The sequence below is a fragment of the Notolabrus celidotus genome, chromosome 1 (genome assembly GCF_009762535.1).
Source record: "Notolabrus celidotus isolate fNotCel1 chromosome 1, fNotCel1.pri, whole genome shotgun sequence".
Taxonomy (NCBI): domain Eukaryota; kingdom Metazoa; phylum Chordata; class Actinopteri; order Labriformes; family Labridae; genus Notolabrus; species Notolabrus celidotus.
The window spans coordinates 19189207-19259143 of record NC_048272.1 but is presented as its reverse complement, the minus strand read 5'-3'; the positions used below and the strand labels follow the sequence as shown (position 1 = coordinate 19259143).

The following is a 69937-nucleotide window of genomic DNA, read 5'->3' as shown; positions in this document are numbered from 1 at the left end:
AACATCTGATAACTGAGTCTCGTCTCCACGCAGGATGAGCCCAGGCCAGTAGAGCACCCCGCAGGAGATCAGACCCCACAGACGGCTCCTCTGAGCAGCAGCCCGGTGCCCCTGCCGTCATCGGTCTTCACCTCCAGCCCCGTTCCGGCTCCCGCCTGCAGCCCGAGGCTGATGGAAAACCTGCATCCCCCGAGGAGAACGGTGAGGCCGATATAGAGCCCATGAGGAACGGAGCGGGCCACACTTCAGAGACGGAGAGCAGCGACAGCGGGGCTACACCTGGAGACAAGGAGAACTCCACAGGGGCTCCACAGGACATCGAAGGTTAGACGAACAGATGTTTAAAGATACTGAAGGCAAAATATGTAAAAATATGATCATAAATTACATTCTTAAGATGACATTCAACTATTTCTGCACTTAGTTTGGGAATGAATATGTTTGCGTAACCTTTGTGTAATTTCCACCTCAATCTTTCTTTCATATGTTCCAAGAAGAATTGCTCTTTATGAATGTATATTTGCTCTTCTTCTCCTTCTTCCCTCTGAAACTCTGCTCTGTCGTCCAGACCTGACAGACACCAGTGGAAAGCGGCAGTATAACAGGAACTTCCTGTTGGGCTTTCAGTTCATGCCCGCCTGCATACAGAAGCCTGAGGGACTCCCACCCATCAGTGACGTGGTGCTGGACAAGGTGAGGAAGTGATTGAGTTTGATTTTCAATTAAAACTGTTGATGCCAGTAACACAGTTTGTTCAACACTGGCTTAGCTTGAGACTTTGATGACTCTGGATCCAGACCTCGCAGTTAAAAGATGTCATTAGGGCGTAGATTTAGCCTAATGGTTAAGTTGCACGCCCATGTGGCGGGCAGCCCGGGTTCTATTCCAGCCTGTGGCTCCTTTCTCACATGTCATTCCCCCACGCTCTCCGAGTGTCCTACACTATGCACTGTCCTCTCTATAAAATAAAGGTGTGAAAGCCCCAAAATATAACTTAAAAAAAAAAAAGATGTCGTTAAAAATCACTGATTTCCCTCTGATGAGTAACAGATCAGGTCCTTCTCTGATTTGAAAGTAAAACAAGATATCAACTTAACTTTTGTCCCATAAGGCCGTAGTGTCAGTTCATAGTGCACGTTGTAAAAGTAACTCACGTGTCATTTTAAAGTTCAATCCTCAGTCAGTCAGAAAATCAACACACATAGAGAATCAAGAAAAAGTATTTTGGTGTAAACTGAAATAAGTTAAAGCTGGGGTTGGCAGTCTCGGAAAACTAGCATGAATTTGAATGTAGCATTTCCTCAGGACTCCGTCTAACTCCTCCCTCGGAGCTCCTCCAAAACGACGCCCCCCCCCACTCACATGCACGAGCGCCGCTGACTTGCAACTATATGATGGTGGCTGATTCAAAACCATTCCTCACCAAAACATTATCATAGTGAAAGTTAAAAACACAAATAAATATGGCTGCTGTTAGTACTCACAACTGTCATGCTAGCATTATCCAGTTGTACCGGTGACACGATATCAGGAGAAAAGTTATAACACATATAAAACTGTAACAGCTCTACTGTTTGTTAAAGGTGTTCAGTGTAGATGCTCTTAGTTCCTACAGTGTTGACGGTTAGTGAAGGCATCAGGAGAGGTGTAGAGTGTGTGAGCTGGAGAGAGGAGAGACAAGAGGAAAGGCGTACGGACGGACGCTACAATACATATACATTTCTGTAGGACTTGGTAAATGTCATTCATTCTTCTGCTTGTCAGAGCCCCCGTGGTGAGAGCTTTTTAGACTCTGATCCGGACTACAGTCCTGAGCAAAGCACCTCATCTGGTCAGAGGGGACAGGCCCCAGGTTGAGCGAGAGGGGCAGTCAGTAGAGTCAGGGGAAGCAGAGGCAGGAGACGGGGACGAGGAGTACACGCCAGGGAAATGTACGGGCAGGAGGCGGGCAGAACGGCAGGACGGGATTTGAATGGTTTAAAATTTTGGCACCCAAAAAAGGCTGATTGGTTGGTGTTTTCCCAGGTTTACTCTGGCTGTAGATAGCAGCTTTTCTTCCTTCTTTTTTAAGAACACATTATGTATTGATTGCCATCAGGACATAAAGATAATTTTAACCAGTATAACAAAAAGTGTATCTAAATCTGATTACCAACCTAGCTTTAAGTTAAGTTAAGAAAAAATCAACATGCTTTTGTTAATCATTAATAGGGGGGTTAAGTATATGTATTTCACTGAACCATTTCTGAATATCTGCCGCACAGATCCCTTCATTTGCTCGCGGTTCTGCATGATTGTATGTTTTACTTTATTATTTTTCAATAAAAAATCCTTTAAATAAATATTTCATTTAAAATAGGAAAAAAGGAAAATAAATAAATCTGAGCAGGTCTACAAGCCTGACCTCTTGATGCTGCACTACAGACAGTGTGTATAAGTTCTTTAGGTTCCTAATAAAGGAAAATAACATTTATTTGTACTTTTTTTTTTTGTCACAATACCGTACCGAAAATGTACCAAACTGAGCCGAAATGTTTATGTACCGTTACACGCCTAATTATTAAAGTCAATAATGAAACACAAAAGCCAAACATTCTGTGGCTGAAGGTTGTTTTTCAAAGAACATATTGTAGTAATTTAAATGCATATCCTTATTCATTAATCTCAGTGTCTTTTTGGACTGTCTTCCTTCTTTCTGCTGCATCATACCGATTATTTTGATCAGCGTACAGCAGTTCTTTATTGCTTTACCATTGGCAACTGCATGGACGGTGCAGTGAAACTCAAAGTATAAGATGTATTTTAGATTCCTTTTTTTCCACATCTATAAAGTGGGCTGCATCCTACATACAGGTGTGACCTATCTACCAGTGTGAAAAGCAGAGGGAGGTAAACACAGGACTAAAGAGTGATGAACAAATTCTGTAAAGCTTCAATTAGTCTGAGGGAATCCTCTCTTGTGACGAATCCATGAGCAACTTTACAAAGAGTGAAAGATCTAAAATATGAATTTGCAGCTGCACATTTTAACATGAAAAAAATGTAAAAACGTGACGTTCTGCCTGTTTTTGTGTCTAATTGGAGATGAATACGTGGGAAACATTTGGCTCTTTAACAGAACCTCTCTCACATGAACCCAGTCACCTGTAAGGAGGTCAACCTGCAGAGTAGATAAAGTACCAGGGGTAGCAGTTCTAAAAGAGTAAGGGTCAAGTAGAGTCTGTGCCAGAATGTAGAGAAGCAGCATTAGTTGGACAAAATGAGAAAAGTGAAAATCCCCCCTCAGGCTCGAGGAGCTGTGATGAGAATTATTCATAATTTCTCAAGTTTAAAGATCAAAGTTTAAAAGATAATAAATGATAGATTGTGTGTATTAATAATGAAAAGAATGGTTAGTTAAAGGCACAGGTTTCATGAAACAGGGTTTTAAATCAAAGCAACCGGCGAGTTTCGACATCATTGTACTCTGTTCCAGTTTGCTTCTTCCTCTGATCCACACATACATTCGGTGGAGCATATGGCCCGCTGAAATGCTGTTTTGATTAAAATCACATTGCGATTAGGTCACACTTGGCTGTGTTAAGAGAACATGCCCCTCCCCCCACCTCTCCAAAAAAGAACAAGCAGACCGGCGAGCAGTTGATGTACAATCCCGTCCGCTGGTTTTCTCTGAGGGTGAAAGTGAAATCTCTCCGGGAGAGAGCGGAGAGGAAGTCAAGGACAGCTGAAAGACAAAGCTGGATTTTTTCTCCTCCTCCTCCTCCCCCACAACTATCCTGCGTTCCTCTCACTCTTCCTCCTTTCTATCTTCCACATCTGGTTCTGACTTTTTTCAGCTGAACTCATCAACAGAACTTACAACCAGAGTGGTAAAAAAAATGCAAAAAGCTGCTAATGTGGCACGAACGTCATTTACAGCAGGTCACCTTTAAGGGTCCACTGGGTTAGAAACGCAAACACACTGACACACACTCCTGTTACCCTACTGGCACTATTGTTAGGGGATCACTGCTCCCCCTGCTGTTCATCTCCGTCCTGTGTGTGTGTGTGTGTGTGTGTGTGTGTGTGTGTGTGTGTGTGTGTGTGTGTGTGTGTGTGTGTGTGTGTGTGTGTGTGTGTGTGTGTGTGTGTGTGTGTGTGTGTGTGTGTGTGTGTGTAATAATGTATTGTGTGTGCTATGTGTTGCGCAGATGAACCAAAACAAGCTGCCGTCTCGAGTGGTGGATGCCAGAGCGATTTCCAGAGGACCTGACTTCACACCTGCCTTTGCAGATTTTGGCCGGCAGATGACCGGAGGACGAGGAGCTCCAGTGAGTCACACACATGCACACACACACATTCAGGTTGTAAATACCTACAATTTACCACAGCCTGAGGGGTCTAATACTCTTATACTTATGCACAAAGGGTTCCCTTTAGCGTCTGCATGAGACACTTTAGGGTTTCAGCTTCCTCTGTTCACATCGGAGGTTGTCAAATACAGACGCTGTTAAACGAATGCAAAAGGTAACTTTGGTGATCAGTGTGTAAACTAGGCCTGCACGACGATACGAGAAAAAAGATCCAGTTTTGATTACATTTTTCATTATTTAGGCCACAATACGAATTGTAATAAACATTAAAAATGCGTTTGATATGCTGTAAAATTCACTATACAACATGCACTTCTATTGCCTTTCATCTTCTAAAAAGTGAGCTGCATCCTGCACACCGCTGTGATCAGCACACCAGTATAAAATGCTGTATTCTATTGTGTTGCAGTATTTCACCCAGAAGATGGTGCTCAAAGTAACAAGCAACAGCTACACTGCAAAGCATGCTTGATGCTCACCGAAAAAATGGATGTACAGTCATTTTTACGCAAAGCTCAGCATTTGTCAATGCAGATGTTGATGAAGGGTACACTCAAATCCAACGCCAAGTCTTAGCTTGTGTACCCGAGGTTTCATGTCTGAGTGGAGAAAGTAAATCCTTCTGTGGTGGAGAATTATATCATATTAGTGTAATGCTGTTTCAGACAGACAAACAGAGGTACAGATTAATATTTAGATAGTTAAAGAAGATATGACACCTAAACTGTATTCAACATTTCACTCTGCCTCTACCAATTTTTGTAAATACAATGCTTTTGAAATTATTTTGAGCAGTGCAAGCTTCCAGCTGACTTTTTGATGTAACAAATGAGTGTTTTCTTTACTGATTTACTTTAATATTTAGAGAGGCTTTCTTCAGGAATGATAAACACTCTTATGTGTTAAGTAAAATCTCTGCAGATAATATTGTGGGAGCTGTAAATATCACAGGATTTACCCTGCAGATGATTCTTTTGCTCCTGACTATTTTATGGAATGAATGAATGGATGTATGCGCTTGCTTGTGTATTGGAGACAGCTGACCGTTTAAGAGCAAACAACATTCATTTAGATGAGATCATAACCTGTCAGCACGTCTGGAGGTATAAATAATCAATGGAAAAGCTGCTGTGCTTCGTGTGTAGTTGTGCACAAGCGATAACACGTGACAAGATCAAATCAATGGGTAGGTTAACCAGTCTGCAGCTTATTACATTGAATATCTATCATAACTATAACGGACACAGGTGCAGGTTCGTCTGTACGTGTCCCTTTTATAATTCAAATGTGTTTACTGACAATCTTTTAATAAAAAAACACAAATCGTGCGTAAGCTGTGATTGGCCCTGTGCCATAGATCGCACGTGAACCCTGCTGCACGTTGATTTCATATTGACAGGTGAAGGTGGAACAGTTCAGCGGCACCACTTTACTCCATCAGTAGATTGTAATCCTGCATTTAAACAAAACTTGTGGAGCTAGTTTAATAGAAAACACTTCCCAATTTGAGACACGACTATCAGTTGGAAATCTCTCAGTGAGTTGTGTCCCTTCTACCTCACAGCTAGCAACACGACCGAAGGCTAACTGTGAAAGACTTAATAAAACATGGACATAGTCTACGTGACGTCTCCCATTGGTTTCTAAAGCGGAGTTATAAAGCCTCCGACAATGATTGCAGTATTTGAAATGCCAATATCTAGATGATGACCGAGCACGAGGCAAAGAATTTTTGCTAAGGTTAGCCACAGACAAACACGCACAATTTGCCGCCTTAGTGACCTTAGGGGGCGTGGCCAGATTCAATGCCTTTTCTTCTTCTTCTTCCTCTTGGGTTTTTATGACAAGTCATCTAAAAATAGTACATTTAACCCATTATAGTTAAAAAAATATATCAACAAAAATAGTAGCTGAACTTGAAATAAAATCTTGAAAATGTAATGAGTTTTCTGCCTTTATTTTTGCCAGATGACCCCTAAGTTTAGGATTAGTGAAAAGTGAATTATCAAGAGCATCAGTAGCAGTACAGGAAACACAGCCACATGCTCATATAGGTAGACTAATTTTCTGCAGACCAGCTAAATGAAGTCACATTAAATCACTTTGAGGGACAGCGGGGGTCGCAAGTCTTTGGCACCTATATTTTTGGGGTCTGAAAAGTCTGGGAACCCCTGGTCTATGTAACATATTTAATGTCCAAATAATCCTCAAGTCTCCTCCCAATCGTAATTATCAAATATGTTTAATTATTAATTTTTGGGAAAAAAACTTTATCTAAAGCATTAGGAAAAAATACATAGATCTTATACATATGTTAATATACTTTAAAAGTGCATTTATGGAGAAAATAACATAAAGTTACAGTTTTTATATAAATGTAAATCATAAGATAATTATTAATGGGAAAATAAAATAAAGGTAAAGTAAGATCAAATATATAAACATTAAAATTAGTGTCTGTGAACTATTTATTCTTTGAATAAATCTTGAATTTAATCCAATCTGTGTGATAATTTAGTTACTTGGCATTCATAAAATACGTGTCTTTTACATGTATGGTATGTATTCGTCTTCCTTTTTTGCAAATATGTTTAATATTTATGATTCCAGGTCAAACAGCCTGATGATGATAGTAATAATCTTAATTTATGTAGCAATTTAATAAAAGAGAATGTGAGGAAGATAATGCCTAAAAGTTTAGGAGAGAAAAAACTACAGCGAGTTGACAGCAGAAAGAAATGATAGAAGGGAAGATAAAAAGCTTAGGACTGCAAAACGATAAAACAATGTTGGAATACTTAAAACAACAAGAGATAATAGAATAAAACAATTAAAAGATTTGAGATATAAAAAAATAAAACCTGTCAGTGATGCTTCACGAAAAATAATAAGCAATGACAGAAGCAGACTGGGAAGTGTTCACAGCTCACAAACATGGCAGTGCATGTAAACACAAACTTGTTATTGAATCTTGGTTTATGACTTGTTTTTTGTCTTTGTTTGCATCCTCAGCTTATGAACATCGGAGCTCGGCGACCTCCACCCAGAAAGATCATCATGAACGTTTCAGTGAACGACGAAATCCAGCTGAAAAAGTCAGACAACGCCTGGAAACCAGGACTGAAGAGGGAGGGTCCATCAGAGGATCCGGCAATACAGAACACACAGGTAAGGCTGAATTTACACAAACAACAAGACTCAAAAACAGCTGAGTGTTCAGATACGTGTGGAGATCAATGCTTGTGGTGGTTTAATTATTGATAAATCATAAAATCTGTAGGGTTGAAGAGTTTAATTATTTAAAATGTGAGCTCAATTCATTATTCTGTAGAAACCAAACTGATTTAACCTACCAATAAATGAAACAACATTCAGACAGTATTAGAAAACAGTCTCATTGTAAGAGAAATCCAAACACACTGATTACAGTCTTCCACTTATTAAAGATTGATCAATGCTCTACCTCAAATTAAGTACAATGGCGTCTATTTATTACATATTTTTACTTCTGTACTTCATTTATTTTGACTCAGAACAAACTTTCAAACTATGTTTTATACTTTTTATGAATATTTGGACTAAGTGCTAAGAGTTGAACCAAACACAGAGATTTGATGAGAGTAAGAATTTAGTTGTGTTGTGTTGTGGTTTTTTGTGCTCTAATTTAAATTCACATTATTTTGATAAAAAGATTGTATATTCTACATTTTTACTACATTCAAATGATTAAAAGTATGACCTTAATTTATAGAGCATTTTCCAAAAACATGGTACAAAGAGCTTCATAAAGGCAGAGGAACAACAGGCAGGTCAAACATAAATAAACACAATCAAAGATGAAGAAATAACATATTTTCAAAGACATTAGATCCATTTCAAAGAATAAAACATTAAAGTTAGAATTAAAATTCAAGGAATTGCTCACAGGTGTATTGCTGTTCATTGTTTGTTCCACTTTTTGTAAAGATGTGTCTATAAAATGTCTATAAAGATTTATAAAATGATATGCCTCTACTTAACCCACACAGATATACATAAAACAAAAAATGACAACTTGATGACAACCTCAGTGATTAACTTCTATTTGTGTCTGAATCCCCTCAGGATCTCTTCAGGAAGGTCCGCAGCATCCTGAACAAGCTGACGCCTCAGAAGTTCAACCAGCTGATGAAGCAGGTCACGGATCTAACCATCGACACAGAGGAGCGGCTCAAAGGTGTCATCGACCTCGTCTTCGAGAAGGCCATCGACGAGCCCAGCTTCTCTGTGGCCTACGGAAACATGTGCCGCTGCCTCGCAACGGTAAGAAGATCGACTTATCAATCAGAGTGGGAAAAGTGACCAGACATACAAAGCATCTTTGTTGTTTGGCATCCTCACTGAAACATCCCTGCTTAACATCTCACTGAATGTTAAAGCCTTGCTGCAATGTAATGAGTGCAAGTTGAAAGTCATCACAGGTCAATACATATTTAAGATTCAGTTAATCATTTCATTATTAGCAGACTTAACCAAGGAATCCCAAGATATGTACACCCGCTAACTTCAGCAGGAGGAGGAGAGGAAGAGAAAGCAGTTGTTACAGGAGATGAAATAAACTTGTCAGCATTAAACGCTTCATCCCTCGAGTACTGATCACATCAAGTGTCTGCAGAACTTTATTTTTAAACACAGAGAGAAATTCTAACTAGACATTCAGGAGAATCACTTTTTATTTAATGAAGAAACAAAAGCTCTGTGGTATTAACTTTAAGTATTTTTTGTAGCGTGCAGTCGAGGTCGCAGAGAGTCTAAAAGCGTGGAAAGCAAGAAATCTGAGACAGAGGATAGATTGGTCCATTAAAGATGGACCAGAAAACTCTTTTTGGGCTGTATTAAAACATCTTGTTCTCATCTATCTTGCGTATACGATGATAATGTTTCACCTCTGTTATGTTATGTTTTCTTTAAGCTTCTGTCTTACTTAAACGCATAGACTGTATATATAATGACCAGCGTCGCTCCGCCTTTTCCCATTGTACGGTTTTGAAGCCAAAATATCCCGTTCCAGAACGCTGCCATCTTGTAAATTTTCTGCAGCCAGAGTCTGTGCAGTAGGGAATTTGTGTGTTTCCACGGTAACAAGCTCCACCCTACAGCGCACCGTCCCGAGGTCCTACGGAGTTTCTCTCTACGGCAGTTGTCAAAGTAAACCCGGATGTAAAACCCTGTTTTTTAACCTCTAACGAAAAAGAAACTTTTCAGAAAAAAGAGGCCTTGAACACAAAACAGTCAAATAATAACTACATATCACCACAGCATACGGATGTGAGAAACGTTCGTAGGACATGTATTTATTTTTTAAAGGCTGACCGCAGCCCCATTCAAATGAATGGGGGAGACAGAGTTTTTGACCTATACTGCAGCCAGCCACTAGGGGGAGCAGTTTTTGTGGCAGCCTCACTTTAGCCGAGCGAGATGACGTCTATTTTATATGCAGTCTATGCTTAAACACAGCGACCCCCCCACTCCCTGACTCGGCTGCTTAAAGCCTCTGGGAACCCAAATCAAAAAAAACGTCTTACCTATGATATTTCAGACCATATGTTAATACTAAAAACGATGTAAAAATATTAGAACTCAGCTTCGATCCATTTTCAAATATGTTTATACGTTTTTTAACACTGGGTTTTAAGGGGTTTTGGTTTAACCTAGATATTTATCACATAATTAATATCCAACCAATCAGAAATGAAACACTGAGTCACGTGCACACATGTTCAACAAAACTACTACGCTCCTGCTCAGACCGTCTCCTGACGTCTCAGCCAGCTCCCCTCAGTGACACCTTAGCTGTGCTTATGTGTCTCTGTCTGCACATCCACCGGTGAAGATGACAGCTTGCTGTAATTTTTTTATTTCCCTGACTGCGGTGGACTACTCTGGAAATCTGATCTCATTCAAGCTACACACACTGCTTATACATCTCTGTTTTGATCCGAGGGATATCACTGATAGTTAAAAACTTAAATGTGTCTGTAGTGATGACTTGATCAGTACAGCCCCAGAGTCTAGGTTGACCAATCAAAACCCTTGATGCAAACAGATCCAGGAGACAGAGTGCTTCAGTGCTTCAACATTAAACACTTTTAAAGGTTTAGTTTGTCACGTTACGTCTTTTCGTTTCTCTCTATAAACTGTTTCTCCCTTGTCTGTTGTTATCCAGCTTAAAGTGCCCATGACTGACAAGCCCAACACCACAGTGAACTTTCGCAAGCTGCTGCTAAACCGCTGCCAGAAGGAGTTTGAGAAAGACAAGGTGGACGACGTGGTGTTCGAGAGGAAGCAGAAAGAGCTGGACTCTGCTGCATCGGTATGTGATCCAGGAATTACTTGAGCGTGACACCAGATTTCACGCTCTATCAAATAATTTTTAGCACAGAGGAGATAATAAAATCCCACTCAGCTCTACCAAAGAGAGATTTAGTGGGAACCTTTCAGGGGAATGATTCCACACTGTCTCCTTTTCTCCTCCTCAGGCGCCGGAGCGCGACCGGCTTCAGGAGGAGCTGGAAGACGCCAAAGACAAGGCCCGACGGAGATCCATCGGCAACATCAAGTTCATTGGCGAGCTCTTCAAGTTGAAGATGTTGACGGAGGCCATCATGCATGACTGTGTAGTGAAGCTGCTGAAGAACCATGACGAGGAGTCGTTGGAGTGTTTGTGCAGGCTGCTCACCACCATCGGCAAGGACCTGGACTTTGAGAAGGCCAAGGTGAGGCGAGGGAAGGGAAAATGATGTTGCAGAGGCAGTTTTGTCCTGTGAGGTCATCACTGTTAAATAGATGGAGGACTAGTAGACACATCAGGGAGCTCTTACATTGTATTTATTCTTTATTTTAACTGAGACTGAGCTCTCTTTTCTTGCAGCAACACAAGTGAAATCAGGACAAACAAAAACATATAAACACAGTTGAAATAGTCACATAAGCATTGTTAAGCGTAACTCGTGTTGCTTTCAATGTTTTAAAGAAGTTGCAATGACTGTCCTGAAGTAGTTGAGACTCTGTCTCTTTAAAAAATGCCATATGAGACCAGAGAGGGCGGCCTGACTCCTAAACTGTGGTACCTCTATGCTGATCCAGTTTTGTGATCTGGTTGTTTGTATTTAAATGTTTGTAGAAAGGCGGGAGTCATCAGCGAGAGCCATATAAGCAAAACTCTGCTGCTTTATTTCTTGACCCAACGAGGGCCGGTCCAAAGAGGGTTCTAATACACACCTCAACATGGTTGATATAAAGCTCTCTGGATGATGGCAGCTGGGGTTTTTTTAGCCTTTGATCAAGACCAGGGGCCTCATGTACAAAGACTTGTGTGGATTTCCTACTGAAACATGGCGTAGGCTCAAATCAGAAAACGTTGTACGCACAAAAATATCCAGATGTATGAATCTGTGCGCAAAGATCAACAGCTGTAGAAACGTGCGTACGCCAGCCATGAAGTTGGCGCGAGGCACCGCACATTTCCACTGTCATTTCACTCTTGATACATCAGAACTTTGCAGTGAAAAAGAGCGTACGCCACGTTTTTGTGCGTACGCACCCTTTGTGTATGAGGCCCCAGGTGTCCCCTTGGTCTTGTCTAGTCCAGTATTTGAAACCCCAGCAGATACACTAGCAATACCAGCAGAAATATAAGCAAAACCATGTTCATCTGTAGAAGAGAAAAAGGTTGAATCATGTAGATCACCTTTTTTGCCAAATAGAGTTTGTTTTTAAATTAAAGTTTATTTTGTTATTTTAGGATATTTAGACTATTTATGGACGTAGCTGTCACTCTCAGAACATTATAATAACATCAAGGCTGATAGTGTATGATGAGTTGACTACATCTAGATCTCAAGCAAATCAAGAGGCTCACTGGCACAGAGTAAGGCCTCTAACAGGACGTGGTTTGTCCCGCTTAGCTGTGATAAAAACTTGTTTTACTCGCTAGCTGGAGTAGCAGGAAGACAGATATTTGGGGGGTTATTTATTTGGATTTATTTGAATTTTTGCCTTCACTGGATAGGACAACTGAAACGAGACAACAAATGTGGGGAGTAGAAGGAGGAGTCAAACCTGCAACCTCCGCAACGAAGACTGGAGACTGCAAATGTGCACATCTAAACCAATAGGCAAAACTGAGCCCAGGAAGTTTAAGTTTACTTCATTTCTAAAGCACCTTAAAAGCAAAACAAGTTCTGACCCAAGGTTTTTCACAAGAGCAGTCATAGGCTAGCGTAAAAAAGACAATATACAACTCAGAGAAAACGATGTGGAAGAACAATATAAGATTAAAATAGAAACACATTTAAAAGTAAGGAAATAAAAGAAGACGGTTTAAACTGGAAACTTCTGAGACCCCCATAATGTTATATATATGTTCTGTATGTAGCTTCTCTTTACACATCAGATATTTATGGAGGTTTCTCTGAGACAGAATTACATGAAGAGACGTAAAGAGAAACTTCTGGTAAGACTCCCTCACACAGCAGCTCCTCTGAGTTCAGGAAGTGTTTGTCAGAGTTTGTAGAGAACAGGAGGATCCTCACTGTCCTCACTGAGGACGCCCTATCGTGTTCTGTCTGACCGGCTCCCCTGCAAACTTCAGTGACTCCCAGCAGGACCCAGCGAGAGTTCTCCTACACTTGTTGAGAGACAGAACTGACCCTCAGGCCTTTCTGCTCTCTCTCTGTGCTCTCTCTGTGATGTGGAGTTTGATCCTCACCGTCTACCAGTCACCCTGCAAAAAGCAGCGCCCTCTGACCAGCAGGAGCTCCGCTGTGAGCTCGGCATAACAGCCTCACTGCTGCTGTTTCTCATTCTGTGTTTACACTGCGCTCAGACACAGAGAAACAGTTCAGCCTTATTAAGTCCTTTAGAACAAGGTCCTAAATCCTGCTTCTCGTCCTTCAGATGAGTCTGGTCGTGTTGAATGTGCTCTCATGTGAACACAGCAGCTTTAATGATGGGTCATTACTGCGAATTGGTTCTGTTTGAGGTTTTATTCTGCTTCAGAATGTTTCAGTGGAATCCTCAGCGGTGTGGACATCTCCTGCTCTGAGTAATAAACTGAACAATCGTTCAGTTCAGTGGAATAATGTTGAAACCTGCAGCCTGTCGATTAATGAACAGAGAGATGGTAAACATAACCTTCATGTCTCAAACTAACCTCTCTGTCTCCTCTCTCCTCAGCCTCGGATGGATCAGTATTTCAATCAGATGGAGAAAATCGTCAAAGAGAGGAAGACGTCTTCCCGGATACGGTTCATGTTGCAGGACATTATAGACCTGAGATTGGTGAGTGTGTCCACTTTGTTTTTATCCACACAGTCTGGTTCTCTCGTGTTCAGAGTTGTTCTGGCTCAGTGATTTTTCCCACAGAGGTTTACTTCATTGATCTTCGACCCTTTGGGATAATGATATTGGATATTCTGCTTAGTGAAGCTGCCACAGCTCTCGTTATCGAACTGTAACACCTCTTAAAAAGATTGATGGGGAGGAAAAAACTCACCTGCACCTGCAGCTACATGTTTGTGTGATGATCATTAACTTTAACCAGCAGGTTTATAAAGACACACACATTTCCAGACAAACTTCTGGCTCATCGTTTATTATCAGACAAAGAAAAGAGAGAGAGCAGGAGTTGATTAATAAGTGTCAGTCTTCTGTCCAAATATCTCACTGTGTTTATCATTTGTCATTCGTCTGAGAGACATCATCTGACAACTATTAGTGGACAGCCCTCCTCCCTCGTAGGTGTTCATCCTCCTGTTGTTCTGCTCAGAGTGTATCCATCTCATTTCTACTCCAAATGTTGTTACACTTATTTTACTTAATTTTTAGAATCAGAATATTTATCCTGGGAGAAATTCTGTCATTACAGTTGCTCTTAAACAATAAAGAATAATATTAACATAGTATTCAATTATAAATGAAATTAAATATAATTTCATATATTATTTGATTGAATATATATTATATTATTACATTTTATAGTATTAAATTAAATAGAGTATTGACTTGTATAGTAAGTTATGTATATAAATATGTTGTGGTAATGAATTATATAGAGTGTTAAATTATACATTCAATTAAATATACTTTTATATATTAGAGTATTAAATTATACTGAGTATTTAATCACATATTAAATTGTGTTTTAAAATGAATATGTTAGATTATTTTATTTTGTAGTATCAAATTAAATATATATATATATAAATCATATATCAATTTAATATATAATTTAATATATTGTATTTTATTAATATATATTATAGTATTAAATCGTATAGAATATTAAATTATGAGTCAACTTTTAAGATATTTCACTGGATTTGAAGGGCTTAATTGATTGTAGTGACTAAAAAAAATTGCTGCCAACTCAAGCAATCTGGATTTTCTTAACATGACAGATTAATCACTAATCGCATAAAAATGTGCACAGCAGCTGTGTAAGCATGATCAAAAGTACCAGCTGTAAATGTAATTATCTGTTAATATCTTTTTATTTATCTGAGATAACATCGTCTCTGATCTGTTATTATGTCTGCTATTAGTGTCTGTCCCTTCTGTCTCTGCTGCGTCTGCACACACTGTCATGCAAACATAAACACACACACCCATACAGAGGTTTGCTCAGGTACGTTCAGGTCCTCCTATCACTGTTTTAAAAGCTGGAAAGTAGTTCAGATGCCCCGCCATCTATCAATGACTGGTATGATATCATTTATGACATTTTTAAAATGGAACGGATTACCTTTTCTTTGAAGCTTCAGAAAGACAAGTTTGAGGAAGTATGGAGTAAATGGTTGTCTTATATTTCTATAAAAAGACCTTCTTTTGTTTAAGGTATTCAAACTTACTTCTATGTACCAAAGTATTTGTACTTTTTATTTTCTTGTGAAACAGACACCCCACGTTCTGTCATTGTCCTTTTCTTTTTTGTTTGTTTGTTTTTGTTCTTATTGAGTTCTGTCTTGTAACATTTAAAAAAAAAACAAGGTGGATCACTATAGATGATAAGTAACGAATGTAATTTGTACAATTGTGAACTCGTGATTCCAAATTTAAAAAAATTTAAAAAAAAAAAAACATACGCAGAATTAATCTATATTATTGTTGTTCCTTTAAAAGAAAGTATAAAGACTTTGGGCCACATGTCTGGACTCTTTCCTAACAGGGAGATATCTGCATTGATTACAGGGTGATTACATGACACAAGTTTTTTAAATCAGTAGACTTTCTTACGTTGAGTCTGCAACAGCGCCATAATGAAGCTGGCCTCCAATCCCGTCTCCAACAGATTGCAGATGTTGGTACAGTGGTGGGACGTTGTAAGGATGTGAAAGTACTACTGAACAGACAAAACCAAAGGGACTACATCAGAGTCTCTTACCTGACACCTGGAGGCTATTAACATCCTCTAATATCACAACTACGTCTATGAATTAAATGACATGAGTTGATTTCGAGACTTTCCTAAACGTGAAAACTTCTGACATTCAAACTGATGAGATGTAACGCTCATTTTCGTTCCTCTTTCAGCACAACTGGGTCTCGAGGAGAGCTGACTCGGGCCCCAAAACCATCGAGCAGATCCACAAGGAGGCGAAGATCGAGGAGCAGGAGGAGCAGAGGAAAGTGCACCAGCAGCTTCTCTCCAAGGACAGCAAGAGACGGCCAGGTCAGACCCACAGTCCAAATCCTCTTTAAGGCTTAGAGTCACATCGGCACAGCTACTGTGACTCAGGAAGCCTGCGAGCGCACAGACAGGCTTCCTGTCAGTGCAGCCTGCAGAGACGCTATTGTGCCCAACAGCACACAGAAGCCCCCTACTCCCTCCCATCCGCTCGCTAACCTATAACATTTCATTTAGTGCCGAAGGAATTATCAAAAACGCATCTCTGAACGCCTGTCGCACAGTCCTTAGACTTTTGTGGATGAATATACGGTCACATATCCGGTCAGTTGAATTTAAAATGTAATGTTTGTGTGTGTGTCTCTTTGAATCCAAGACCCCAGGGAGCAGAGAGAGCAACAGAGAGAGCAGCAGAGAGAGCAGCGTACAGCGCAGAGAGAAGAGACCTGGAACACTGTGCCCATGACCAAGAACAGCCGGACCATCGACCCCACCAAGATCCCAAAGATCTCCAAGGTGAGACACAACTCTCTCTTTTTCACACTATCATCCACCCCAAACAATCCACATGTCGTCTTATCAGCTGTATGCCCACACTGGGAGGAAGAGGAAGGTGATTGTCTGCTTTTATTGCATGGATGAAGCAGCAGTAAAGAAAAACAGGACCAAAGATTTATTTATCTGAAGCGGTGTTAATTTCGTTAATGAGAAGTATGATGATAAATGTTCGTCAACGACTCATTTTTCATGACGAAAACGAGACTATGACGAGCTTAAGTGCTACACTGATAATAAAAACTCTAACGAACTTATGTTTTGATTTTGTTAACGAGACGATAACGAGACGAAAACTTAAGCGGCGGACCGTCGGACATTAAGAATTCATATTTCCCCGCTGTGCGTCTAATCTTTAAAGATAAAAGTGATGCCTTCCTGTGAGTTATTATTTGAGGGGTGCAGTGTTAGCTTGGTCTCTACCTGCAGCAGGAGTGCTGTGTGAACCAGCTCTCCAGCCTCCATGCATCTGTCTCAGTTTCATTGATGATTTTTAACCCATTAGTGATCAAGACACAACCAGGGGACGTCTGTTTAATATTTGACGTTAGACGTTTTTGCCGCCATTACCGTAAAAAGCTCCGCGTCTACAGCTTGATTTGATCCAGTTTGGTGAAACATCAGACACATTTAGTAAATTTTTATCAACTCCTTGGTGAAAGATGCAGATGCATTTCAGAGTGCTGTGAACTGACTGACTGTCCAGGACGCCTGTTACTGCAGGTGCATTCAGGGACTGTCGTAAAAGTGCAATACAGACCTTTCATGGCATTTTTATTTGAATCTAGAGAATAAAAACACAGTGACAGGCTGAATTATTTAACTTAAAGGGATATTTCAGTTTTTTATGACTTACAGTACACTATTGCTCCTGCAAGCCACAATGCGTGCCGGTGAGCTCTTCCCCTTTAATGAGAAAATTCCCAGAGGACCGACCGGCAAGCTAAGCTATAATTCGCTGCGGACAGGGCCGCCTATTTCGCGTAATTTCGCTAAAGTTGAGAAAATATGGTCCAGGCATCAACAAGCACGTAGCAGGATCAAGTAGCGGTATCGGTCTTTAGAGTGAATTCAACTCATTTTTCTGCAAATTTAAAAGATGGGACATACCTGTCTTTATCCCGGCTGTTCAAACAAGCAAACCTCCTGTAAGGCAGGGAACTCTGGATGATGAGTGATGCAGACTGGAGCCCTATGTGAGCCGCTGGTATTCTCTGATTCAGAAAGGTCCTGAAATATTGTTGTCACTAAGTCCCTCTCCCGACAGCAGAAGCTCTCTGGGTTCGTTTGCATGGGCTCACAGTTTACACACCGGCACCACCAGGTAACATGGGATCTCTCCTGCTCACTCGTTAGCACAGAACTTTCTCCCCTCCCTGCTAAAAATGCTACGTGCTTGTTGATCCAAACAGCTGATCCGCGTGTATCCGTGCTCATACAGCGGAAGAACACCGGTCTGCGAGGTGCATCCGAAAATAGTGCCAAAACAAAGGGGGTTTCTGACGGCAAACTGAATAGATCCAATTTTTTCTACTGGTGTGTACATTTGCACCGTGATGAGTGCCTAGCCATATTTTTCTTAACTTTGGCGAAATTACATGAAACAGGAGGCCCCGTCAGCAAAGAAAATAGCCTAGCTTACCTGCCGGTGCTCTGGGAATTTTCTCATTAAAAGGGGAAGAGCTCACCGGCACTCATTGTGGCTAGCAGTAGCAATACTGTACTGTAACTCATACGACCCCACTTAAAAAAAAAACTATCACTTTAAGATATGACACAAGCAAAAGTGTCAAAACAGTGAAATGTTGCTGATTTTAACACTTGGTACAACCCTGATACCGATATTTGATCGACTTCATTAATTATTTAAAGAGTGAAGATGTTTCGGCAAAAATCAAAGACTAAAATGTTTTCAGTTTTCGCCGACTAAAACTATATAGGGCTGGAAAGACTAAAATGTGACTAAAACTAACCTGCATTGTTGTCTAAAGCCAAAATTAACACTGATCTAAAGTGACAAACTGAAGCTTCAACTCAAACTAACACCTGACAATAAGTCAGGCGAAGCAGCAAGGAATGAGAACCAACCAGGAAGCAAACCCCGGCCCCGTGTCAGATGTTTCTAATCTAGTCTAAGAAGTCGTCGGTGGTTCTTCGTGTCTGGACTTGAGGAGTTTTTCCGTGTCAGTTTTGAGCTCCTTCACTGGCCGCTGTGGTTGTTTAAGTTGAAAGTTCCATAACACAGCAGATACGTGTTTACACAGCAGCAGCTACAGGAATCCTGCAGCTCCTTATGTACACACACACACACACACACACACACACACACACACACACACACACACACACACACACACACACACACACACACACACACACACACACACACACACACACACACACACACTCTTTCCCTGCCCTTATATCTGCTACATTGTTGTGGTTTATGTGCTCAATAGTGCTCAGGCTCTCTGCTGGCTGTATGAGGTACTGCTGCTTCTAAAACCAAACATTTACTATTTTTTAGAGCGCCCTCTGCTGGAGAAATCCTATCGTGTGTTACAGTTTATGTCAGACAAATTCACTCCCTTTACTTCTATATATTTGGGACATTTAATTTACTGAAGCAGATGTTATATTGTTTATTATGACTTCAACTGCATGTCTACATTTAACCAGTGCTTTCCTTATGATGGCAAAATGAAAGAGTAATTTAAAACAGATCAAAGATGGACTACAGAATTTTTTGGAAAGATATGGTTACTTAGCAAGCCTTGTGCAAACATTAGCAAGTCCTTCCTCAGCAGATTTTGAGGGATAAGTAACAAGAGTATGAAAATCTACACCAAACACACTGCTTATATATGCTCAGCACATTAAAACTCCACCCATGCACCTCTAAGCTTCTTTATCTCTCTTTTTCCATTCTGTTTTCTAACTTGGACTTAAACTCTCACTCTTCTCTGCAGCCCCAGATGGATGAGAAGATCCAGCTGGGCCCTCGGGCTCAGGTCACGTGGGTGAAGGGCAGTAGTGGAGGAGCCAAAGCCAGCGACTCTGGTAAGAAAACATGAACTGTACATTGAAAATAAACAAGTGAAATAGAAGATGGGAGTATTTTACAGACGAAGAGAAAGCGACAAGTTGTGCACAGAACACAGAAAATTTTCAGGACGGCTGCACGCAGAATAAGTCACTCAGACTTTCTCCTGCCAGCAACCTTGTGAAATTCCTACATGAGGTCGAAGTAAGGTGATGTGAAAATCCAAAGGGAAATACCCAAAATCATGAGTGCGTGGGGTCGATGTTGGTATAATGCAACTCACAAGAGCAACACATAACAGGATGAATAAAAACATTAAAGGCTGAAGAAGGAAAATCATTTTCAACAAGGGACTTTGCATCTCTGTTGGCTTGAACGTAGCCTTGATAAAAATGTAAAAATGTTTTCATAGTTTAGGTCTCTGTTTCTACATTCCCCATCATGTCATAAATATTACACTATAGCTTTTGAATCATGCCTTTAATGTCATGTTCTCCCTTCTGAGACAATTCTCTTTTCAGAGGTGCGTATGTAAAAGAGGCGAGTGAGAATCTCTTGAGTCAGAGTGCACGCATCTCATGTACAGAGGCCCGTTCATAGAGGCTTAAAAACACCACTGAAAGTGACTGAAGTGGAGCTGGAGCACTTTTCTTCAGCTCTTTAGTTTTAACCACATCATAATTTCAACTTGCAGCGATATGAAACCTCTTGAGTTCAAAGTAAATTACATCTAAAGAGATGAAATCACTAAAACTTGAAACACTGATGAGTCGGTCAGAATGTAACCGTAGCATGCCTTCACGTCAGACGCTTCTGGTCGGTGTTGCTTCAGAGAAGAAGGAAGATCTTCTGACCTCGGCTCAAGTTGAAAATCTTTATAGTTGTTCTGAAATGATCTATAAAGAATCAGGAGTTCATGCGTGAAAAAGACAAATGATGATCCCACACTCGTCCTTCTCCTCATCATCAAACTGCTTTCTGTGGGAGTTTTGATTCAGAGAACATTAGCAGTAAAAATGTCTTTTAATGTGAGTTTGAATCAATGAGCATTTTCTTTCTTTTTCTGCTCATTTTTCATTTCATTTTTTTTTCACCCAGAACTGTCCCGGACAGCCGGCCTCAATCGTTACTCTGCGCTGCAGTCGACGCCTTCACCTCAGCCCTCCACCACTCCCCCACAGAACCAGGACTTTGACTCCATGAGAACTCTGGGGAGGTAGGGGACAACACTACTGTTACAGCTCTGTTTGTCTGCTCTGTCTTATACGTTCTGAGAACACGGTAGCATCATTCCTTATCGTGTCGTTTCTCTCTTCCAGCGGTCGTAGCAGTACAGCGAGGGAACGCAGTGAGAAGCCATTAATCTCCGCCCCTCCATCCTCGCGGCGCGGACCCTTCATCAGAGGCGGGAGTGCGAAGGAGCTGCTGGAGAGTCAACCCCCCGAGGAGCCGCGGAGAGACCGAGGACGAGAGGGTGCCGAGCCCCGGAGACCCAGTGTCACAGAGGACAAGACGGAGCTGGAGCGCAGCAGAGGCAGGGAGCCGGGTGAGACATGCACTGCTGCATCTGACCTGATATGCTTAACATTACTTTACAAGACAAACAGTCTCTTAGGGCACAGCACTGAATATTGTTTCTTATCAGTTTAAACCATAAAGAGGTTTTTATTGAACAGCAGAAATCACATGTTTGTATTTGATAGTTGAAGAAACAGAAGTTGCTCTTTATTATGAAGCATATTCAGCTGTTTTATCTGCAGGTACAACTTCCTCTGCCTAGCATACTTACATTTTTAACCTGTGCAGACCTCTATTTAGTGATTATGCTTCACTAGAGGTTGCATTTTTTGCATCTAAACCTTGAACATTACGCTTTATTACTAGTATATTTGAGGCTCTGAAGTTTAAATCGTACTTCTCTGTTATTTACTAGAACATTTGATCAAATAATTTCTCTGGATGAGATCATTCTTTCACCATAATTCATGATTTAAAGCTCTCCTCTGTTGTCTACAAAAATTACCACTATAAACACTCCTCGTGGCATCAACAACAACAGATGCTCACTAGCACCATCAGTTTTTTTACCTTAGTTTTTGTTGTTGACAGTGAAACCTGAGCCCATGCAGACTCCAGACAGACCGGCTCTGTCTGAGGAGGAGGTGGAGAGGAAGTCCAAGTCCATCATCGATGAGTTCCTGCACATAAACGATTACAAGGTACGGCGATACACAACAAACCAAGTTTTAAATGTCTGTTCAATGAATTAAAAGCTCTAAAATGTGCTCTGGTTAAATTGTGAAATGTTGTAAAATCAGAATAATCAGGTTTTAATCTTCTAACTTTGATAACTTAAACATTTTAGAAATATGCATCATCCTTCCCCTCACCTCTCAGTCTTCACCCTCTCTCTTTGTTTCCCGCAGGAGGCCGTTCAGTGCGTGGACGAGCTTCAGCTGGGCTCTCAGCTGCACATTTTCGTGCATGTTGGGGTGGAGTCGACTCTGGAGCGCAGTCAGATTACACGGGACCACATGGGCCAGCTGCTCTTCCAGCTGCTGCAGCAGGGACTCCTGCCCAAACCCCAGTTCTGCACAGGGTCAGTTCACCTGCTTATTGCACGGGACCTTAGAACTTTTATCCTCATTTTAATGTTTTTAAGTGGAGTAGTGTGATGTGAGTCAATGCCAGGAAGATGGTTATCAGTGAGTTTCCATGAATATATTGTATGTTTTTTTGCACCCATTTGTATCAGATGGGTGCTTTGTATCAGGCGGTAATAAAGTATAAGTACCCCTTTCGATATTGAGAAGAAGAAACATGCTGGAGCTTCTCTGTATTTTGTGCCTGTTTGTTTTTTGTGAATGTGACTGGTGTGAAATTTAATGAAGCACACTTCATTGTTCTAAAATTAGTCCTTTGATTGATGTTTTGGCCTCAATAACTGATAATAAATAATTTTCTTTGTTTAATGTAATTTCTCTCAGCATTCTCTTTATTAACATTAAACCAAACACCATGAGCTTTGTGTTTTATGCACACTCATTCTTATGCCTGATCTTGCTTCGTTTTAATCACAGGAACTAAAGTGTCATTGTTAAAAGTCGTGTCTTTGTTTCCTCAGGTTTGCAGAGACGCTGGAGCAGGCGGACGACATGGCCATTGACATTCCCCACATCTGGCTGTACCTGGCCGAGCTGCTCAGCCCCGTGCTGAAGGAAGGGGGCTTCTCTATGAGAGAGCTCTTTAGGTACGGAGAGTCAAACGCTGAGTATTACTTGAAAGTTATCAAATGTGTTCCCTGTTCAAAATGTCCCAATCCTGAGAGATGGAGTTTTATCCTCCGGTTTCCGGTCAACAAGGAGCAAGGTGCTGCTCGAGTGGCGACTGTTGCAGCAGTTATCTTATTTAGCACTATCTATTATGCTGCTGTAACACTTTAAATTTCCCCGTTGTGGGACGAATAAAGGAATATCTAATCTTATATCTTATTGATTTTGAGGACCTCAGGCTCAGAGGCAAAATCAGTTCAAGTTTTCAGCATTCTTTGTTTATACCAACAATAAACCAGTTTAATCAAGATTTTCCTTCATGAGTAAAATGACATTTTCTTCCTTCTGTGCTTCCACTTTTCATTTCAAGGATGATTTCACATTTTTCTGTTTAGTTTGGTTTCTATAGTCTGACTGAAAACGAGTAACTTGAGTTATTTAACTTGTTTATCTATGTGTGATAACGTGAACAGCTTTGCAGATTTGTGATGTGATGTGTTGTTTCTGTTTCTTCACAGTGAACTAAGCAAACCTTTGCTTCCTGTGGGAAGAGCCGGGATCTTAATTTCTGAAATACTGCACATACTATGCAAACAAATGGTAAGAAACACTTGAATCTGTCAGAGTTATGATGTGTTCCCTGCTCTTGCTGTAAAGCCAGTGGAGTAATCAATAGCTACTGTGTAATCTGGGGTAGATAGATGATCAATTATCTGTTTTTCACTTCAAACAACAGATTTCTGTCACCGTAAAAGATCGGCCTAACAAGTGTCAGTACAATGTGCAGTCACTGCAGATGAAGGACAAAAGAGTGACCTTTATTTTTGCTCCTCAGCTGATCTTTTGAATCTTTAGCTATAGTTATTAATGAGATAGAATGTAGTATTTGTTTTTCAGTCCTCCAGTTTGTAGCTTCCTCCTCTGACAGTAGGACTGAGAGGATTGACACTCTCTGGTCTTGTCCTCTCAGAGCCATAGGACTGTAGGTTCTTTGTGGAGGGAATCTGGCCTCAACTGGACCGACTTCCTGCCAGAGGGAGAGGACGTCCAGGCTTTCATCTCAGAACAGGTCAGCAATAAAAGCCTCCACTCACATAATCAAACATCAATCATCCTACCCTTTCTCTTTCCCCTTGCATCATCTTTCTCTTATTCTCTCCTCCTCATCATATCGACCTCCTCTCGTTTTGTCACAAACAGAAACTCCAGTTTGTTCTGTCGGACGACTCCAGCTCCGAGGCGTCTCTGAGTAAAAAGATTCTGTCTCCAGAGGAGCTGAGTCAGCAGCTGGAGAGACTCCTCCTGGAGGACATGGCCAGTGACGAGCAGATCTTTGACTGGGTAGAGGTGAGGAGTGACTCATGCATACATGCAGAAGAAAACAGCACTTACATTAGGGGGTGCACTCCAGTTTTTCAGTGACATATTTTCATTGGCAGCCCGTAACGAACAGGATTATTTAAAATATGACCAATGAACAGGAAGGTGAACGATACTAGCAGAGATTTGACAGAAATATTTACCCAGGCGCTCACAGACTAAGGTTGGGTATCGTTCTAAACCTTCAACCCGTGGTACTGAGACCTTGATGTCAATATTGACATACATACCAGGGTTTTTAAATCCCTCTTGAGAAAAAGAAGAAGATAATCATTTTAGCCTTACAAAACTTCAAGTTTTTAACTTCACACTAAGTTTAAGTCACCAAACCTAAGTTAGCAAAGTAATTTGGTAAGCAACCGTGTAAGAATGAACTGAAAAGGTACGTGTTGTTGATGCTGCCTGCTAAAATCCCAGTCACAAAGCACCGCCCTCAGTGATGTCAGATGTCTGCTGTTGAAGGTTTTCAGGTTTTCTGTAACATTAAGCGAACTGTTCTTCCTCTTGCAATCAAACATGGACAAACTTTTGGTCCTATACTTAATGCCTTTTCAAACTATAAAACTTGACATATGACATCAAGAAACATTTCTCAGACATATGCCACTTTTGCATTGCTACTCACAAGCTCCATCATGGGCTTAAAGTTGTGCTTTTCTAGCAGCATTATGATGTGTTTAAACCATAGACTGTATAATTAATGAACGTAATATAACGTCACCCATCTGTTCCTGAAGCGCTGTTTTGAAGCCAATCGTTGACGGGAGCCATATTGGAAGTGTTGAACTCAACATAACTTCTGTTGAGCTAGTACGACGTAAAGAGGCGGGCTTTGAGCCTCCTAGCCAACAGCTACAGTGTTCCTGCCTGTCAATCAAGTCAGCTGTGCCTCTCATTGGAAGACTCATAATATCTTCGAAATTGCTGCATTATGAAAAAAATTCACCCCTCGATCAATCGATGAACTGCAGTTCCTCTTTTTAACACTTCTGCTTGCTGCTTGGTTGATACAAGAATCCTGCAGCTGTTTGAATTCATGTCACTGATGAGATTTGTATGGAGGCAAAAACTGTTGCAGTTCTGCCACTGTTTGGAGACATTAGAGCATCTAAATCATAACAGTGCTGTGAAGAACGTCATTTGTTTTTGTAAGGCTCAACAAAGCGGGCATCTCTCTTTGCTGCAACAAAATTCAGGCAACATTTAACACAGTTACCACACACTGTTCCTGCGACACTGATCTGCTCTATTTAACATGTGATGTAGATGCTTTCATAATTTATTTTTAATTACATTTCTGTTCGCTTGTAGCAGAGATGATGAGATGTTTTATCTTTCAGGCAAACCTAGATGAATCTCAGATGAGCTCGTCTCCCTTCCTGAGGGCTTTGATGACAGCTGTGTGTAAGGCAGCAGTGAAAGGTAAGCACTCCACCACCTGGAGCAGTGATTCCTCCACGCTGCTGAAAACACAGCGCTGACTGCAATATTTACTCTGTGCCAAACCAAGCCCGCGCTTACTCTGCCTCCTGCTTTTCTCCTAACAGATGATAACACCAACTGTCGAGTGGACACGGCCATCATCCAGAGGAGATTGCCAGTTTTACTCAAGTACCTTAACTCAGACACTGAGCGACAGCTGCAAGCACTTTATGCACTTCAAGCGCTGATCGTTGCTCTTGATCAGCCTCCAAGTAAGAGCTGCATCATGCATAACTCCTTCCTCCTTACATACCTCTAATGACACAAGGTTTCTTTACTGCAGGTCTTATTTCATATCAGAGAAACTGAACCTGTAGGTCAGAGTCATCTGGAGGTTTTTATGAAACGTCCCAACAACACACATATAGAAGCTTGTTTGAAGATTTAGTTCTTACCATGCTCCTCATTCCCAGGCAGTCGATTCTGCAAAGCATCTCAGATATGACCTTGTAGATGAAGTACAGCTGTCTTTAGAAACCCAAATGAACTCAAAGGTTCAAAGAGCTGACAAATATATTACTTTTAAATAATGGCCCTGTCACACCTTGACGATGTAGCCAGCGTTTTCCTGATCTATCAAAATACCTCTTAAACACTGACAGACACTTAATTATCGATGTTTCGTTTTTTTTTATTTGGGGAGTAAACATAGCATATTCATAATTTCTGCCCAACTATAGTCCACTTGTGCAAAGTGCTGCAGCGTTATAATGCAGACGAAGTGTATAAAAAGGCTGCCACTCCTTAATGACGATGATACAGGACAGGCCAAAAGTTTGGACACACCTTCTCATTCAATACGTTTTCTTTATTTTCATGACTATTTACATTGTAGATTCTCACTGAAGGCATCAAAACTATGAATGAACACATGTGGAGTTATGTACTTAACAAAAAAAGGTGAAATAACCGAAAACATGTTTTATATTCTAGTTTCTTCAAAATAGCCACCCTTTGCTCTGATTACTGCTTTGCACACTCTTGGCATTCTCTCGATGAGCTTCAAGAGGTAGTCACCTGAAATGGTTTTCCAACAGTCTTGAAGGAGTTCCCAGAGGTGTTTAGCACTTATTGGCCCCTTTGCCTTCACTCTGCGGTCCAGCTCACCCCAAACCATGTCGATTGGGTTCAGGTCCGGTGACTGTGGAGGCCAGGTCATCTGCCGCAGCACTCCATCATTCTCCTTCTTGGTCAAATAGCCCTTACACAGCCTGGAGGTGTGTTTGGGGTCATTGTCCTGTTGAAAAATAAATGATCGTCCAACTAAACGCAAACCGCATGGGATGGCATGTCACTGCAGGAAGCTGTGGTAGCCATGCTGGTTCAGTGTGCCTTCAATTTTGAATAAATCCCCAACAGTGTCACCAGCAAAACACCCCCACACCATTACACCTCCTCCTCCATGCTTCACAGTGGGAACCAGGCATGTGGAATCAATCCGTTCACCTTTTCTGCGTCTCACAAAGACACGGCGGTTGGAACCAAAGATCTCAAATTTGGACTCATTAGACCAAAGCACAGATTTCCACTGGTCTAATGTCCATTCCTTGTGTTTCTTGGCCCAAACAAATCTCTTCTGCTTGTTGCCTCTCCTTAGCAGTGGTTTCCTAGCAGCTATTTGACCATGAAGGCCTGATTCGCGCAGTCTCCTCTTAACAGTTGTTCTAGAGATGGGTCTGCTGCTAGAACTCTGTGTGGCATTCATCTGGTCTCTGATCTGAGCTGCTGTTAACTTGCGATTTCTGAGGCTGGTGACTCGGATGAACTTATTCTCAGAAGCAGAGGTGACTTTAGTCTTCCTTTCCTGGGTCGGACCTCATGTGTGCCAGTTTCGTTGTAGCGCTTGATGGTTTTTGCGACTCCACTTGGGGACACATTTAAAGTTTTTGCAATTTTCCGGACTGATTGACCATCATTTCTTAAAGTAATGATGGCCACTCGTTTTTCTTTAGTTAGCTGATTGGTTCTTGCCATAATATGAATTTTAACAGTTGTCCAATAGGGCTGTCGGCTGTGTATTAACCTGACTTCTGCACAACACAACTGATGGTCCCAACCCCATTGATAAAGCAAGAAATTCCACTAATTAACCCTGATAAGGCAAACCTGTAAAGTGGAAACCATTTCAGGTGACTACCTCTTGAAGCTCATCGAGAGAATGCCAAGAGTGTGCAAAGCAGTACTCAGAGCAAAGGGTGGCTATTTTGAAGAAACTAGAATATAAAACATGTTTTCAGTTATTTCACCTTTTTTTGTTAAGTACATAACTCCACATGTGTTCATTCATAGTTTTGATGCCTTCAGTGAGAATCTACAATGTAAATAGTCATGAAAATAAAGAAAACCCATTGAATGAGAAGGTGTGTCCAAACTTTTGGCCTGTACTGTTCGTTTTGAAATTAGAGAGTGTCAGAGGAGTGAAACCAGCGGGAACACAGCCTCTGGTCTTCACAATAAGTTACACTTGATGACTGCGCTTTCGAAATATAACATTTTGAACTTAATTCAATTCAACAACAGTAGCTTTATCGCTGAACACCAACAGACTCCGACATGCTGGCTTCAGCTTCTGTTTCAGAGACTCTGCTATTTGACACTGAGTGAGGGCTCCAAGGCTTCTCACACTCATACACACGCAGACACACAGCTGTACGTGTGTGAACGTGTGTCAACGCTCACATAACGCATCTACAGTGTATGCCGAACTTATGATCCATACGCTGCATACATTTTTCAACTTACTCGCCATACTTCGACGTATACGAGCGTGCTCTTAACTTATACAAAACTTATCTATAACTTATGCGACATACGCCAGCGTACTCGCCAATTTCTTTAATTCATCTGCATATGCTGGCTAAATCGTCAAGGTGTGACGGCCATAAGATAGGCTCACACACTTCACCTCGCATGAGAGACTGTTTCTACTTTTTCACAATAACTGATCACATAAAGAACTCCAGTTTTAACATCCTCACCCCTCTGTTCCGTAGACCTTCTCCGGATGTTCTTCGACTGTCTGTATGACGAGGACGTCATCTCGGAGGACGCTTTCTACAAATGGGAGTCCAGCAAAGACCCTGCCGAGCAGCATGGTAAGGGTGTGGCCCTCAAGTCTGTCACAGCCTTCTTCACCTGGCTGCGGGAGGCGGAGGAGGAGTCGGAAGACAATTGACAAGAGTGGGACACCCGGGGGACTTGACATAGTAGAACTGCATCCTCACAGCAGAACAAACAAACAAACAAACAAACTTTCAAAATGGGTGTGTGAGCAGGACGCCATGTTTACGGCTGGAATTTTTTTCTGCGGTACGGTTCTGAAACATGCCGCCATTTTGAGTTTGGATTCCAACGGCGGAAGCACTAAATACCTGTATTATACATAGAAAATATTTTTGTTTTAAATTTTAACTTACTTTTCTTTTGTTACTTTTTAAGAAGAGACTTAAAAGATACATAGGTTCTGGACTCGTTAATTTATTATTTTTTTAAGGACTGCAAATATGAAAGTTATTTAACATTTGCAGAAGCTCACAAATGAGAACAAGACGACAGAAATAACAATATAATTAATTATAATAACAAAATAATAATTGTGAAATAAATAGCCTCCCTGGATTCCACACTGTTTGGTTTAAAACAGGGTTCAACAAAGTTATTTTGGGATGAAGGGGAAGCCGAGATTAAACGGAGCTGATGCAAAGAAACTATTAACGTTGTCCGTTGTATGACGTTTGAGGTCAACCAGGAAGTGTTACCCTCAGCCTTGGCTTGCTCTGCGTTGTTAATGTACATACGCCTCATCAGAGGTTAGAGGTATGCATTCAAGAAGCGATGTAAGTCAGTGCACAGAACTGTTAAAACAAACGCAGAAGAACAAAGCGGATAAATGAGCAAAAATGCAACTTCAAAAAGCAAATGGCTGGGGTCGCTGAACATGAACATGCTTGTAATACTTCAGACCTACAGAGCAGATTAAAGCTTGTAAATACATTAAAGACAAAAAAGGTATTTAAATTGCTGATTCTCATCATTTGGTCTGTTCAATTTTTATTGTTTTTTTATTTTACTGAATGTGTATTCATGTGTGATAATCTAAAGTAAGGTTCCAGGTTCCCCAAGATGGACATTACCTCAGCATCCCCAAGAAGAAGAGCTGGAGTCGCTGGGAGCCACTGGAGCAAAATATAAAATCACTTGCATTGCCTCTGCTTTTTTGTTACAGCAGTTAATTTTGTACTTTTATTTTACCAACAATTTTAAACCTTTAGTTTCTAGGTTCCTCACATAGGCTATCCCTTTAGAGGTGTCTCAGTATGCTTGCATGTTTCTCACATCACTAAATGTTGCTTATAGCCTCCAACATGGTACACTACCACGTTTTGAAATATCACCGAAGTCCTCCATCAAAAAAACAAGATCTTGTTTCCATCTCTGAGGTTTTTTATTGTATTTTGGACAATTAAGGACAAAATAAGCAAACAAGTCACTGGATTTCTTAAAAAGAAATCATGTTTGTATTCCTAAAATAAAAAACAACATAGTTTAACCTTTGATTGAAAAAAAAATATGCAGCATCTGCAGCTTTAATGCTGCTAATAGTGGGGGGGAAAACACTTAAACCACATGTTTTTTTAACCAAGGAAGTGATTAAGAACCACAAGAAAATGTGAACGAGAGGTTTGAAATTTTCGCATAATCTAACAGTGATTCAAACACTCATGTCTGTGGTAATGAATGGAAAAGTGCCCAGTCTCTTTTGGCAGCTTGTTTATTTTCATAGCTGCAACACTTTCGCCCAGTTTAGAAATGTCTTAAACATTTCCTGGATATATTTAGTTATCGATTTACTTAATAGACTCCTTCCAAAGTCGATTTTGATTTGTTTAGTACAATGAGAACTACAGCTCCCATGAGTCTTAGCAATAGACACCTCATATGAATCTTCCCAGGGTTGTAGTTTTTGACTGGTTTTCAGGTGTTAACTGCATTAGCTTGATTCAAACAATGACCTGATCATACTATATAATAATATATATGAGTTTTAGAGAAACTGTTCACATTGTTGCTAAATGTCTCGATAACTTTGGGAAGTAGCCCCCAAAGTCCAACAATGTTTAGCTAGCTTGGCATTAGCTTTCAACGGTTGGTGACGGCGGCCATGACAGTTGGGAATCCTTCGACGTCCCTGTGACGCGTCGACGTCACCAACGGTCCTAATGGGGCGGGGCTCATAAACAGAGAAATCTAAATAAAGGATCGTGCAGAAATTTACTTCAAAGTATTTTACTTTTTCTCGATAAGTATAAGGTAAGTTTGATTCACACTCTGACACGTTACGGACTAAACGTGTAGTTGCACGGACGAGAAGCTTGAAAAGACGCCAGCTGCTGGTTTTTCCTCCATGCAACTGAAATGAATTTTATCTTGCCTTGTGCGACGCCATCACTGTGTGTGTAAACCAAACTGACAAAATGGCGAAATTGCCGAAAATTTCAGGCAACTCGTCTTCAGGCTGGTGTGGAAATAATCACACTTTATTGGCACAGAGTGGTGGATACGTCAGGGATTAGTTCAGAGTCGCTAAAGTGGCGAGATTTAGTGGAATCCGAGGCTCCTTTTCTTGTGTTTGGAGATAATGGGCCCCAATGAATGAAGTGGGTTTGGCTGGATCACCATTTCCGACCACGCACGAAGCACAGAAAAAGTCCCACACACGGCGCTCTGCTGGCGTTTTTATTGTGTGTATAAATAATGTGACTCTTCTCCGTGCAGGCTAATCTCGTGTGATGCCGATTCGCCGAGCTCCAGCGACTCCGACCGGGGAGAAGGTCCCCTCCGCTGCAGCAGAGAAAGGTTAGGCCGGGGTTGTCCATTACCTTCACTTAAGTACCTTGAACGCACCATCATCACTGAAACATCCATTGCAGGCCATTACATTACATTGAGTCTGTACGTGTAAGTTTATAGACCTGTGAGATCTGCCATCACAGAAAACACGTCTTAATAGAAATTAATATATTTAGAATTAAATACTGAAAATTCTCCATACTTTTTTGCTTACTTGAACTCAAACTGAGTGATTTAATTTCCTCTGCGAAGGTGGAAAATAATTTGTGGATGATAAACAAGCAATCACATACGTTTGCTTCACTTTTCTAAAATCAAAACAGTGTTTGTTTGTTTGTAATGGAAGCTCTATTTCAGAGGAATCTTTGTTTGAACAGTGAACTAAGCGTCTGACAAACATAAACCACAATAAATGACTAATAGATAAAAAGATACAACAACAACAGCAAATGTATCTCAATCTACCTCAATCTTTAATATTTTGTTTTGAGCTGTTTCTGCAAATTAAATCCACTTCTTTAAGTCTCAGGTCAGTATAAAGTAATCGTTTTAAGTCTTTGGTTTATGAGACAGAGGAAGTTTTGATGTGTTCAATCAGCAGTCGTCAGCAGAAAGAGTGCCTCACAGTATGGAAATGAGAGAGAACAGAAAGATATTCACACAGTGGAGCTGTGAAGTTAACCTTTGAGATATCTGAGTGGATGATGAAGTCCGTTAACATTTAAAGGAGACAAAAAGACCTACACTAACATTGTTTGAACTGTTTTATGTCGTATCCTTTATCTAGCTCATGTTTCTGTTCCACCTAAACAAGAAATCAACTCTAAATGTGACTAAATATACAAAATGAATCACCTTTCAAAGGCTGCAGGCTTCAAATCAAATACGCAAAATGGAGGGAATCCATCTCAACATATTGTTAATTTCACTTTTTGTATACTAATATTATACATTACTATATACCTCTTAGTCTAAACATATCTGAGCCCATATTGCTGATACTTTTTAAACCATAAAATGTCAGAAAAAGTTGAAAACTGTCTCCTGAAGCTCAAAATATGCTTTTAAAAATATCTTCTTTTTTGGTCACACATGCTAAAAATATTGAGCTTACTATCGTAGAAGTAAATAACCAAAAAGTTATGAAAACGCAAGAAGTAACGATCAAATAATCTTGACTCTTTCTCCTAAAAAATACTATAACTACCAAAATAGTTGGACATTGATCCCAACATTGATTAATCTTAATCTTTGGCTCCTGATTTCAGTAAACCTTTATTTATGGGTGGTAAAATTATTACTCTGGGGCACTGGTGGCCTAGCAGTCTAAATGCCCCATGTATTGAGGCTTTACCATTCGCTGCATGTCTTCCCCCACTCTCTACTCCCCACGGTTCCTGTCTTTCTTCCGCTGTCCTGTCAATAAAGGTGAAAAAGCCCCAGAATGTAACTTTTAAAAAACATATATGACTCCACATTAAATCCTAAGTCTGAAAGTCTCTGTAGCTAATCTATTAACATTATTATGCTTCCACAATGGAAGATGCAGTCATTTATGTTTTTTGCCTCAGTAATTAAAGCAGCTTTTCTCTCTCAGATCCTGAAGCCTCCTCGGAGGAGTCGCCCTCTGCCGACGAGGAGCCGGCTGCGTCTTCAGCTGTGACAGAAGACGTTGAAGAAGAGGCGAAGAGTGTAACTGAGGCAGAGCCCACCGAGAATGGAGAGAAGACAGAGGAAGCTGCCACGGCAGAGAAGGAAGAAGGAGAGGGAAGCGAAAAGAAAGAGTGAGTTTCACCAGAGAGCTAAAGTGCCACTCTGACCACTGCGATATTTCACTCTGATAGCACTTTTATCTGTTTATATTATCCTTGCCTTCTGCTGGATAACAGCAGGCTGCTCCCCTTGTGGTTGCAGTGTTGCATTTCCAAAAGATGTGATCTGTCTGAGCCACGTTCATGAGACACATATCAGACAGATGTTCCCTTTGTCCACAGTCTTGGAGGAGTTAAGGAGGAGAGGATTTTAGTGTCACTCAAGTTTGACCTTTTGTCACCAACTCAGTCCATTTATAAAACTATCCTCTACAAACTACACACATTCAGAGAGTGTCTAAAACTTAAATATTCCAACCAAAGGACAAAAACTTTGGTTTCCCTGTGGCTGATAAATCATGCAGGACTTTTAATCTGGTTTTACTAGATAGAAACTCTTAATTCCTGTAAATTTTCCTCCCTTCCTTCTCCCAGACTTTGACAAAACAAAGTCTAACATTTCTGCACATAGTAGACTAGAATAGATTTTAGTTTAGAGTAAAAATTCCTCTGGTGATCATTAAGACAGATGTTCTCAAACTTCATTTTGTCTTTCCCATCGGTGACAATCGGACACAAAGTGACAAATGCAAGGACTGCGCGGCCGGACAGTGTGCAACACACTGCTATGTTCTCCTACTAAGGTGAGGATGTGATAGAGATAAGGGTGGTACCAATCACAGTGAAATATCGCCACAAACAGCGCGACGCTCTTCACTGAACTTGTGTCTCGCTCCCTTTGGTGACAGGCTGAAGGATGGCTACAAGTACAAGAAATCCAAATCCAAGAAGGTGAAAAGGACGATTCCTGCGTGGGCTAGCGTCACCGCCAGCAAAAAGGTTCCCGTTACAAACTTCGCAGGGAATCAGAACAAAGTGGATAATATCCTCGTCGAAGCTATTTCGGTGTGTACAACCTTGGTGCATCCGTCTCTCCACAGGGTCGTCACTGTGACTCCCTTTCCCCCTCGTGTTTCTCATTGAAAGCTTGTTCTGATTCTTCTGTGTCTGCTCTTTTGCAGTCCTGTAACGACAGGTCTGGAGTTTCGTTCCAGTCCGCCATGAAATATATGCTTAAAAAATACCCAGGGATGGAGCTCGACAGGAAGAAGTTTCTCATCAAGAGGGCGATGAAAAAACATTTGGAGAAGGGCACCATCAAACAGGTGAAGACTGATCAGTGACTTTTCATTTTGTCTTTAATAAGAGGATAAAAATCTAAGGCTAGGATGAAACATACACGGCCTCTTCACTCTTAGATAACGTCAGGCTTTTGCTGTTATTTTGAGCTTTTAAATTATTTTACTTTAACATTCTCTCTGACTATTAATGTCTTCACAAGTCAAACATGCTTATTTTTTAATTGTTGATCAATCTTGTGGTTATTTTCTTGCTTCACTGATTAGCTGTAGAATTAAAACGCTACAAAAAATCCGAGAAGCTGCACAAAACAGCCTAAGAAAGTTCTGTCAAGTGTCCTGTTTGACCTAAAAGACAAAATTTAATCTATTTGTTGTCAGAGAAAATATAATAAACAAAAAATATGAACATTTGGGGTGCCGTTGGCTTAGCAGTCTGAGTACGCATGCCCCATATACAGAGACTATAGTCCTTGTAGCGGTCACAGGTTTGCTGCACGTCTTCTTCTCTTCCTACGCTCTGATCCCAGCCCTTCCTGTTTATCTTTAGCTGTTCCATCTAATAAAGGCAAAAATGGCCCAATTACAATTTAAAAAACAAAAAAGAATATTTAAGAAGAAAAAAAAGACTTTAGACTCCTACAAGAAATAGTGGATAGAGTATTAAAACAGGATAGTCATTCACCAGATCAATAACACTGCTCTAAGATGACTTTAAAAATAAATTGTATCGATATCCCAGATAAGAGTTCAGATGGACCCTGGTCACTGTAACCCTCTCCAAATCCACTGAAGTGCACGATACAGCTGATAACAAGGTCTCTGATCTTCCCCACTTTGAAAATATTAAATTTTAGAAGTTATGAAATCCCCCTTTTTAAAATGTTACCTGGATTTGGAAACAGCTGTACTCCTGAAGGTTATAACTTAACCTTTAAATCTGAGCATTTCCTGCAAACATTTGTTTTAACCCTCATTTGTGAGTTGTTTCCTTTAGTCACACCTAAAGCTTTATAGATCTGCTTTTCACATTAACGTTGTGAAACTAAGATTCTCTGTTCAGGGAAGAGACTTGACTCCATGTCTTATAACTCGTGTTTGTCTCTCACACAGCTGAAGGGAAAAGGTCTTTCGGGAACCTTCACCATTGGGAAGCAGGTGCCCTTGTCTAAGGTATGTTCCCTTTGTTATGTTACAGTAGTCGCAGCAATGAAGCTAAAGTAGTCACATACCAGATTGTCTTCTAACAGGGAGTTAAGGACACAGTATTTCACAGATCCACTCCCGTTAGTGTCTCCTTCTCAAGTGTTTGGTTGTAATCATCTGTAATCATTTTTTGTTTTAGAAATTGGCCCAGAAGTCCCAGGAGTCTCTGGGAGACGCTCTTCCTCTCATCATCACTCGGCTCTGTGAGCCCAAAGAGGCCTCTTACTTCCTGATCAAGAAGTACCTGGAGCAGCACTTCCCCAGCCTCAACATCGAGAACAGGTACGTCTCCAACTTCACCTGATGAATGTTGGTGATGTCGTTGTTGAATGTCATGTTAGTTTACAACCACCAGGGCTGCAAGTGGTGACTGATTTCATTCACTTATTAAGTGTCTTAAGCTTTCAGTAACAGTGTTGGCTTGAATTTATTGTATAAATTGAGATTGATAAAAGTGACGTTAAAAAATAAAAAAATAGGGGAACTGGATGATGTGAAAAGAAAAGGTGTATTTAAGTTTCTTAGCATGAAAGAAATCAAAATTATTCTGGCTCACAACAATGACAGTATGATCAGATTTGTATTTAGCACAGATATGTATCAGGTCAAAGTTTCAATAACCCGACAAAATTTAGTTTTTTGCAGTCTTGATTAAAGCGGATACTTTTGCAAAAATTTCTACCTTGTCTGGTTCATTTAAAAACTACATGATCAACAGAAACAAGGTGTCAGAAGTTGCGTTGTTTTATTATTGAATGTATGAATAACTCACTGACTGTGGTTGTTCTTCAGGCCGGACATCCTGAAAGCCGCTCTGGTGAGGGCAGTGGAGAAAGGACATCTGGAGCAAATCACTGGAAAAGGAGCCAGAGGGACTTTCCAGGTGAACCTCTTTAAAACTATCACAAACACTGAGAGCTTCAGTTACAAATCACTCCTCACTGTAATGAGCAATATGAGAGCTGTGGCTCTTCGCTACTGATGGAAAAACGTGAAGCTTTTCTCATGAGCTCTGCTGGTTTACAAGCTCTTCAATCAGTCTGTGCATCATCAAGTATCGTAGAGTTAAGAAGTTACAAGATGCACTTGGTGTCATCGTTTCAAAGTAAATCAAAAGCTGAAGATAAAGATATTTCCATGTGATAATCATTCTCTCTGAAATGTTAAAAACAAAGGAGTAAATGAGTGTTCATCATCTTCTTCATCCTGGCAGCATGAAGCTAAAGTTTTGCTCTGAAAGTAGGAGTGACCAAAAACCTTCTCTTATCCATCACAGCTTAAGCGAACTGGAAACCAGGTCCTGCTGAAGGGTGGAGCCGTGGAGGACGCCATCACAGCCGCCATCACAGCTATGAATGAACCTAAAACCTGCAGCACCACTACGCTCAAAAAATATCTAGTAGATGCCAACAAAGACAGAAAGGAGTATCAATTAGGTAACTCTTTCTCCTGCTCCTCAGCTGAAAACATGTTGGACCTGATTCAAGGTTTATGCAGGACGCTACAACTATAGGCTTAAAGACTACACACAAATGAGCAGGTTTAGAGGTTACCACAGGCAGGGTTTACGTCAGACAGTATCTACCAGCTCTTTGCTGGTGTGTGTAGTAATCTGGATGATAGAGATATCAACAGCAAACATGTAGAGTAGGAAAAAATTCCAATGAATAGCCATATTGGTCAGAATACAGGAAGTTTTTCCCCTTGAAAAACATGCGTAAAAGGAAACGTATGTACTTACATCACATTCATAGACAGTATAAATAATGGACGTGGTATGCGTGACGGCACCCATCTGTTACTGAAGCGCTGTTTTGAAGCCAATTGTCGGCCGGTGCCATATTGGAAATGCTGAACTCAACCTGATGTCTGTCGAGTTAGTGTGAGGTAAAAAGGTGGGCTACAGGGTGCCTGCCTGTCAATCAAGTCAGCCATGTCCTTATTTAGGCAGAACTCGTAAGTTTAATATCTTACAAAATACCATGTTATAAAACACCAGTGGTGTCTGGTGTTTCTGCAGCTAGCCTCAAGCGGACGCTCGATTAACTGAAGTTCATACTTTAAGACCGGCGGTTGCCACTTGGTCACATTTCGTCACACGTCATATTTACTGATCCACATAGCCGCACACAGAAACAGTCGGACCTGAATATTGTGAGGAGCTCAAGTTTGCTCAACAAAGGCAGCAGGATGAGACTCTGTTGATTTTAAAGACTGAACGGAATCATAACCGAACTTTGACTTCTGTCTGAGAAAGATAGCATCAGTCGACATAACAAGCTCCCATAAGTCGATCGGGAGGAAATTTACACCACAGTGAGTGACAGGAGGGACGGGGAGGACTCTGCTGCTCGTGCTGGCTTTATAGATGAAAAGAAACGTCTTTCTTCTGTCACTCAAGCAATATTATATGGCAGCAATAATTCATAATAACAACAAATAAAACTTACTGTGAAGGTTGCAGCGAACCGGCACTTTCTTTATACTATAGGTTGTCTTTGGTTTGTGCGTCACTCTAAGGGACTTTGTTTATCTTGTATCATGAAACGTACACACTCCATAAGGTTTGTGCATCAACACTAACAGAAGAATCCTCTTCCCTTAGTGGCCAGTTTGAGGAGGACTCTGTCAAAGTGTAAAGTACTGGGTTGGATGGAGCAGATCACCGGTCACGGCTTCACAGGGACCTACCAGCTCTCCTTCCCGTTCTACCCGAGGTATGTCACCGACATTTGGAGAAAAGGATTCAGAGACTTAGTCCTTTTATATAATTTAATATGATGTTCTGTTGAATTTATTTAAAGTAGGAAGCTTGACAACATTTCCAAGATCGACATGTCTAATAAACTTCTCTCTTCAGCCCGACCATCCTCTACCCTGACAAGTACAAAGAGCCCGTCAAGAAAAACTCTCAACCTGCGACCAAGCGGAGGCGGATGGCCGACTCTTCTGATGAGGAAGAGTCAGAAGAAGAGTCAGAAGAGGAAGAGTCTGAGGATGAAGCCCCTGTTCGAAAGAGGTGGGTTCAGAAAAATGTAGATGGACCCAGTATGAAGTCTGCAGGGAGTTTCTTGAGCATAAATCTATTTTGATGGAAACATTTGAATCCCAGTGAATCTGTCACACAGTTAAAAAGATGTTACAGCATCCGTTCACTTAATAGTGAACTATCTAGAGCCCACTCTGCTCAATGTTTACAGCCTTTCTCAGAGCGTTAACAGAGCGAAGATGGGGGTTAGATGCTGTCAGTCTAAATCCAGTGAGCTGAGCTTCCTCTTTCCACTGATGCAGTTTTCAAATAGCTCTTCGCCTCCCAGTGATGTGTGATGTGTGTACAGTATGAGCCTCCTGCTTTAGTTAAAGTTTCCTGTTCACAATATTTTTAGGAAAGCTCCGAAGAGGCCTCCACCCAAAGCTCGCCGCCCTCCACCGGCCAAGAAATCTCGGAGCGCCAGTCAGTCTAAAGCTAAAGGCAGGGGCCGGCCCCTCGCGAAGAAGTCTCCGGCCAAGAAAGCGGTGTCCTCAGCCAGGAAGGGCAGGAAACCAGCGGCAGCAAAGAAGGAACCCCCGACACCAACGAAAGCTACACCCGTGAAGAGAGGATCTCCCGCAAAAAAGCCTAAAACACCCGCCGTCAAAAAGCTGGCCAAACGAGGGTCAAAGAGGCCTTCGTACAGAGAGTCCTCACCAGACGAGGACGAGGTCGAGGTCCCACAGGAGACGACAAGGGGGACCAGGAGATCTAAGGCAGAGGAGTCCGACGAGGAGCCTGCAGCTAAAAAGCCAGCGACCAAAGGGGGGAGGAGGTCTCAGCCTGCAGAGCCTACCCCTAAGTCTCCCGCCAAGAAGGGGGCGAAGAGCAGCAAGCAGTCCGGACGCAAGTCCAAGAGAGGGAAATAATGAGCCCAGGAACGCCTTCCACGAACTGGGCCGCTTTGTTTCAGTGCTCTCTCTCTTTTTATCATTTTCTCCCTTTTTAACGGGGCTGTAGTTTTTTTATTTCTATTGTAGAATAAGAACGTTATCCTACCAGTTCAGTTTACTGTACATTTGAAAGGTTCTGCATTTCCTTTTTAATCACCGTGTGTAGAGAAGCTCAGTTAGTGTTGCTGTCGGAACAGCTGCCAGGTAAGGGAAAGCATAGCGAAATCTGACATACTGTAACTAGAGCCATGCAGTTACTTCTGTTTTTATATGTGTTCCTCATTCACTCTGTAGGTGCTGGAAGCACATGTTCCTAATACCAAACAATGTGAAATGTCAGTATTTTGGAAGGTGGAGAGTGATCATTTTTAAGTCAAAATAATATTGGTTGAAGAGTTTACACTGTAAACCGATGACACTAAGATTTTATGAAACCGATCTTAAGGTTATTCTCCTGCGTTCTGAGATTAAAGTATCATATTTTGGCTTTTATCGCTGTATGGAATCTGATTTTTATGCATATTGGTCTACTTCTGATCATAATTTAAACAACGATGGACTTTTGTTTATTTAACACAAAATTTTACCCCGTGAAAAGAAAAGACTGCAGGTAACAAACGCACCCTCTGTTAACTCCTCGACCTGACAGTGTTCATTAAAAAAACGAGTCATATTTGAAAAGTGTCTTTTTTTAGATGATGTGTGTTTAAACAGGCAAATACTAAAATTGATTTTCTTGCTTCACAGCTGTAATTCAGTACCAAATTGTAAGAAATGTGTGTTGTGAAAAAGAAAAAGGAGGATAATAGCTCATACATACCCTGCATGCATGTATCCCTTGTGTTGTTAAGCTTTTTTTCCAAGTCATTAATAAAATGGCTATATTTGTATTTTGTTTCTGTTACTTTGATTGTATTTGGTGCAGATTGATTTTTAAACAAAACCGAATATTTTCTTCTTCTTTAGAAAATGAATAACCAATCACCTGATGAGATTAAATTGATTAAATGAACAGATTAAACCTGCATCTTTTAGCATATTTGAAAAAAAAAACAAAAAAAAATTAAAGTTCCAAATGAGAGGACTTATTCAAACACAGCTTTTATTCATTTTCTGTCCCTCCAATTATTAATTTTATAACTTCCAGATTAAGTTGTCACCCTTTGGTTTAATTAAAACTGGATGAAACTTGCAGCTATTATTCAAATGAATTAAAACAAACTCAATCTTGACCATAAATCATAAAATGCATAGTTGCATCAGTGTGAATTCAATAATAATGGACATCTTTAAGACTCTGTGCCTCTACAATGAAACACTTTTCTGTACAAGCTCAATGTTGCTCAAAGTAACATCAATATCAAGTCCAGCAGTGAAGTACTTCAAATTAGATACTACTACTTCCGTACGGCAGCCCTGAATGGACACGTCAATACATTTTACTTCATCTGTTTTTGTGATAAGTGAATGTAAGTCCACATCACATGGTCACAAGTCTTACTGCAGGTAATGGAAACATGCTACATCATGATCCGGCCTTTAACAATCACAACTGCATGAAAATTATCCCATTAACACACAAAAACAAGCCTTACTATCTGATATAATTACATAAATGATGTATAGTGTGATGGAGAAACCAGGTTTGATATCCCAATATAAGAACTATAAGTCCAGATCTTGTGCAAGCATTTAATGTTATCCATGCTGGGCAGCAGAAATACATCATACTAAAACCAATAATGTGACAAATTGAAATTAACACCATATACTCTCTGAAGTCTGCTATAAACAGGTTTTCGTCCATCCGCAGGGTCCTCTGGGTGGAGTTGGGCTGGAGCTTACTTATAAGGGTGAGACGTTTGTCGTCTTTCTCTCTCCTCTTTTTATTTTTGTTTACCTATGTTTGTAATTCATGCCATGGTGATTCGGGAGAGAGATACAAGTGAATCTCTGCTTGTATTTATCTATTAATTCATCTACTCTCTTTTATCTGACATCAGAAATAGACATGATCCCTCTCTCCTGTACTTCTTCTGCTATTTGTGTATGTTTAATTTAGTCTTTCTCTTTTATGGATAACAATAATAAGAATAAAAAAATGATCACAAAAAAAAGATCTTGGGCAAGCAGTCACAAATTACCTGTAATCAGGGGGAAATGGAAAAAGTAAAAATGTACGGATGTTTATTATGTTTAGGGCTTCTGTATTTAAGTGAAGGATCTGTCATTTTTTTCAATGTTTTGGGGTTTTTTTTTTAGAAAGGATCTGACACTAAATTTGGATTATTTTTAAAGATATATATTTTTCAATATATAGAAGATCCAAACTCGATAAAAGATCCAAATTTGTATTATTTTTTAAATGTTTAAGACCCAAATTTGTATTATTTGTTGCTGTTTTTTAAAAATCGATAAAAGATCAACATTTGAATAAGTATTTATTATATTTACAATGTTTAAATATCTAAATTTGAATTAGTTTTTATTATATTTATAATGTATAAAGATCTAAATTTGAATTTTTTTATTTTTTTTTAAAGTAATTTTATTAAATGTATAAAAGATCCACATATTTTCAAAATCTGTTTAAAAAAATACCCCTTTATATTTCAAAAGTTTATGACTGTTTTGTGTTTATGTCTGTAAAAAAAAGAAGATAAAGTTAAAGGATCAGTCCCAACTTTTGACACCACCTGATTGCGACGTCACCAAGTTGAATTTCGCAATGAGCAGGAATGTCTGGGAAGAGCGTGAGTGGAGAGAGAGAAGCAGACAGAGGGAGGGGTGATTCAACGCTGAGTGTCAAATCCCAAGGGGAGAAGTGTTTGTAAACCCACTCTTCCTCCTCTTCCTCCTTCTCTTCCTCCTTCTTCTGCCGTTCCTCTCTGCGTCCCTCTCTGCTGTTCCTCTCCCTCGGCCCCTGACGCAGCAGCAGCACACCTGGACCACGGAGCGGCGTGAGGTGAACGCAGGTAAAGGTGTGGAGGACTGCGGCGTGTGAAGAGGTCTGAGACTGGGCGGAGGTGGTGTGTGTGTTTGGTTGTAGAGATTTCTCGACTCTGAAAAGTGAGTTCACTTGAATTCCTTAGCTTTGAAACAACCTTTGAACTCGGTTTTCACGGGCTCGAGCCGGTGTTTGCTGGCGGGGTTTTACATGTTTGTTTTCACTTGCTCCGTTTTAATCCGAAGTAATCCAAACTTTCCTTTAAACCTGACGCATTTCACGACGCAGCACGCGTGTCGAAAGCGCAGAAGGTGCACACTTAAAAACACTACAAGAGCAAAAATACAAACCGCAGGCTATGGCATTTGGTCTTATCTTCAATCTCCCATCAAACCGCTGTTACAAATATTCAACGGAGTCACTGTTTTCCTTCTTATTTACATGTGTGTGTTTCTTTTGTATTGTTATTGTCCTGCTATGTGTTTCACAGACAGAAACAATCAACATGGGAGAGGCTCCAGAAAGAGAAGATAGTTCAGTCATCACACGATCAGCAGAGGTAAGTGCAGAAACCTGATTTAGTTTACATTTCTTTGCATATGTACTTCAACCCCTGTCTCTGCTGTGAAGTATGTGGGCTCATTTCCTGTGGACGACCGCTGTTTGGATGACCAGATGGAGCAACTGCACACTCAGCTGAAGGCCCTTAAAGTAAGTCCTAAGAGCCTTTTGAGTTGTTTCAAACTGTCTGTGTTAAACAGTGGTGGCCAAAATGATTAGAACACCTGACAGATCTGAATGTATTGACATTTTCAACAAAAACAGGATCACCACAAAGCATCAATATAGACATTCAATCTTCATATAACGTACAATTCAAAGGCCTGATGTCACAATCTACAGTATCGCTGATTTGGATTATTCATTCCTTATCATCAGGCAACACTGTCTTCATCAGAGCATCAAGTTAACAGTTCTACATTCAAAAGACTCAAAAGACCATCAATTTAACCACGATCACACCTGATCATGATTACACAAGCCATTTGGCGTCTTTTGTGAAGAATCATGATTGTGTAACACTGACAGTGAAATAGGCCTAGCTTGTTTTTTTGTAACGAAAATGACGATGATGGCTCTATTCTATGGTTTATAGAGCATGATTAGGACTTTGTAGATCTTCCATTGAAGTTATGGGTATTTTAATTCAACAAAACAACTGAAACCTCTGAAATATTCCAAGTGCTCTAATAATTTTGGCCACCACTGTAAATCTACACCTCGCGTTATTGTTTTCTTTGACTAGAAGTGCAAAAGGAGGAGGTCTGTGTCCATCAAATTCTCCATCAAAGGTGTGAAAATGTACGATGAGGATGAAACAGTAAGTATGATGGTTAATCTCCTTTAAATATAAAGACTGATGTTGAGGATGTAGATGATGTTGTTTTGATCTCACCCTCCCTGCCTGCAGACTCTCCTCATGGCTCACGCTCTACGTAGGGTCTCTCTGTCCACTGCCCGGCCCTCTGACGCCCAGTTCGCCTTCGTTTCTCACAACCCTGGAAGCGCTGACGTCCAGCTGTATTGCCACGTCTTCAAAGCAAGGCACGCCAGAGCGGTGAGAGACGTCCAGCTTTGTTGATTCTCTGTAACGACAAAAAGAAAATAGATTTGTGATGCTTCAATTAGAGAGTAAGTCACGTATGTTAAGGAGACATGTGGGTTGTTGTACGGTGAAAAGCAGAGAGTTAAAATAATAAATTATAACCTGACTTGCAAATATACTAAATAAGCTAAATTGTTACCCAAAATTGTGGCAGCCAAGTCCTCAAAAGCTGCCTCTGGTTAAGATTTAGTACCTCCTCTTTGACACTGTAAAATATATTCCATAGAGATTTTAATAATGCCCCAAGGAACATGCGTTACTTGTTCAATAACTGATAAAAACAATATATACATGTTTTTATTGCTTTTATTAAAGCAGTGTTTTTATTATAAGCCCTATTTTTAATGAATCTGTAAGTCTTCACACCTCAAATGATCCAACCTAGACTTCAATCAATCAATCAATCAATCAATCAATCAATCAATCAATCAATCAATCAATCAATCAATCAATCTTTATTTGTATAGCGTCAAATCAGACCAAACACCAATACAGGATAGGACCTAGTCTTACCCCACCTTAATCCCCCATGAGCATTGCACCTCGCAATTTTTAGCTAGTTACAGTGGCACGGACAAACTTCCTTTAACAGGCAGAAACCTCAAGCAGAACCAGACTCACGTGAGACAGCCATCTGCTGAGACCGAGTTGGGTCTGGAAAGAGGGATATAGCAGAATAAGACACAGAGGGAGCGGTGATAGCGATGAGACGAGTTGTAGAAGCTGTTGCCGCTGTCAGCATAAAGCAGCATAACTAAGCCTTTACAAAGGCTTTTAAACTATAATTGATTGATTTTTTTCTTGTTTTGTTTTATTTTGCTGCCTTGCTTTTCTCTGCTTTTTTTTTTTTTTTTGCACTATTTTCCTTTGCTTTTATTGTATAATTTTATTTTCCTGTAAAGCGCTTGGAGAATCTTTTAAAGCGTTTTTATAAATAAAATGTATTATTATTATTATTATTATTATTATTATTTTATATTATTATTATTATTAAGAGCTAGTCCAAGCCTGATCCAGCTCTAACTATAAGCTTTATCAAAAAGGAAAGTTTGAAGCCTACTCTTAAAAGTAGAGAGGGTGTCTGCCTCCCAGACCCTGACTGGTAGATGATTCCAAAGGAGGGGGGCCTGAGAACTGAAGGTTCTACCTCCCATACTACTTTTAGAGACTTTAAGTACAACCAGCAGGCCCGCAGTGTTGTCAATTAAGACTATCATGCTAATTAGCCAAGCGACAGAAGTTTCATCCAGTTTAAATTCTATTATTTGAGTATTTGAGTGTTTCCTCCACATTCTCTCCTGCAGGCTCAGTTCCTGAACCTGGTGCTATGCCGCTGCTTCCAGTTGTCTTACTTAGAAAAGCACCCAGAGGAGGCCCAGGAGGACTCTGTCGGCCCCCTTCCTCGTCGCAACCCCTCCCTGCTCAACCACGGCTTCCCTCTCAGCGTCAGTGCCTTGGTGTCTTTCAGAAGAGCACCTTTCAGGGGGTTGTTACCAGGCAGTAAGGTGCGGCGATGACAAAACTTGAACCACATTTTCCTTCTCATTTGTAGCCTCTACTAAACACTTTTTCCTTTTCCTCGTCTACAGAAGAATCAAAAGTCTTCTGATGATCAGCTCAGCAGCCAGGATGAAGTCTTCCCCACCTCCTCTCCATCTCTGATGCGCAAGAAAGCCATCCGCACTAAAGTGCTGCGCTCCGGAGCTTACCGCTCGTTCACTTTCACGCCGCTTAAACAGCGAAATGTTCAGGAGCAACTGAGTGCGTCACAAGGTGGGCCAAGTGTTCACAGAGCGCTTTCAAGGGTCAAAGAGCTGATTAGGTAAAGCCAAGCCTTCAGTGTTGGGTGATGGGCATCACTCACCATCTGTTGTGGTGTCAGAGGGCACATTCGTTAAATGTTACAATCTGACAGGGTGATTAAGACACAAGCTTTGGTATCATTGGTTATCTCATCACCACTGGGTTTCCTCTCAGCTTCTCCAGGTTAACACTTTCCTTACAGAGTCACGCTGGCTGTTTCCCCACACAAACACGGCTGATTAAATATCTGCTCTTTTACATATCTGTAGATTTACACTGATCTCTCTTTGTGTGTGAAAAAGGAAAGGATCAAGACACGAAGCCCAAAAAAAGATCCCGGGCTCCCAGCTTGGCCGAGTCAGAAGAAGCACTGGCTCAGGCAGTGTGGTGTTGGGCTGGTCTCGCAGCGTACGTGTCCCCAGTACATCAACCATACCTCACTTATTGCGGGATGTTTTTATATTTTCAGGGTGCAAGTTTTAACGTTGTCTTCATTTCAGTGACAGCAGCTACTCTCTGCTTGCGGACGATGTTCTGGGATCGTACCTTCTTTGCCCACATCCTAAGAAACCCAAATGTGGCTCTCTCATCATTCGGTTCCCCTCTGGCCTGATCACACACCTCATAGGAAACACTCGCAAAGGGAAGTTCCTGCTGGAGGTAATTGCTTCATCAGGGGGGATGTTAATAACAAACAGCAGGTTAATATTTACCAAACTACAACGGAAATAGCTTTTTCAGAAAAATGTTTGACCTGCTCTGGAGTTACTTCTTTACACAATTTACTTATCGCACCATTCAACATTTTTGAACAGAATATTGTTGATATATTGTCTAAGCCTGATACAAGATACTTGTTTCAAAGGTAGTATAATCAATAATTCACACATTATATATTACCAGCTAAAAGAAATATATTTATTAATGCAGTTTAAGATATTTCAGTCATTCAACTCATGTTGAACTAATCAAAACTGTATTCAGCAGCATAATATTGCAAAATTTGCTTGTTATTTTTATTTATTTTATGTTGTTGTTTTTATTGTGTTTTATCCTCTCTGTAAAGTGTCCTTGATCATTTGGTAAGGCGCTTTAAATAAAATGTATTATTATTATTATTATTATTATTATTATTATTATTATTATTATTATTATTATATTGTATTTGGCATCTAGGCTCTGAACTTCATCACTCCTTCCAGATTAACTTTGCAGAAATGAAGGAGCGATGACATCATATCTTAAACCTCTAGTCAGAGCCTGCCTGCTTTCCTGCAGTTTAATCAATCAATCTTTATTTATATAGCACAACAGTCAAAAATCACAACAAACGTTATCTCAAGACTCTTTCCAAACAGAGCAGGTCTAGACTGTACTCTATGTTAAATTACAAAAAGAGCCAACATCAAGACAGGATAAGATCCAGTCCCCTCTTATAGACAGGACTCAATTTGATCTCATCTTAATCCACCATGAGCAGAGCACTTTGTCCTTGCCACTGTGACTTGCTAAATGCTGCAAACTTCCTTTAACAGGCAGAAACCTCCAGCAGGACCAGACTCATGTTAGACAGACATCTGCTGAGACCGTGTTGGGGTTGGAGAGAGGGATAGAGGAGATTAAGAGAGAGAGAGAGCGATGATAGTGATGAGACGAATAGTAGTAGTAGTAGCTGTCCCAGCACGTCCACACTTAAATAGACCGCCTAATTGAGGGGCAATTTTGTGAGGTGATTGTGAGAATGATGTCAAGTTTACGCATCCTGCCTGAACTAGCTCACAGGCATTGCTCCCTATTTAGAATTGGTTGTTCTTTAAAATGTTGGGGAGGATTTAACAAGCTTTCACTAAGTAAAACATCTTACAGCTTAAATGCCATTTTTTATAGGAACCCTAATGCCATAAATGGATGAATCTAGGTTCCCTGCTGACACATATTGTTGTGTTTATATGGCTGTCTTTAGAAATGTCATATTTTAAATAGGATTTAAAATAAACATCAAACTCCACGACATATTTCCCTACAAGGACAATGAAGTATATCATTTTGTGTCATGTCTTACTAAAGGTTGTTATACTGGATCTGAGAAGGTATATAATCTTATGCTGCAGAGCTCTAAAATATTGAGTTATTGTGACTCATTCAGAGTGCAAAATCCCACCATAACACTTATAAAATTACCTTTTCCATTTGATAATAAATGTATGAAATTGATAATTGTGTACCTCTAGTTGTGACTTCTTTTTACAATTTCTTCTCTTTGGTTTTGTTTCATTGCAGAAATGCAAAGCTGAATTCAGTTCCATAGCAGAGTTAATAGAACACTACACAGAGAATCAGGGGGAGCTGTCATGTCCACTGAGCTGTGCCCGGGTTAACCACTGCTACGAGTGGGAGGAAAACACCAGCAAACAGCAGGCTGTGAAGCCCATCAATAGCCAAGCCAAAACTAAAAGTTCCCACAGGAGGGAATGGGTTTAACCCCGGACATGAGAACTTGTGAACCGCCAACATCAGAGACTCCAAACTAAGTGACACTTTTTTTCTCCTGCACTTAAAATCCTGTTTTCTGGTCACACGTGGCGTCTTGGGTTGGCTTCACAAACTTTATAACACAATGAAAATACCAACAGTTTTGGCACTCAATGTAAATAGTTTTCAAAGAGTACTTATTTGTGAAAGATTTAATCTTTCATGCTGCTTTTATATTTTAATTTTTTTTTTAATAATACTTTTATTCGTGCCTTTAAGGCATCAGAGTTTGTCAGTGTTCTTAGAGGTGCAACGACCTGAAAATGAGAGATGATCATACAGGTTGTTGCACCTAATGGCAAAGCAATTACTCTTCTTCCAGTCCTACATTGTGTACATTATGCACAAATGTCTTCTGTATTTTTTATTGTTTGTTTGTATTTTAATCTTGCTCACGAGAAGCTCTTTGCACTTTGGACATAAAGGGTCTGGACCAGAAAAAATGTAGGCTTTGTAATACACGACTGTTGTTGTATATTTCATCTCTTGCCACCACTAAGACAACCTACAGAGAGGGGGAAAGGTTGATTGTCTTTTTACATTTTTGAACTCTAAAGTTTGTAATCAGACTAACCTTTTGGTACTCTTGATTAACTGGAAGTGTTTAGATTTTTCAGCCTGAAATTAACAGTTGTCTGAAATCAGGTCTTGTTATATGTCTGTGATATATATTTTTACAGTCAAAGGGGCTGCATTACTTTTTCCCTTGCTTGTCTTTTCCATATTAGACCAACTAATTATGTTCAACATTGTTTATCCCTGTTGAGATTAAATGAAAGGTGTGTTCTTATTTGAACCTGTACCGACTTTAAGTTGTATTCTATCTTTTATGACTGCAGAGCAAAACAGCTTAAGCCATAAGCCATATTGTGTATGTTATCATGTTACCCTGCATTTCCCAATCCCTAATTCAGATATAAGTAACAACTTATTTTCACTGAGGCCGTATTTTTCATGTACTTGAACCGTATTATCCCAGGGTATCCACCAGTGTAATAATTGTTTTACATTGCAGAAATAACATAAGATAGTCCTTTATTCGTCCCACATACGGGAAATTTAAGTGTCACAGCAGCAAAGTAGACAGTGCAAAAGAGTATAAAGCGAACAAGAGCCTATAAAATATCAATTATTAAAAATGTATTAGCAATTAAATTAAAGAGGTAAAAAATAAACATATCTTACAACATATATATATATATATATATTATTGGTTATAGAGTCTGACCACTGCATGAAGAAAAGATGTTCTGCTTCTTGGTTAACATATAGTATCAAACTTCCAACATATTATTTTTTAACTGTACATAATCCAGAGAAGAAAACTTTGAAAAGCTTCAAGTACTCGTTCAAACTATCAGGAGTCAGTTTCCGATGGTAGTCAATTACATTGCTACTCAACATTTAGCTAGCGTGGTTATCCCTTTGTTCCCACATTTCTAGGACATTTTCAAAATTAGGACTGCAAACTATGGTTTGCGTCCAGTTGCTGCGCTTAATTCGACTGATCTGACCGGAAGCTAGTCAATGCGAGGCCTCTGTGCTACTTAGTTTAGTTTGTTTATTAAGAACAACGTGCACTTGAGGTGCATTTCGACCAACTACTTTACCCTGAACTGAAAGGTTCTGTGCCCCCATTGTTGTCTGCGTTTCGACTGCGGCCTGAAGTCCCAGGTAGATTGTGCAAATCAGGCCAGTGACGTATAAATCTGCTAAGACAAGTGAATCACAGCTTCCTCTTTTTGAAAAGTACACACACATACAAAAAAGATAGAACAAATGAAAGAAAGAGAAATCAAGTGAATTACAGATGTGTGTGATGTTATTGTGGATGGCAGGCAGAATAAAAACACTGCAGGTAATCTACTAATCAGACCCGTTCAGCATTGCAGGCCCTGCACCCCAAAAGCCCTGGGACCTTTGAAAAGTACTACCCTCTAGCAGGGGCTTTTCAGGGGGGAGATTATCTACCCCTGAACTAAATAAAGACGCTTGTTCCTCTGGTCGAAACGCATGTAGTTCCGGGGTAAAGTCCCTAGTTCCGGGGTAAAGTTCCTCTGGTCGAAAAACGCCTTTACATTAAATGTTTGCAATAAACAAAGAGATAGGCCCACCAGATTTAGCTAAAAGCTACATTCCATCTGTAGTCCATTGCTACTGGATAAGAGGTTGGGTGTAATTGGCTACCAAATTTGGGGAAAGGGGGATACAATCTGATACAAATGTATGAAAAAGGAAGTGTGGGAACATGGGGCCTAATTTTGAAAAAAAAAATCTTAGAAATGTGGGAACATGGGCATGCTCCCTAGCTAGCATCTTAGCTTTGTTAGCATTAGCTTGAGAAAGATGGCGTCATTACATCATCCTGAATAGGTGTTCATTTTTTTTCTTGCTTAAAGAAATGGAAACATTTGGCACAAGTTTAGCCAAACATTTTTCAACATTTATTGAATATAATTTGTCATTGAATGTTCTTGGTGCTTGCTAACTGATCCAAAATGGCCGCCGCTGGGTCGCTGTTACCGGCCCTCCTTCAGCGGTTGTTGATTGTTGCTAGGCAACTTCTGAACGTAGTGGAAAGGAGAGCAGAATGGTAGGGACCTGTAGCGATACCTGACGAGGAGAAGCACCTGGTCTGGGAATATTTTTACCTCCAATCAACTTACATTTATTTTCAGTTCCTTTGAAGTTCGACCTGATGTTTGATTTCCTCCTATCGCTTCTCTCTGTGGACTTTAAATGGGGATGTGAGTTAGCTGGTCTGCAAGTTCGACCATGAATGGAGGTAACGAAGATACTTCTCTGAATCACCTCTCAGAAACACATTTATAACACCCACTTTAATATTTTACCCTTTATTTAAAATGTTTTTAATGCACTGACTGTCTCTGAGCGACTGCTGAGCCATGGGGTCAGAGTCAGTGAAGGTGGTGGTCAGGTGTAGGCCCCTGAATGACAGGGAGAAGGCCCTCAGCTGCAAGATGGTCCTGTTCATGGACCTGCACCGCTGCCAGTGCTTCATAGAGAAACCAGGAGCTGTGGACGAGCCGGCCAAGCAGTTCACCTTTGATGGGACCTACTTCCTGGATCAAAACACTGAGGAAATGTACAACGAGATTGCTTATCCTCTGGTTGAGGTACACTCATTCAATAATTCTTGTTTGTTTTCAGTGCATTAAATGTATAGACATGGAGGTATTACATAAGCAGCTTTCTGGTCACTGGACACCAGACCAACAACACAGATCTTATTGCTAAAGACTGCAAACCTCATTATTTACTCATCAGTCTGCTGTCACTCACTTTTAAAGGTCAGCATTAACATTTTTAAAACCAAACTCAAGACCTACCTTTTTAGCCTCGCTTTTAACTGAGTCTTAGTCTTATAATTGTTGTCACTATTTTAAGCAAACACTGTCCTATTTTAAACTATTATAGACATATATTATTTGTTCAGTTGATTTTTTATTATTTATGTATTTTTAATTTAATGTTGGTTATTTAATTTTGTATTTAGTTATTAATTTGATGTATTTTAACATTTAATTATTTGCTGTATTTAATTTTAGTGTAACATCTTAGTTTCTTTTACTGGTTTAATATTTTAGTGTTCTATTATTTTATTAATTTATTTATTATATAGTGCAAATTCAAGTAACTTTTAAAAGTATATACAGTCCTATTTTAATTTATTATAAACACATATATTATTTGTTCAATACATATTTATTATTTATTTATTTTTAATTTATTATGGATTATTTCATTTTTTATTTAGTCTTAATTTGATGCATTTTAACATTTTATTCTATTTAACTTTTCTGTACTTAATTTTAGTTTCTTTTGCTGGTTTTTGATCTTATTAATTAATTTTATTTTGGTGAGTTTAGTTTCCTAGGTTGAGCTTTAACATCTTATTCCTCCAGTGTTTCTTCAGTTTGTTCAGCAACTTCTTTTTTATTTTAATTTATTTATTTTATTTTATTTGTATTATTATTATTATAATATTATTATATTGTGATGTGGGTTTGGGGGTCTTCTTATTTTATTTTTTAAAATATTTTTTATTTATTCTTTTTTTATTATTTTCATGTACAGCACTTTCTGTTACAATATCATATGAAAAGCGCTTTAAAAAAATGTTGATTGATTGAGTCTGAGCAGGGTGTTTACAGCTGCTTTATGTAAACAACAATTCATGCAACGTGTATTTCTCTACAGGGTGTCACAGAGGGATACAACGGCACAATTTTTGCCTATGGACAAACAGGAAGCGGGAAATCTTTCACCATGCAGGGTGTTCCAGAGCCTGCAGGCCAGAGGGGAGTTATCCCTAGAGCATTTGAGCACATATTTGAGAGCATTCAGGTAGGCCTACTCACTGTTATCAGTTCCAGCTTTGAAAGTGACATTTTACATTAAAAGGTCAATCAGTGCCCTCTTTTCTGGAACAATGGCTGTAGTTGTTGTTTTTTTTTAACTCAAAGTGATTTATGTAATATGTTTGTTTTTGTGGGCAAGCTAGTGTGCAGAAAATACAAAATTCCTGGTGAGGGCCTCCTACCTCGAAATATACAATGAAGAAATCCGAGACCTTTTGGGAAGTGACACCAAACAGAGACTGGAGGTATGTCTGCTTTCAATTCAACTTGAACTCAACTGATATGTTTGCTGGGCAGTATATTTCTTAGTTATGATGGATTTATCAGTGTCAGCATACAAATGATCCAGTATACATTACCAGTCAAAAGTTTGGACACGTTTTTATTTTATTTTATTTTAATCATTTTCAACATTGTAGATTAATACTGATGTCATCAAAACTATGAAATAATCTGGTTTTGCCATACTATGGATTACAATAGTAGTCAAATAGGGCTATCCATTGTATACTAACCCTACCTCTGAACAACACAACTGATGTTCTCAAACACATTAAGAAGGCAAGTCATTCTACAAATGAACTCTTGACAAGGCTCATGTCAATTAGAAACCATTCCAGGAGACCACTTCATGAAGCAGACAATACCAAGAGTGTGCAAAGCTGTCATGAAGGAAAAAGGGGGCTACTTTACAGAATCTAAAATATAAAAAATATTCTGCTTTGTTTAGCACTTTTTTGTTAATTAGATAATTCCATATATGACCTTTCATAGTTTTGATGTCTTCAGTATTAATCTACAGTGTTTCAAATAATTAAAATAAATAAAAACCCTGGAACAAGAAGGTGTTTCCAAAATTTTGACCGGTAGTGTATTTACAGTGTTTGAGCCTTTATTTGCTGTGATCGGTTTGTGAATATATGATGCAGAAAACAGAATTTGGGATGATTTTCTTAATGCTTGTCTAGCAGAGAGTTCTCAAACAATCTTATTGTTGCAAATTCAGCACTAAATCCACATTGATATGGAATATTTTTGTCCTAGGGCTGCACAATAAATATGAACTGAACTGTTACCACAATATGTGCGTCCCAAAAATCGGAATTTATTGCAATAAATCAGAGAAATTATTTTCAGTGTGTGCACATTTCACCTGTTGAATGGTGGCCTGAGTTTATTGTCTGTGCTTTCACATCATTGAGGTGAGGTTCAATCTACCCTCAGACTACTTAGTGCGAACTTAATGGGTAAAAAACCTGCTTTTTAGATTTATTCTGGATTCAGGAGGGACATGTTTGAAACACAGGTCTTAAAATGACATTAAGACCACTAGAAGGCAAAAACACTGTGAGATGCTATGCAGTCTTAATGTTTATTTTATATCATTGGTGAAATTGAACAATGAAATGACACGCCTCATATCTTTCTGGTATCTCGCTGCCTCTTGTTAACACTTTTGGTGCTCAGTAAAGTTTTCTAAGCTCCTCAGTCAGTATAACTTCTGTTTCTCAGAGTGCTCCTCTATAATGAAAATGTTGCTCAAGCTTTGTGTGTACCATACTGCAGAAGTTTCCATGGTGACTTAAGAGCACAGTGGTGTGTGATTCCTAGAAGGTCAAAGTGTCCTAACAAGGTGATAGATCTGGATTGTGTTTGTCTGTGTGTGTGTGTGTGTGTGTGTGTGTGTGTGTGTGTGTGTGTGTGTGTGTGTGTGTGTGTGTGTGTGTGTGTGTGTGTGTGTGTTTGATAAATGCTTTAGCTGAAAGAGCATCCAGAGCGTGGGGTGTATGTTCGGGACCTCTCCATGCACACTGTGCACAGCGTGGGCGAGTGCGAGAGGATCATCGAGCAGGGCTGGAGGAACCGTGCAGTGGGCTACACACTGATGAACAAAGACTCCTCCCGCTCACACTCCATCTTCAGCATCCACCTGGAGATCTGCAGCATGGGTGAACACAAACACACACACACACACACACACACACACACGCACACACACACACACACACACACACACACACACACACACGTGGATGATACAATACCTAAAACAAGTTGAAACGTATCTTTTATCGCTTTCATTTATGACAGCAGATCACAAATGATTTGCGTAAGCCTGTGCATGTAGAAACATATTACTCCATTACAACTCAATAAATTACAAAATCACCTTCTGGTTTCATCTTGATTTTCTTTTTTATTGCAAGAAATGGGCTTTACAGGGGGATGTCCAAGTGATAGATAGACAGAATAACAAAGATAATGATAATACTAATAATTCTAATTAAAAATAAACAAAAGAACAACAATAATTAACATTAAAACAAAATAATAATAAAACAGATAAGACTGAATTACATTAACTATTAATTTCCAGGGGTAAATAAATAAATAAAAGATAATAAGATAAATCAATACAAATAAATATACAGTACAGCAGACATGTGGAATTTTATAATTTATTATTATTATAGTATTATAAATATTATTTTCATTATTACTATTATGGTTATTATTATTATTTTAGCTATTACTATTATTATTATTATTATTATTATTATTATTATTATTATAACTATCATTGCTATTTTATTATCATTATTATTTTTTATGACTAATACTGTGTGCTTAATGATGAATGTGGATACAAACTTTTCACTTTTCTTCTAACTCAAAACACTTTGTGACTCCACATTCCCAGATTCAGCTGGCCAGGACCACCTACGAGCCGGTAAACTCAACCTGGTGGACCTTGCCGGAAGTGAGCGTCAGTCAAAAACCGGTGCCACAGGTGAGCGACTCCGCGAGGCCACCAAGATCAACCTCTCCCTCTCTGCGCTGGGGAATGTCATCTCTGCGCTGGTGGATGGACGCTCCAAGTACATCCCGTACCGAGACTCCAAGCTGACCCGGCTGCTGCAGGACTCTCTGGGAGGAAACACCCGTACTCTGATGATCGCCTGTCTGTCACCTGCAGACAACAACTACGAAGAGAGCCTGAGCACACTGCGCTATGCCAACCGAGCCAAGAGCATCCAGAACAGACCTTGCATCAACGAGGACCCCAAGGATGCTCTGCTCAGAGAATATCAGGAGGAGATTAAAAAGCTGCGGGCCTTCGTGTCAGGACAGCTGGGCACTGCTGACCTTGAATGTAAGTAAAATATACTACCTCTCGCCTTGAAGATGAGTGGAAAACATATTTTTTAAGGATCTAGAGTCGTTTCATTTAATTAAAAAACAAACAACTCCAGTTTTATTCTTTTGTTGATCATTTTATCACGCAGCTCTTCTGGCTGGTCAGCCGTGTGATAAATCCCCAGCGGTTCCTTCAAGGCCGCAGTCCAGCACATCAGAAGCAGAAAAAGAGAAGATTAAAGAGGCATCTACAAGCTTTTCCCACACCCATATATCACTTCACATCTCTACATGTACAGGAACCAGGTGATTTACGCGTCTGTATTCTGCTCTCTCTACAGGAGTACGAGGAGAGGCTGGCCAAGCTGCAGGCTGAGTACAATGCAGAGCAGGAATCCAAGGCCAAGCTGCAGGAGGACATTACTGCCCTGCGCTCCTCGTTTGAATCCAAGCTGTGTAGCCTGGAGAAGATCAAGGCCAGCAGGGGGAGCTCTGTCCTAAAGAATGAAAAACAAACAGCCACCAAAAAAGAAGAATGTAAGTCTTCTTAAACTTGTCGGAAAGCATAATCAAATCAACAATGATGATGTTTCTGTGCGTGTATCTAACTCTCCTCATGACTGACTTGTTTTTCAGCATATATGACACATGTGGCTGAGGAAGAGCTCGACCACAGCACTGATACCCTGAGGTTAAGTGCTGATGGAGAGACTGCCTTTGCAGAGGTAGCTTGAACTATCACCTTCTAACCGTTAGAGCTCATTATTTAAAGCATGCACGATGTTATCACACATACAATTACAGATTTTAACAAGCATGTGGGCTTTTCTTTCCTCATGCTGGTGAGCTAGCAGGTTGTACCTTGTGCAGCAGTCACTGTCCAGAAGAGTCCAGATGGAGAGAGGCTCATTGACTCACCTGACATCACGGCTGCAGAGCCGCTGGATCAGAAACACGTCCTGGAAAGGTTTGTGAGAACACATTTTACATTCATCCAATCCACTTTATATAGCACATTTTAAAAAAGCAATCAAGTTTAGCAAAGTGCTGCACAGTGAGGTATAATAAGTTAAAACACACAGAACATAAGACGCTGTCAGAAAATAAAATAAAAGAATCACAATTTAAAAAAAACATAAAACACATTAAAGATATAAAAAAAGCCACAAAAAAATAATAAAAATAATAAAAATAAAATAAAAACACTGTAAGAGCAAATAAAAGTCCAATAAAAGAACAGACAGAGACAGAGACCACACAACTCTCATGCTGAGTTACAAGCAAAGGGTTCATGACAAACTATCAGCCCTAAAAGCACTAACTGGTGGAGGACTGTCTTTAATATTTCTGCACAGGATTTGAACAATAATGATTTGACAGGTTTTTAAGAGCAGGATCTTTGAACAACAATACATAATTGAAACTTTATGTCTTCTTTAAGATGATATTATCTTATGCTGATACATCAGCTGATGTGTTAAAGCTGTCTGCACAGAATGATTTTTGTTATCACCCATCAAAATCAAACAAACAAAAAAGGGAACTATTTCAAATGTGTTCATGTTTGTTAAAATGTATCCTCAGGTACATCCACACTTCTTTCTTCTTTTTAAACTCCTTACAGTTGAATTGATAGTGTAAGCTTTAACAGGAAAGTCAATTGCCATTTTGAGATAATTAATGTATTTGAGTGAAGGTTAAAATACGTTTATAATATTTATATAGTGAACTATTTGCATACAGGTTAACACAAGTTATTATTTATGTAATCATAATATTAGAATAATTTCTAAAGCATATTAGTTGTGACCAAAACATGTTGAATCTACTTCGGTGGTTCTCGTTATGTTTACCGGAAGCTTGGTCATCCTAGCCTCTGATTGGTTGGTTCTGTGACATGTGATTGAGTGACAAGGAAGTGTTAAGGTGGATGCTGACTGAATGTGGCGACAGTAAAGTGCTATTGAGAAAGTTATCCATCTCCATCCTGCTGTTTCCTCTTAATACAGTAATCCAACCACCACACATCGAACCCTCACGTTACAATAACCTACTTCATAAACCCATCATCAGTCAGGGTATAGCTTACAGTATACCAAGCAAACCACTTGTGATTTTAGAAAAGTTGCTGCATGAACAGGAATATCAATCAAAAATGTATTGAAACTAGGGGTGCACAATCATCTATACTATTTATCAGTACCACTCACAAGTTATGGGATTACATAAGGCGTTGATCTTGGTATGGCTGGTTGTGATACTGGTTTGTGAGGGCGTTGGAAAGCTAATCTGTCAAAGTTTGAACACCTTGTTGTCTCTTTAAGGTGTTGTCCATCAATAGTTTTCCATCTCTCTGTAGACTGCAGCAGCTGGAGCAGGAGGTGGTGGGAGGCGAGCAGGTCAGGAACAAGGAGCTGCAGCAGAGACACCGGCAGAGGAAGAGCCTCGCTGACCAGAGGAAAGTGCATCTTATCCGTGCTCTGTCGGAGAACGGCGAGGACAGTGAAAACGTCCTGCTGAAGGTCTACAACTCCATCCAGGAGGAGGTGCACGCAAAAAGCCAAATGCTGATCAAGGTCCAAGGAAAGGTGAGTAACAGCAGCTCTAGGACGAGGACGTTTGTGGAACACTCAAGGTTTTGAACCAGGGATATGTTTTGGATCTTTGCTGTAGAGCCTTTTCTGCTGTATTAATTTCAAACCTTGAATTATTTTCTTGCTTTCAGGTGTTGCCCTCTTATTTTCATAAGACAAATGCACCTGTTGTTAACCTTGCTGACAAGATAATATCTGAAAGTATCCTCATTTAAATCATTTTGACCTGGCCCAGAGTTTTTTAAGTTTCATTGTAGGATGTGCAAAAGATCCTGCAGAGTTTAAGTGTTATTGAGCACCAAAAATCTTCCATGAAAATAATTAAATCATGCTAATCTGCTGCAGGACAATGTCTGTAAACCTTCAGTCCTGAGCTTGTATCTCATACCAGTTGTCCCTTTAATCCAATCCTCCTCTTGTGACAGCTGAAAGCAGCCAAACTGGAGATCCGTGACCTGCAGGCAGAGTTTGAGGTGGAGAGGAACGACTACCTGGCAACCATCCGGCGTCTGGAGAGGGAGGGTCAGTTGCTCCACGGCCTGCTGGAGCGGATGGTGCCCCTGGTGCGTCGAGACTGCAACTACAGCAACCTGGACCGCTTGAAGAAGGAAGCCGTGTGGGATGAGGACAGCGCCACCTGGAGGCTCCCTGATGTGATGGTGCAGAAAACAACCCTGCCTTCAGGTGACGGGGCTGAAGGGAGTACAGTAGGATGTAGATCTAAGGTGTTTGCAGATTTATCTTTGACTATTATCTGTTTTTCTTTTCATCTAATAGCAGTGGCTCCAAAACCTGCAGCCCGCAGAGGTTCATCTGCTGATTTCGGAGAGCCAGTTATGGTGTGTTTATGTTAATGCATCATATTGACTCACACACTCTGAAACAACAGCACAGAAGCTTAACACTGTCAGCGTTTCTTCTTTTGTGCAGGTGGAAGAGGACAGATATAAGGAAATGCTGAGCCGCAGCGACAGTGAAAACATTGCCAGCAGCTATTTCAAGTCAAAGAGAGCGAGTCAGCTGCTGGGAGGTGACACTACCAAGGTTCACGGTAAGACCTGTAGACTGATCCACAAACCACTGAGTCATCTCAGATGTTTTTTATTATCTTCAAGTACAACTAACTAAAAACAATACACTACTAGTGACAAAAATATACTCTTGTATCAAAGATTGAACCTCTATTTCTTGAACAATAATTCTGAAGGCTCACACTAAAGTATTGTTTAGATTCAATCAGATTTGTCCTCTGACTTTTCACCCACCTAATGGAGCTCTTCTCCCACAGCCGTCCGCTCCCCTCCCCTGGTAAATGGAGCAGCCCACCTCACTGTGAGCGGTTCCACTTTGAACTCGCCTGTCAGCTCTGACTCCGTCCTGCCGCGGCCTTTCCGTCTCGAGTCGTTGGGCGTCACCGCGCTCAGCGGTAAGGTGAAGCGCAAAAAAAGCAAATCTCACATCAACAGTGAGGGAAACTGAAGATTGTAGATCCCCACTCAAGTACATCTCACGTTAAGTCCACTTCAAAGATTTTATACACTCCTATTGATCACATAATGTTCAGGGTAAGTTATTGAACAGCTTTTTAATTGCTTTTATCACTAGACATTTAATCACTGGTGGTCATTATGAGTCCTGCTGTGTTCCTGAATGCTACCTACAGTATGATGCTACCCTTGATTGTTTTGCACTGTCTCTAAAAAATTGTGATTCCTGCACTGTGCGACTCAAAGTCCAGCTACTTTAATATTTAACTCTTAACATGTTCCACTGATTATAAAGCCGAGCTTTGACCTGCTGATTGTTTAACATTTTAAAAATCTTGACCTGCTACTAAACAAAAATAAAAAACACATTTTTCAATCCACTTTTTGATTTCATTTACTTCACAGTACAAAAAAGCCATTTAGACTCAGGTCGTGTTACAAACAGATGAGAAAGAAGATCTCACGACGGACCAGTTTGTAGTCGCTAAAACAAAACAAACTGTGCAAACTAATCATGCACAAATAGGTCAGGGGGGGTGTTGTCTAGGCAGCAGTGTTGACAGGTAGTCAGCGGTTATCTCATGTTACTCACGACCTCTGGGGTCATCACTGCGGGTTTCAGTGTGAGTTTACTGAAGCTTTGTAAAGATAAAGAACATGCTTGCCTTCTTAATGTGTTTGAGACCATCAGTTGTGTTGTTCAGAGGTAGGGTTAGTACACAATGGATAGCCCTATTTGACTACAGTTATGTATTGCCATATTATGGCAAAACCAGATTATTTCATAGTTTTGATGTCTTCAGTATTAATCTACAATGTTGAAAATAATTTAAATAAATAAAAACCATTGAATGAGACGGTGTGTCCAAACTTTTGACTGGTAGTGTACATTTGTGTCCTTCTGATAAACTCAATCCTTTCTGCAGCTCACTTTTCCATCTGCGTTTCGTATTTCCATTTCTGGCTCCGGCCTGATTTCTTCATCCATTGTTCATTATTACTTGACCAGCAGAGAGCCGTGTCAGTTTCAAATTCGACACCCTTTATTCGCTGTCCGCAGACACAGTAGACGCCGAGACCGGCCCATTAGGCAGGCTCCCCGCTCCACCGAGAGAGAACACTGCAGAGGGCAACTGTAATCGTCTCTTACAGTAATCAACTACACACTAATTCAGTTACCACAACACTGTTGCATAAGGATGCCGAGTGATTCAAATGAGTCAGCGAGAGGAATTAGAAGTGTTGCATGCAAAAGGGTTTGTGGAGGAAACAGAAAGGACAACGCTGCTCGTCTAAGTTCACACGGAGGTTGGGCTCAAGATAATCGGATCATGGAAGAACTGCTGAGCAGGTTTTCTCATTGCTGGAGTGGCGTGTAAGATGAGTGCTACAACTGGATCGTCACTCTGTAAGTGGAGTGTTGGATGAAGGAGAGATGTAAAGCTACCTGGCAGGTTCACAGGGATGCCAGTTTGAAGTAAGAAGCCCGTGCTTCTCTGTGTTGCACTAAGAAACCTAAAAGTTAATCATATTTGACATCACGTATCAGACAATCTTTAAAAAGTCTTAAAAACGTAGCTGCATAAAATATAGAAAATGTCAACACCGTTTTTTAAAGAACAGATGTAAGTTGTAGCGCTGAATAAAAACCTCTGAGGGGAAAAGAAAACAATCTGCAACACATAAAATCCAGATTTATTTATTTCCACATGACTTAAAGCAACAGGTTGACTGTAGGTAAAAAATAACCCCATTGTCGCTGATTTTCATCCTATATAATAATCTCAAATCTCAGACACTGAAGGCATTTCTCACACACTTTTCAAACGACCTACAACATTTTTACAGTGTAAAATAATAACAGAAACACAATCAGTGAGCTGTTAATACAGCAGATCTCAACAAATGACAGCTACGTAAGATTAGAAAACATCAACGTTACACCAAAACCGCTAAAAGCTTTACAATGATCACACTCTGCACACAATTCTCTTTATTTTTAAAGATTGGTTCCAAGATTTATACTCAACTCTTCACTTACAGGCACATTTGTGAATAATGAAACAATCAAAAACAGTTGAGCCTCTTTATGTGCTGCACTCAGGAACACAAATGTCCAAATTATCTCAAATCTGAACCATCACCTCTGTACAAAGTCTGTGTAATGTCCGAGTGTGTGAGTGTAGAATTGTTGATATTGCTTTCCCCTCTTAACTTCATGTTGTAGATAGCCCCGAAACACCAACAAGTAATCATTACAGATTAAACTTTCTCCTCCTCCTCCTCTTCTCAGACTCCACCTTTCAGCCAAACCAAACCGGATACATCCAGAAGATTAGTGAGCGTCAGACACGGATAATCTCTTGCTTTGAGCTGCATGTGTGAAAGGGCTTGTCCGGACATTACCTGGGACCAGAGTTCATGTTTGAAAATGACCTAAGTGAAAGAACAGGGGATTTGGGTTCACATTATCTTGGAAGTAGAAGCATTGACGAGCAGCTTGTTACTTACAGTGCAGATTTTGCGAACGATTACATCAGTGATAAAGTGAATCTAGTGTCTGAAGTATTGTGGTTTTTATTTGTAATCCAGTTAGTAATGACCAGAAGTGTTTACATGGGCTAAAAAGTCTGAATTGAGAGCTAAAGAGGCAGAACACATCAGCCACAGTCCACTGACTATCATTAGTGTTTTAGGGTTTGTCAATATAAGCATGTATCTACGCCAGTGCAGCTACCAATCCAGTTGTAGACGTAATTTCTCGACTCTTACTCTATTCTCATTTCTGACATTGCTAGCTAGACTGTAAATAATACGCAGCACAAAGAGAGGAAGTCTTAGCCTCGGATGTCCTTCATGGTTTTTGGGTAACTCTTGCTACGCCAAGAGTCCCAAAAAATGTGTTTTTGCTACCTAAGGCTACATGACTCAATATCATCTGACGAAAGCCAATAGGTTCAGAAAGTGTGTAAACAAAATAAACTGCATAAAAAGATGAATCACATGATGGCTGTGCAAAAGTGAAGCCAAAACATTCAAAGCTCCTCCTTACTGACTGACTGGCTGAAGGTCAAGACATCCGCCAGGAGGTGGAGACATGTTGTCCAGTCAGGAAAGATCAGTTTCTCATATATACACCTTTCTTGTGACACATATGACAAATCCTGATCAGATGAAATAAATTCAGATACCATCTTTGTTTAATGTGTGGAGGTTTAAATGTGTAAAGTGCCAGTCAGAGTCCTAGAGTCAGCTTTGGTTTGAAAACATGCCCTGATGTAAGCAGGTAACCTCGACCTATATTACAAGTGCTGGTATGGCCCATCATCATTGTCTTCTACTTCTGTTTACCAAGGTGCAGAGTGCCAAGTTCCCCCTTAATGCCCTGACGCTTAATCTGACGGCATTCTTAAGCTCCTTCTGAGCTGGCGGACTTCTGCTGTTTATCTGTTTTAGATTTTGAGCAGTCCAAGCTTTCTTAGTGCTTCCCTTCGATCAGCTCCCATCCCAGGCACCATCATCACTGTGTACGGGACCGTGCTGGAGGATTTGTTGGGCCCTTGCTGGACTGCAGCAGTGTTCACAGGCTTCTTGGTTGTGTTGTGTTGCAGTTCAGGACAGTTTCCACCGTTCCTGTGGTTGCCCAGGGTATTAGAGCGCACCAGACTAGCTGACCCCACTCCATTGGATTGAGTTGGATTTGAGACAAACACAGGCTGTTGTTCACTTCTGGAGTAGTGATGGAAACTGGCACTACTCTGTAGAGGCTTAGTCTTGGGCTCTACACGGACTTGAGAATGAGAGAACGACGGGTTCCTTGATGGGGATGGACCTTCTGTAAATCCGTTACATGTGTGGTCCATAGAAGAGTAATAGTTAGGGAGTGCCAGAGTTGCATTTTCTTGCTCTTCGTCCTTAAGTAGGCCTAGTTTCTGCAAAGCTTCCATCCTCACCACCTTCGGATCTGTTGCATGCTTGATGTTGTATAAAGAGTCTTTTATGGAGTCTTGTTTCTGGGTTTTTGCACATATGTTGACGGGAATCTTCTTGGGTTTGGGGGCCACCACTGGAGGGCTCGCCTTAGGGATGGGGACATCAGGGTGGAATCTGACAGACTTTGGAGGATTGCCATGGTTTTGGTCGTCCACTGTGATAGGGCGTCGCTTGTCTGATTCGATAGTATGATCAATCGTGGGACATAAAGGTGTCTTCTTTGTTGAGGCGCTCCTTCGAAGGTAAAAAAGCGCCTCGTAGGACAGAGGGCCTCGGTTTAAAGGAGCTTCAGGCGTCTTAACTGGGCAGTCCCTGGGCTTGTTGGGAGGAGATATCACAACATTAACCTCCAAAGGTACTTGTGGAGGAACAGGTTTCTGGTTGTGCTTGTGACCAAGTTCTTTGCTTGAAGGTGTGACGTGAGATTTAGAGGTGACGTTTCTGTCAGTGGGGACACCTGGATTAGCACGGTGCTCAGGACACGGAGAGCTGCTGGCCATAACGAGAGGTGTGGGAACAAGGTAGCTTTGCATCATCTTGACGTCACCATTTCCCATCATGGGGTCTGCGGAGGTGTGTTTAGGTGAATCTGAAAGACAAACAAACACACGTTCTTCTCTAGATACACAAAGCATCTCTTCGCAAAGTATTCAACTGACTATTAAGATAATTCCACATCAGTGTGCATGGACTAACTCACTGGTAAGCTTGCTTTTGTTCATGGAAGCTGAAAGGTCGGCCAGTTTGGTAGCGAGGTTGCCAGGACTGGGCAGTTGGTCAGGCTCATCATTGGACAGTCCACTATCCTCCTCGGTGTCCAAAGACTCAATGGTCTCCTCCAAAAACATGAGGCAGGCCTTCTCTTCAGCAGACAGGTGCTCCATGCTGTCATCACTCTGGAATACATAAGAGTATCATTTAGACAAACACTCTACAATGAGACGCCTCGAAAGAGACCAACAAGATCCTCAAGTCCCCCTCCGTTAGGTTGGTTACTTACATAGCCAGAGTTGGCGCTGACGACGCTGTCACAGCTTCCAGCACTGTCCATGCTAGTCATCTTCTCTAATCCAACGCCACCTGGCCAGGTATCACTTTTAGGCATCTTAGGGCCTTACTCGTCCAAAGTTAGGGGCGATAACTGCTTTTTACCACTCTGTGGAAAGAGGATACACACTGAGTTCAAACTAGTATAATTTCTCTACAACTTTCTCATGAATTCAGGGTGAAAATATTCTCTAAAAATACAGGACAATAAATAAAAAGTAGATTCTGTGTAGCTGACCGTGTTAGCTGTTAACCATATTCTAACTGGATCTTTAACCTTTGACTTGTAGATGGTCACTCATTGTTTTGTAGTCAGTACAGGAACAAATGTGGAGCCTTTAAAGTAACTGCATAGGTAATGGTTACTCTGCTGTCATTGCCAGATATTTTTCTCATGGTGGCTTGATGTTGGGTCTCTGTAAGTAGCAAATAAAATCTGACTGGTTGGATGTTTTCTAGCAAGCTGGGACGTTCCAAATTCTGAAAATTGGACATGCCATGGACAAGCCATCAAACTCACACTGTTTTCCTGCCGTTTGTGCACATGACCTCATTCATTTGGAAAGTTAATAACCTTTCTTGTGTATTTGAAGCTGCCGCACACGGTTAGCAGAAGGTAACACTAAAGTTATGATAAGGGCAGTGCAAAAACTTAACAAAGGATTTCCAGATCATCCAATACTCTGGGAAGGCATTTAAATAAATACACAGACAAACAAGAGGATTCTATAAACCTTTGAACAGCGCCAGTGTATCACCTGAGATAATTTAGTTGTAAATAACTCTGACTTCAGCTTCCTTCATAATTAATCTCCTACAAATAAAAGCTTGAACAATATCAACAGTCATTGCCTAACATGTGGCTTGGAGTCAAGTGAGCGTTGTTTCCAAAAAGTTGCTTTTGAACAGTAATCAGCACCGCAGGGGGGACCGGGCAGATCCTGATCAGGCTCATCTGTGTTTACGTTTAGCTCAGGATTAAATCCAAACTATTTCCACCATGCAAAGATAACCCAGTTATGTCAACCAGGGATTAAAATAGGGCCTGAGCTACTGTAACATTATTAGACTTTACCTAACACCGTGGTGTGCTAGTGTAAGGCGGGAAATCTGAACGAGGAATTCTAACCTGCTGCACATGGATCAGTTCTTCGTAGAAAGATGTGATCGCTTCGCTTTTTGTCCTTTTCCTATCTTAAACTGTGTGCTCTCTTTTTGTTTTACCTTTAATGCAGATTTAAAGCATTTTAATGATGAAATGAGTGAATGTCTTTATAAATGCCTCTGTTAGGTGAAAACGTAGTCTTCATACATTAAGGTACTTTTGAAGAACGATGTAAACAATGTTTTTAATGATGGGTGAACCATTTTCTTTGCATTTCTATGAAATTAAAGCTGACAGAATCTCAAGATAAACTCTGAACTTTCTAGAGAGAATTTTAAAGTGATCCAAAGAACCCTTTTATAATTTTTGACTGAACAACACAACTCAATTATCTAAATCTCTCATTTTTGATACTTTCACTGTCATAAAGTCATGATTTTTCAGTTAAATGCACTGTTCAGGAAACTGTTATCAATGTGCACTGAATAGTTTTTGGTCAAACCCAATTCTAATGGAAAACAAGACATTTCCACGCATTGTTTACACTCTTCATCCTGCTCTAGTTCTCTGAAGACGTAGCTTGTTCTCAACAGTTGACCTTTTTAGCTCTAATCTTTGCGTGTGTTAAAACGAGATGCATGAATGAGTATGAGTCGAGTGAAATGTCAAAGCTCCCAACAAGTTTTCAAAACAACTCATGCTCACTTTGCTATCTTAACAAACCATTTAATGCAATTAAGACGTGACTATATATTAACTTTCATGTAATTAAAGCAAGTTTTAAAATGCAACTTCACTGGCAAAGCTTATTTACCAGTTGCTGCATTGAACTCCATCGTATAGTAATGTATTTGACAGTCATAGCTTTTTTCATACCACTTCAGCAGTCTTTAAAAGCAGCATGTGTTTACAAAGACAGACAATATGTGACTTTTCAGGCTAGTTTCTTAATGTCTAAATGACCCAGTCTCACACGTAGCATCCTGTAACCTCACGGTGTGTTTTACATCCTAACCAGCTCTCTAATGACTTGACAGCCTATAGCTCTTGGAAAATGACAGTCCATCATAGCTTAGCGTGTTTCTGACAGATATCTAACTAGTCTCCTCACTACATGTGACTCAGATTACAGCACACATGCCACTCCTAATCTTCTCAACCGGATCAGTTTCAGAGGGAGTGGAGGGCAGCAGGAATGATCTGCTGAAAGCTTTGTGATATCCAGTTTGACAGCGTTGTCCCACTGGAACAGTGTAATACAAGGACAATGCACATTTGAGTGTGGGCTGTTTTGTAGTGGAAAAATCTCATAATTATGTCAGATCATTTGTAAAAAGACTCACTTTTCTTACACATAAGGATTGAGGAGGAAGCTTTGAACAGATCCAAGAGGAGATTTTAAGAGCACAGAAGTAGGATAAAAGTATCTTCCTGATGTTGCATTTACTGATAATGGGCAATTAGATATTCAAGTGGTTTAACAGCTATCTAAGCACGAGACACCTATCGGAACAAACCCATTAGAGGATGAATACACCCTACTTTCTACTGTAATCGTGGAAATAGAGCATGAGTTTTAGTATAAAGAATCCTCTGTCTGGCTCTCCTGAAAAGAAAGTCCCTTTTGGAGGAGTCTCAACACCTGAGAGGTGAGGGCAGAGGCACAAAAGCTCTCCTGTTCATGCTTCACCCCCGTGTCATCCCATCCCTGTAAAATTTTAGAGCCCGTATCAGCTGGCCGACATGGAAACGTCCCAAGCTGTAAAACCACATGCAGGTCAGCATGTGAATCTTAAAAGTGGAATCTGTGAGATAACATTTAATGTGCTTTTTTGTGACACAATCTGATGGAAACACTTTGCAGAGTTTAGTATTTAAATGTTTTAAGTAATAAATGACTTTCTGAAGTATTATATAGGTCATGCATCATAAAATGTACAGACTGACTTTCGTTTTCACTCCTTATCCTCAGAAAATCCTCACACGTATAGGACAGAAATCAGTGATTAACCCTGAGAGACGGTTACAAGTGAAAGTACATCTTAAACCTCTTTGAAAAGGCATCATCGTGTTATCTTCACACAGATACACCTATCTGTACAGGAGCAAACCACCACAAACAGCCTGTGGATCCAACAAAGCCGTGTTATTCAGAGGTTGAGGCAATAAATGTGACAGTTATGTCAAACTTTTATGTGTGAGCCAATGACAGATGCAGTTTTGTTTGGATTGTGGCTATAAAGCACAACTGGCCAATATTTTATTGTCTTTCATGGATTGTTAGATTGGAATTTTGCAATTTCTGGTAGCTTTTTGTTTGTTTTATGTTCGTTTAACCCTTGGTCCTTGACGCTCTGCTTTTAAATTCCTTGTGGTTAAAGAGTGTGGAGCTCTATGTCCAATGAAGTTAAGACTAACAATCTCTAGAAAATTACAAAACATATTCATCAGGTTTTATGTACAAATAAACTAAATTAGAACTAAAAGATGAATAAAACTAGTTTGTAAGTAATAGAATGGCTGGCTCAATCCTGCCACGATTACACATAAGAGTTACAAAGTTGGTGCATAGGACTACATTTTCAACTCAACTCAACTCAACTTTATGTATAAAGCACCTTTCATACATATACACATGCAGTCCAAAGTATTTCACAAAAGAACAGAGAGACAGAAAACAACAGCAGTGGTAAAATTATAAAAGGCATGATTATAAATAAAATATTTAAAAAAAATAGTTTTATATTTCTTTGTGATTTTGCACACATACTACGCCAAATATATTCATCTGCACCAACAATTAAAAAAAACTTAAATACTTGAATTCACCTAAAGCTTGAATTAATATTTACTACATCTAAGGCAAGCAAGAGGAACACACCATCATAAAGTTGATATCGTATAATAATTGTTGTAATAATTTAAACACGATCCTAAAGTTTCCATTTGTTGATCACCTACCTTTTATTCTCCGTGCTCTCTCAATTATCCATCTTCCTCCTCTCGTGGGACTGAGGAAGGTGAGTGAGCCGCTCTCAGATACCTGTATGAAGGACTTTGTGCTCTAAGCGCTCAGCCAATCAGAGAGCAGCATTCTCCCTAAGACGCGCGTCGCCATGGAACCCCCCACGTGCTTATATCTGCAGTCAGCAGTGAGTGAGTGTGAGTCTCGCGCTATGAAGGTATGCAGTTCCGACGTTTCTGTTGTGGACTTTATAAACGGATTAAAATTTAAAGAGGTGTTAAATGTAACATTACGGTTACATGACTTGGTTGGACGTTTGATTAGATAATGAGGCTTTAACACATTTTAACACATTCCTCTGAAGGAGATGAAGCCCTAAAATATGTTTATTATCGAATGAAACGTTTTTAATTGCTCAAACTCGAATACAAGTCAGGTTTTGTATCATACCATGATAATTTTTTAAAATATTTGTACGTTTTTTATATTAAATTGATCTACACAATAAATTTAGTTTTCAGATAAATACAATAGAGTAAAAAGTCAACTCTTTCCTCTTTGAATGACAAATTATCCCCTGCTTAAGCACAGTACTTCAA

General features: G+C 40.2%; 5 protein-coding genes and 1 long non-coding RNA gene across 15 annotated transcripts in view; 4 read left to right on the top strand and 2 right to left on the bottom strand.

The window, feature by feature from the left end:
* eif4g3a (eukaryotic translation initiation factor 4 gamma, 3a) overlaps positions 1–29766 on the top strand; it is an 87182-nt gene extending 57416 nt beyond the window's left edge. The window contains 23 exon segments of the mRNA XM_034683595.1: positions 34–154; positions 157–324; positions 569–693; positions 4191–4310; positions 7365–7520; positions 8457–8654; positions 10558–10704; positions 10871–11107; positions 13569–13673; positions 15924–16062; positions 16394–16533; positions 19542–19632; positions 20714–20831; positions 20935–21161; positions 21725–21834; positions 22042–22214; positions 22740–22865; positions 23406–23487; positions 23858–23956; positions 24088–24234; positions 25608–25689; positions 25815–25961; positions 28743–29766. Coding sequence (XP_034539486.1) covers positions 34–154; positions 157–324; positions 569–693; positions 4191–4310; positions 7365–7520; positions 8457–8654; positions 10558–10704; positions 10871–11107; positions 13569–13673; positions 15924–16062; positions 16394–16533; positions 19542–19632; positions 20714–20831; positions 20935–21161; positions 21725–21834; positions 22042–22214; positions 22740–22865; positions 23406–23487; positions 23858–23956; positions 24088–24234; positions 25608–25689; positions 25815–25961; positions 28743–28924 — 3240 coding nt within the window. The 3' untranslated portion in view covers positions 28925–29766.
* On the bottom strand, positions 13364–16056 carry LOC117812693. The gene is made up of 3 exons (XR_004631262.1): positions 15627–16056; positions 13888–13972; positions 13364–13782 (listed from the first exon to the last, which is right to left on the bottom strand). It is a non-coding gene; the product is annotated as an uncharacterized LOC117812693 (long non-coding RNA).
* Positions 29767–30809: 1043 nt separating the features above from the next.
* Positions 30810–40569, top strand: hp1bp3 (heterochromatin protein 1, binding protein 3). Of its 3 annotated transcripts, none has more exons than XM_034683569.1 (13): positions 30810–31059; positions 31525–31605; positions 33197–33383; positions 33992–34054; positions 34160–34316; positions 34433–34576; positions 35663–35722; positions 35895–36037; positions 36548–36638; positions 37032–37191; positions 38361–38472; positions 38616–38774; positions 39142–40569. In XM_034683569.1, the coding sequence occupies exons 2-13, from the start codon at positions 31539–31541 to the stop codon at positions 39653–39655; spliced, it is 1857 nt and encodes a 618-aa protein (XP_034539460.1). In that variant the 5' UTR covers positions 30810–31059; positions 31525–31538; the 3' UTR covers positions 39656–40569. The 3 variants fall into 3 exon arrangements, with proteins under 3 accessions (XP_034539460.1, XP_034539475.1, XP_034539467.1); XM_034683576.1 differs by lacking the exon at positions 30810–31059 and adding an exon at positions 31205–31406; XM_034683584.1 differs by lacking the exon at positions 33992–34054 and having other exon boundaries at positions 30935–31059.
* Positions 40570–42381: 1812 nt separating this feature from the next.
* Positions 42382–49439, top strand: sh2d5 (SH2 domain containing 5). Of its 5 annotated transcripts, none has more exons than XM_034692645.1 (10): positions 42385–42654; positions 43117–43185; positions 43257–43337; positions 43933–44007; positions 44098–44244; positions 45597–45797; positions 45882–46065; positions 46398–46503; positions 46596–46755; positions 48376–49439. In XM_034692645.1, exons 2-10 carry the CDS (start codon positions 43132–43134, stop codon positions 48574–48576), a joined length of 1209 nt encoding a protein of 402 aa, XP_034548536.1. In that variant the 5' UTR covers positions 42385–42654; positions 43117–43131; the 3' UTR covers positions 48577–49439. The 5 variants fall into 5 exon arrangements, with proteins under 5 accessions (XP_034548568.1, XP_034548561.1, XP_034548536.1 ...); XM_034692653.1 differs by having other exon boundaries at positions 42385–42748; XM_034692662.1 differs by lacking the exon at positions 42385–42654 and adding an exon at positions 42848–42937.
* Positions 49440–50916: 1477 nt separating this feature from the next.
* On the top strand, positions 50917–60608 carry kif17 (kinesin family member 17). Of its 4 annotated transcripts, none has more exons than XM_034695012.1 (15): positions 50984–51412; positions 51509–51764; positions 52849–52995; positions 53153–53254; positions 54769–54958; positions 55711–56163; positions 56297–56391; positions 56489–56684; positions 56784–56872; positions 56999–57114; positions 58507–58735; positions 59167–59425; positions 59519–59580; positions 59672–59792; positions 60030–60608. In XM_034695012.1, the coding sequence occupies exons 2-15, from the start codon at positions 51534–51536 to the stop codon at positions 60218–60220; spliced, it is 2481 nt and encodes an 826-aa protein (XP_034550903.1). In that variant the 5' UTR covers positions 50984–51412; positions 51509–51533; the 3' UTR covers positions 60221–60608. The 4 variants fall into 4 exon arrangements, with proteins under 4 accessions (XP_034550925.1, XP_034550917.1, XP_034550903.1 ...); XM_034695020.1 differs by having other exon boundaries at positions 51164–51220; positions 51306–51764; XM_034695034.1 differs by having other exon boundaries at positions 50917–51764; positions 59522–59580.
* A 1303-nt stretch (positions 60609–61911) lies between these two features.
* zgc:158258 (uncharacterized protein LOC791186 homolog) lies at positions 61912–69405 on the bottom strand. The gene is made up of 4 exons (XM_034688690.1): positions 69335–69405; positions 65222–65377; positions 64922–65117; positions 61912–64810 (listed from the first exon to the last, which is right to left on the bottom strand). Exons 2-4 carry the CDS (start codon positions 65324–65326, stop codon positions 63681–63683), a joined length of 1431 nt encoding a protein of 476 aa, XP_034544581.1. The 5' UTR covers positions 65327–65377; positions 69335–69405; the 3' UTR covers positions 61912–63680.
* Between the last annotated feature and the right edge of the window lie 532 nt (positions 69406–69937).

Coding starts and splice junctions, on each gene's coding strand:
- hp1bp3 (XM_034683569.1), top strand. CDS start 31,539: ATGCCGATTCGCCGAGCTCCAGCGACTCCGACCGGGGAGAAGGTCCCC. Junction 31,606..33,196: donor CTCCGCTGCAGCAGAGAAAG/GTTAGGCCGGGG, acceptor TTTCTCTCTCAG/ATCCTGAAGCCTCCTCGGAG. Junction 35,723..35,894: donor AGCAGGTGCCCTTGTCTAAG/GTATGTTCCCTT, acceptor TTTTTGTTTTAG/AAATTGGCCCAGAAGTCCCA.
- kif17 (XM_034695012.1), top strand. CDS start 51,534: ATGGGGTCAGAGTCAGTGAAGGTGGTGGTCAGGTGTAGGCCCCTGAAT. Junction 53,255..54,768: donor ACACCAAACAGAGACTGGAG/GTATGTCTGCTT, acceptor TAAATGCTTTAG/CTGAAAGAGCATCCAGAGCG. Junction 59,793..60,029: donor TGACACTACCAAGGTTCACG/GTAAGACCTGTA, acceptor CTTCTCCCACAG/CCGTCCGCTCCCCTCCCCTG.
- zgc:158258 (XM_034688690.1), bottom strand. CDS start 65,326: ATGCCTAAAAGTGATACCTGGCCAGGTGGCGTTGGATTAGAGAAGATG. Junction 65,118..65,221: donor TCAGCGCCAACTCTGGCTAT/GTAAGTAACCAA, acceptor TATGTATTCCAG/AGTGATGACAGCATGGAGCA. Junction 64,811..64,921: donor GAACAAAAGCAAGCTTACCA/GTGAGTTAGTCC, acceptor TTTGTCTTTCAG/ATTCACCTAAACACACCTCC.
- sh2d5 (XM_034692645.1), top strand. CDS start 43,132: ATGGGAGAGGCTCCAGAAAGAGAAGATAGTTCAGTCATCACACGATCA. Junction 44,008..44,097: donor TGTACGATGAGGATGAAACA/GTAAGTATGATG, acceptor CCCTGCCTGCAG/ACTCTCCTCATGGCTCACGC. Junction 44,245..45,596: donor AAGCAAGGCACGCCAGAGCG/GTGAGAGACGTC, acceptor TCTCTCCTGCAG/GCTCAGTTCCTGAACCTGGT.